This window comes from Glycine soja, chromosome 1 (assembly GCF_004193775.1).
Source record: "Glycine soja cultivar W05 chromosome 1, ASM419377v2, whole genome shotgun sequence".
Taxonomy (NCBI): Eukaryota; Viridiplantae; Streptophyta; class Magnoliopsida; order Fabales; family Fabaceae; genus Glycine; species Glycine soja.
The window spans coordinates 766,455-827,878 of record NC_041002.1 but is presented as its reverse complement, the minus strand read 5'-3'; the positions used below and the strand labels follow the sequence as shown (position 1 = coordinate 827,878).

At 33.0% G+C, this 61,424-nt stretch overlaps 9 protein-coding genes across 9 annotated transcripts in view; 4 read left to right on the top strand and 5 right to left on the bottom strand.

Moving 5' to 3' along the window:
* Nucleotides 1-3,072: 3,072 nt before the first annotated feature.
* On the bottom strand, nucleotides 3,073-7,236 carry LOC114407723 (senescence/dehydration-associated protein At4g35985, chloroplastic-like). The gene is made up of 5 exons (XM_028370936.1): nucleotides 6,519-7,236; nucleotides 4,988-5,115; nucleotides 4,622-4,788; nucleotides 4,152-4,236; nucleotides 3,073-3,426 (listed from the first exon to the last, which is right to left on the bottom strand). The coding sequence occupies exons 1-5, from the start codon at nucleotides 7,095-7,097 to the stop codon at nucleotides 3,255-3,257; spliced, it is 1,131 nt and encodes a 376-aa protein (XP_028226737.1). The 5' UTR covers nucleotides 7,098-7,236; the 3' UTR covers nucleotides 3,073-3,254.
* Nucleotides 7,237-10,625: 3,389 nt separating this feature from the next.
* Nucleotides 10,626-14,203, top strand: LOC114407716 (cytochrome B5-like protein). Its single transcript, XM_028370924.1, has 6 exons — nucleotides 10,626-10,737; nucleotides 10,864-10,980; nucleotides 11,091-11,131; nucleotides 12,128-12,205; nucleotides 12,521-12,612; nucleotides 13,902-14,203. Exons 2-6 carry the CDS (start codon nucleotides 10,899-10,901, stop codon nucleotides 13,966-13,968), a joined length of 360 nt encoding a protein of 119 aa, XP_028226725.1. The 5' UTR covers nucleotides 10,626-10,737; nucleotides 10,864-10,898; the 3' UTR covers nucleotides 13,969-14,203.
* Nucleotides 14,204-14,361: 158 nt separating this feature from the next.
* Nucleotides 14,362-20,071, bottom strand: LOC114407711. The gene is made up of 14 exons (XM_028370911.1): nucleotides 19,781-20,071; nucleotides 18,532-18,587; nucleotides 18,271-18,445; nucleotides 18,036-18,137; nucleotides 17,825-17,896; nucleotides 17,407-17,523; nucleotides 17,206-17,283; nucleotides 16,811-16,873; nucleotides 16,640-16,736; nucleotides 16,383-16,461; nucleotides 16,099-16,310; nucleotides 15,489-15,634; nucleotides 15,107-15,229; nucleotides 14,362-14,801 (listed from the first exon to the last, which is right to left on the bottom strand). Exons 1-14 carry the CDS (start codon nucleotides 19,865-19,867, stop codon nucleotides 14,643-14,645), a joined length of 1,566 nt encoding a protein of 521 aa, XP_028226712.1. The 5' UTR covers nucleotides 19,868-20,071; the 3' UTR covers nucleotides 14,362-14,642.
* Nucleotides 20,072-22,431: 2,360 nt separating this feature from the next.
* LOC114407701 (DNA (cytosine-5)-methyltransferase CMT3-like) lies at nucleotides 22,432-31,006 on the bottom strand. Its single transcript, XM_028370898.1, has 21 exons — nucleotides 30,594-31,006; nucleotides 29,506-29,540; nucleotides 29,274-29,376; nucleotides 28,750-28,857; nucleotides 28,526-28,645; nucleotides 28,317-28,416; nucleotides 28,019-28,233; nucleotides 27,863-27,928; nucleotides 27,045-27,317; nucleotides 26,851-26,909; nucleotides 26,248-26,314; nucleotides 25,777-26,106; nucleotides 25,632-25,700; nucleotides 25,370-25,456; nucleotides 25,185-25,272; nucleotides 24,680-24,795; nucleotides 24,481-24,585; nucleotides 23,672-23,715; nucleotides 23,424-23,493; nucleotides 22,845-22,948; nucleotides 22,432-22,753 (listed from the first exon to the last, which is right to left on the bottom strand). Exons 1-21 carry the CDS (start codon nucleotides 30,882-30,884, stop codon nucleotides 22,576-22,578), a joined length of 2,628 nt encoding a protein of 875 aa, XP_028226699.1. The 5' UTR covers nucleotides 30,885-31,006; the 3' UTR covers nucleotides 22,432-22,575.
* Nucleotides 31,007-32,769: 1,763 nt separating this feature from the next.
* LOC114407691 (mitochondrial import inner membrane translocase subunit TIM17-2-like) lies at nucleotides 32,770-33,977 on the top strand. Its single transcript, XM_028370887.1, has one exon. It carries the CDS (start codon nucleotides 32,945-32,947, stop codon nucleotides 33,545-33,547), a length of 603 nt encoding a protein of 200 aa, XP_028226688.1. The 5' UTR covers nucleotides 32,770-32,944; the 3' UTR covers nucleotides 33,548-33,977.
* Nucleotides 33,978-43,532: 9,555 nt separating this feature from the next.
* LOC114407683 (receptor-like protein kinase HSL1) lies at nucleotides 43,533-47,399 on the top strand. The gene is made up of 2 exons (XM_028370875.1): nucleotides 43,533-46,322; nucleotides 46,635-47,399. Exons 1-2 carry the CDS (start codon nucleotides 43,700-43,702, stop codon nucleotides 47,042-47,044), a joined length of 3,033 nt encoding a protein of 1,010 aa, XP_028226676.1. The 5' UTR covers nucleotides 43,533-43,699; the 3' UTR covers nucleotides 47,045-47,399.
* Nucleotides 47,400-48,695: 1,296 nt separating this feature from the next.
* LOC114407673 (receptor-like protein kinase 5) lies at nucleotides 48,696-52,291 on the top strand. The gene is made up of 2 exons (XM_028370864.1): nucleotides 48,696-51,489; nucleotides 51,591-52,291. The coding sequence occupies exons 1-2, from the start codon at nucleotides 48,861-48,863 to the stop codon at nucleotides 52,001-52,003; spliced, it is 3,042 nt and encodes a 1,013-aa protein (XP_028226665.1). The 5' UTR covers nucleotides 48,696-48,860; the 3' UTR covers nucleotides 52,004-52,291.
* Nucleotides 52,292-53,374: 1,083 nt separating this feature from the next.
* LOC114407667 (hexokinase-1-like) lies at nucleotides 53,375-57,787 on the bottom strand. The gene is made up of 9 exons (XM_028370852.1): nucleotides 57,399-57,787; nucleotides 56,929-57,079; nucleotides 56,666-56,848; nucleotides 56,258-56,332; nucleotides 55,911-56,066; nucleotides 55,692-55,790; nucleotides 55,487-55,617; nucleotides 54,362-54,443; nucleotides 53,375-54,109 (listed from the first exon to the last, which is right to left on the bottom strand). Exons 1-9 carry the CDS (start codon nucleotides 57,662-57,664, stop codon nucleotides 53,762-53,764), a joined length of 1,491 nt encoding a protein of 496 aa, XP_028226653.1. The 5' UTR covers nucleotides 57,665-57,787; the 3' UTR covers nucleotides 53,375-53,761.
* Nucleotides 57,788-59,073: 1,286 nt separating this feature from the next.
* LOC114407656 (hexokinase-1-like) overlaps nucleotides 59,074-61,424 on the bottom strand; it is a 5,222-nt gene continuing 2,871 nt past the window's right edge. Inside the window, exons 7-9 of the mRNA XM_028370841.1 lie at nucleotides 61,395-61,424; nucleotides 60,079-60,160; nucleotides 59,074-59,828 (exon numbers count right to left, since the gene is read on the bottom strand). The exon at nucleotides 61,395-61,424 is cut by the window's right edge and continues 101 nt beyond it. Coding sequence (XP_028226642.1) covers nucleotides 59,487-59,828; nucleotides 60,079-60,160; nucleotides 61,395-61,424 — 454 coding nt within the window. The 3' untranslated portion in view covers nucleotides 59,074-59,486. The remainder of the gene's footprint in view (nucleotides 59,829-60,078; nucleotides 60,161-61,394) is intronic.

Below are 61,424 nucleotides of genomic sequence, written 5' to 3'. Positions count from 1 at the left end.
ATTTAATCCATCATTGAACAGGTCAAATTAATAGTACTAGTTTAAGATTCTAATAGTGCAAATGATCTAAAAAAATGATTCAATAGTCCAATTGTGGTTGAAATGTAATCGAACCAGTATTGATATTAATATATGATAATAAAAATTAAATAATATTTAATAAAAAAATGCAATATTTTTTTACAGTAAAATATAATAATCTTATAACACTAAAAATGCAAGAATTCAAAATTATATCATGGCTTATCATGGCTTTGGTTGGTATACCCAATCCCCCACCAATCATTGGAGACCAGTTCTTGTGTGTGATTTTGTGTTATAATTAGTCTCACCTTCATGTGTTAAAGTAAGCACCCATTATCCTATCTTGTACTATGAAGACCCTATTTCACAAAGGATGTCAAGGCCTTTGGTCTCAAAAAGCTCCAGTCCCAATTATATTCATATCTTCAGTTGGTATAACAAACTTAATTTCGTACTTATAATTAGTCATAATTTCTATAATAACGGGGTTAAGAATACCTAAAGTGGCTCTGATTTTTTTTTCTTTTTTCAAAATCACAGGCAGTGGCTGTCACTGTGTGTCCCATTTAGTGACGTATCAAATTGATTCATTATATTATTTAACACTTAGACATAAAAAGAAAAAAAAATATAAATATGATAAAAGTTATCATGTAATAAAAAGAACCAGATAAAAGAAATAAGAAATATTAAAAAATTATTTAAAATAATGAAATATTTTTATATTATTATTCTTACCTAAAAAATAAGGATAAAGTAGATGATTAGTGATATAACTATTAACAATGAGCTTTATATATGTGTGTTAACAACACATTATTTTGAATATATCTTTTATTATTGATTGAATTTCATTAAAAATTAAATATTTTGTAAGTCTCATTTTTATGGAATAGATCTCTCTTGGATTTTATAATTCTCAATAAAACTTACCAAATAACAAATAGAATAAAAAAAAGTGTGTAATATAAAAATGCTATTATAAAAAATGTGTTACCATCACCTCTCTTCTTATGATATTCACCTCCATCATCATCGGAGAATTAGCATGACACTTCTAATCAACAATAGATTGATGTAATAAATTTATACAGTACACTATCTCATGTCAGTTTAATTGCTGTTAATTTGTTTTTCCACTCAATGACTTTTTGTTATTTTTTTCTTACAAATCATAGATAATTTTATTTTTTCTGGTGATTATAAAAAGTCCACCAAAGGCGAAGCAAAAGTATAAAGATAGGCAAGTTAAGACCCCACGTAATTGGATGATAAAAAGTGATAGATAGGCAACTAGAACCACTTTATCGTAGTGTTCTGCGGTGGACCTTCTGGTAAGGGATCCAACGATGGAATTGAAATTTTGTAGGGAATTGAACATGAAAATAATATTAAAATAAGATAAATAGTTAAATAATATTTAATGATAATGTAGAAAAAGTCAATTATTCTCCTATTTAGTACAAGTTCAACAAGTTACATGGTTTAATAGTAAAAGAAGGTACTCGTCGGCTCCAATTAAGCATACTTTGGACAGCGAATAATATTGTATTCGTTCAAACCAGCGAATATAATGATTTTTCCATCATCGATGGGAGGTGTTTCAAATTGACATTTAATTGTTTATCCAACAATGTTACATTGAACTTAATTTATTAATGTTTGATTAATTATTTTCTTCACAAAATCTGATATATCTGTTCATATGCACAATGCACCCCATACTGTGAAACTCCAACTTGTAAAAATTCTTCTTTAATTAACTCTTGTTTTCAATTTACACTCTATAATTTAACAATAGATTCACAACACATGAATTTGCTACATTAAAATCCAATTCAATTCACTCTTCTATAAACAAATCAATATGTTCCAACACACAAAATCAACACAACCATTTATTCCCTGTTACTCAAAAACATACTACCACATATGCAATCCAACGTCACAAGCATCAACCAAACTTTCAAACGTCCTACTAATGAATGCAACCAAGTCAAGAATCACAAATTAGATCAAGATTGAGAAACTTAAAACTGATAATTTTTGATTCAACGATCTCTAACAACGAAAAAACGAATCTTCAATTAATAGATCCTTTTACTGGAAAAGAAATTCACAAATCATTCTTCCCCCTTTCTTTCATTCTCTTCCACCACCACAACAACCATCACTTTCATTCACAAATCCTTCTTCCCCCTCTCATTCCTTCTTTTCCCTTTGGTTGGACGAGTCAATTGGGTCAGTTCCACTATTAAATCAATCATGTAATTGATCCGGTCAAACCCGACTAGTTAGGTCATCAGATTCCGGTTGGACCAGTCTGGTCTGATCGATTTTACAATAAAAAATGGATCATTCCTATATCATTTTGATATCTCATTATTATCAATTGTTATTTTAGATTTTTGAGTATGAATAGACTTTTCTTACACAAATAATGTTAGTTATATACTTATATATAATAAATACATATATAATTTTGAATTTTTGATATATACCGAATCAAATCAAACCAACTACTGACTCACCGGTTAAACCACTAACCCAGTGATCCATTATCTCAATTGGATCAATGATGGAATCAGATTTCACAACTATGATTTAAAGTAAGATTTGGTGGTTATAAAAGAGGATAAAAATAAAATTTTCAATTCATAAAATAACCGTGCATGGGTGAACCGCCTATTTAGGAGTTCACCGAAAAATTTGCCTCACTTTATCTATATTTGTAATCATCATTATGAAACTTGGTCCGCATTATTTCCTTATAGTGATAATCATTGGGCCTATTGGAGGAAAAGAAGTCCTTTCAGGCTATAAACCCATAACATCAACACAAAATCATATTAAATTGATAACAGTCATCAAGTTTTGAACATATAATCTTTCGCATTTTTTTTTATCACAAATGGTCTAAAAAAAAGTATTTCACAAACTTGAAGGAATAAAAAATAAAACTTTAAATTTGAGGAATTTAAAACATATTTAAGCTAACAAAATAATGTGAAAGTGACTCTCGGGACACAAGAAAGAGAGAGAAGAGGGTGAAAGCATAATAATGCTAGCTTAGCTTTTTCATGTGTACACTTTATATAGTTTGTTTCTTCTAAGGTATGAACAATACCTACATTAATACTTACATATAACAGCCAAAATGGTATAGCAATATATATAGGCAAAATTTTATGCCTTCACCATTGTCAAACATAAAGCAACATGATTGGAATTTAATATATAACATTTCTATTCTTGGCAGAATTTCTCAGTGCTCCTGCAGCATTTGCTGAAGAGGCTGGATTGATGGCCTTCCGTATCTTAGAGACATTCCAAGCAGTGTTAACAGAATGTCCTGCAGTTGCAAACACATGCTCAGTAGCCTCCCCTGCTTCTTCCCCAAACCTGTTGCCAAAGGATCCATTTAATATTACATTTATATATTGACAAGAGGACTACTAACAACATAACTTCTAACCCCCACTTTTCTATTGGTAGAAATTCATGTCTCATAATTTGAGAATGACTCGTTTACATAAATTTCACATAATCAGAGAGAGTATGTGAAAAAAAGTGTTAAAAAGTGTCTTGCTAGCACTTTTTTATTGATATATCTTGTTCATGTAGTACAAAATTTTATGATTTTTGTAGTCATTCTTATTGACTTCGCTGATATAGATTGATGCAAGGTTTTAAAAACGGTCCATAATTGCAATTATGATTATAATGTTATGGCTTTCAAGATTTCTGTGACTGCAATTGCAACCAGATTTATTTGTATTTTTTTGCAATACCAACTATCATGACAAAACTTTAACTATGACTACAATTTAAAACCTTAAATTGATGTGGCGGAGTGTTAATATGTTGCATCAACCAAAAAATGGCATGGCTAAGTTAATTTTACAAGAGAACTTAAACTACCTGATAATGATGCTACAATTAAAATTAAGAAACTAAAAGTGTAGTTGAGCTAATCATAAACGTAAAAACTCTTGTCCAGGCTAAGTAGAGTTCAGTTTAAGTCATAAATTGTCAATGACCACTATAAATTTCTGGTTTACTATTTTTTTTTTTTTTGAATTCTGGTTTATTATTGTTCAAAGCAGTATAATAATAATATTGTTTACCTGTTAGAAACCATTCTGGTTGCAGCTTGGGAGGTGGCTGAAAAGGTTTGTTTTTCAGCAGCTTCAGCTGCTTCAAAAACTCTATCTGCAGCATTAAATAGAGATCAAGTTGATGCTGCTTGTTTAAAAGAAAGAGATTAGGTGGCAGTGCCTATGCAAGTAACCAGTATAAGAATAAGATTGGTATATTGGTTCTTTAAGATTAAATAATATATACATTCACAGTTTTAGTTTTATTTTATATTGTCATCCAATCATAAATTAATATATATATATATATATATATATGGTATGTTGAATAATTATCTTATGAGTCATACTTACCATAATTTCTGATTAATCAATAATATAATTTTTTTAAAACTAACAGTACTTACAAATTAAACTTGTGTTTTTTAATGTATGATAATTTCATAATGAAGACCATGCTAGCCTTATAAGTAGTATTTTAGACTTGGGTTGTTACTTACTGACTGCATCAAGGGAAGCCAACAGCACCTCTCCAGGGAGCATCTTTAGGAATGCCTGTCCTGGTTGGGATTTCAGCACAGGAGTCATCATTGATCCACTCATTATTCCAACACCATCAAGCAAAGATTTGGTTAACTTTTCTGTCATATTTGTCAGCTTTCTCACTCTAGATTTCAAACATGAAAAATAATCTCAATCAGTTTATAGTTGTATATATCCTCTTAAAATTATGGAGATGAAAAATTCATGGATAACACTATTATCCTTAACATTAATTCATGATCTGTAGAGTATACTCCATCACATCACATGTTCAGTATGTATTATGGTATGTGTGGTTATGTACAGAGTGAATTGTTAAATACCGTTTGAGGTTTTCGTTCGTTGCATTATTCTTTGTGGCATCACTCCTTTGGTTCATACTTTCTGTGACCACGCTACCATTGTTCTTTTCTGCAGCAGTATTTAGGATCGTTTCCCCTCCTTTTTGGACCTGATTTTCAGAACAAGTTTATGATAAAAAGCATAATGATTTATAGTGTGTTTGAATTAGTTTCATAGTAAAATAGTTAATTAATTTTTCATGATGAAAGTAAAGTAACAAGTAGTTCCTTTTACTTTTTCATACCATCACCTTGATTTTGTGGGGTTGAATTGATTCTTATGTGTTAATCAATGTTCAAACACACCAAAGCCTAGTTTATTTATTTTTTTATTCATGGGATGGGAATCAAAGATTTTTATGAGATTTATAATAATTCATATATTTTATTCAATCAATTGAATTATACAGGTTGGTAAAGTGTAACCTATGATTGTTGAGTGAAAATCTTATACTATTTTTCTTTTCCATAATCCCAGACCTAGCTATCAAGAAGCGAGCGCCCAAGCCCATATAAATCTACATGAGAATCTCATATTTCCAATGTATCATACTTTGGAATTTGACCTTGACTCAACATTATCCATGTTTCAATCTCACGCAATTTTCCTAGCATCAAGAAATTACAAGATGTCATATAATAGGAACTTGGAAGTAAATTGTCAAAAGGGCAACCTAGTGCATTAGTTCCCATCTAGTGGGGTTCGGGAGAGACTATCATAATACAACACCAAGGATCGCTCTAACAAGAAGTAAACATTAAAACTTGGATTCACGTTATATTATTTAAAGTAGCATTAAAACATCAACTAAGATGAAATGTTCACATGTTTCATCCTAAGATGAATTAATTCTAAATTTTAAATTGAGATATCAAAATTGGTCCTTGTGAGTGTTTTTGGTTTCATGCATCATAATTGATTTTGCGGCCTGTTAAACGTGATTTTAGTAAGAAAACATATGTTCGGTTATTATTAGGTAAAGTTGACTTTTGCCTTTGAATCTCAATTTGACTAAAAGTGATAAAAAAAAAACGTAGCATTTAGTTAAAAAAAATTACAGTAAATTTTACATCAAATTTAGTTTTTACGGTAAACATATTCAAATAAATCACTAATTTCAAAATTAACTTTACAAAATTTATCTCATTCAAAATCAATTTACAAATACTTGACTAGGACAATTTTTGCATTGAATAAAAAATTTATAAGAAGTCTTACTATCAAGCTACACATTCATCTATAAATTATTTCACTTTAAAATTAATTTTATAAAATCAATTATAAGTTAAAAAAGAATCATAATATTTAGACACTTCATAATTTTAAAAATCTCATCAACATCTTTCACTTTTGACTCATTCTTTTTATCACATCATATCACTTATCATATCTATATTTTTCTTACTTTTCTCTCCTTCTCATCACTAGGTGTATAATAATTTTCTAGTGTCAAAACATATTTATCCAAAAAAAACAACAGTAAAGTGTTGTTGTTTAACAGAGAAACTAAACCTGGTTGGTGTAAGCATTGCTGCACATGAAGATACCCTTAACAATCTGGCCAGTCCCTCCTGCAATTGCCCTAGCCAGAAAATGATTGTAATCTTCAACCCTTGGAGCAAACTCCTCCCAATTAAGATCACTCTTCTTATTCCTTTCCAAACCAGAAAAGCAAGATTGATCCTTCAGAAAAGAATCTAACATCCCCATGTTCCCATAGCACTGTTCTGGAAAGGTGACACCATAGCTTAGAGGCTCACCACCATCTTTTACAGGCAGAGAGAACAGGTAGTGAAGAGCATCCACCTTCACCACTGGCTCATCTTTCGTTAGAGGCCACTGAACACTGTTTCCAACTTTTATGGAGGTTGCTAGTGGCACGTTCTGGTCCATGATCTTCATGATCGTGAAGTGACCTTGTGCCAGTTCTATGGCTTCGCCTTCGTCCATCAGATGAACTTTGCATCCTGGAATCTGCAGCACTACTTCTTGTTTGAGAGTTTTGGGTTTTTGGAACTCTGCATGATGATGATGATGATGATGATTGGAGTTTTCCAACGGTGGTTCAGCCTTGGAGCTATTGCAACCCATCTCTGTTTCTGTTCTGTTTTTGCCCTGTTCTTTCTTGGGACTGCTTGGGATGTTAATGGAGATAAATTATTCAGGAGATGGATTTGGTTTTATGGTTTATAAATGTCTACAACTACACTTTGCTATTGAACTAAAAAATGAAAAGTAATTTAAGATAAATATTAGAATTTGATTAGAATGGATTCACGTTGTAACATGATAATATTGATGAATTTTATAACAACTATTTTTTATGTTTATCACGTGTATTTTTTATATAAGACAAGTTTGCATTGAGAAAAAAAAAATTATTATGAACAATAAAATTTAATGTTTAAGATTTAAATATTATTAATTAAATTAGAACAATCTCATGTCATGATAGTATTATAATATCTACTGTAAAAATTATATTAAGATGAGTTTTAATTTATTGAAGTATAAAATCTTTTTTGACAGTGTATGAAATAATGGGAAACGTCATTATTTATTCATTATCTTGAAGATACATGTTAGTGAGACCCTTGTGTTCATAGCTTTATTCTGTTCATTGTTATTGGTGAGTAATGTGGAATATGGTGTTAAGATAGGGAATGTGACTTCGGGTGGAAATGGAATATGTAAGAAGACAAAAAAAAGGGGATAGCTTGTTGGACAATCTGCAATAGCATCACAACTTGCTGTGACACAAAATACCTTACTATAACATGCATTATTCTTTCCCTTATCTATCTTCTGATATTCTTTTATTCTTCTGTTGTTTTAGTAGGAAGTTAGGTCTCTTTAACACTATCTTGGAATGAGTGGAATTAGATTTAAATTTTTAAAAAAGTAAAATCTTGGATTATAGCCTTTTGATCAAATAATATTGTAATTGAGAAAAGAGACTTTGTCAACTAGATTTTTTTTAGTATAGATTAATCATTAACAAAACTATTAAATACATAGCATATAAAAGGATAATTTGCTTAAATTTATTTGTTAAAATAAGTATTTATTTTAATAAAATAAATAATTTTCTATTTTATTAATGTGTTTGTCTAAGATATTTTTACTTTAAAAAAATTATTTATTTTAATAAGCAAATCTTATTTGCTTCTTTAAAAAATACTTATTTTAAATTATTATTTTTAAAAAATTAAACAAAGTGACCCAAAATATGATTAGAAAAAGCTTAGTTTTGAGCCTGGAATTATGTCATGGCCTTTTTCCTTATTAAAGGTGTGCATGAAATGCATGCTTTTTATAAGATCAGAAGTGACACCTCCCTCGGCATGTTTCGTCCTAGTTCCTGTTACGCTTGGTCTTTTTTATTCTTTCTACCTTCCTTCATTGTTGCATAATGCATATGATTTTGTTTTCCTGAAGAATACCTCTCTTTTGGGTGCATTTCTGAAGAATACTTTACTTTAAATGTAGGAAAATATATTGACCATTATTCTTTATGAAAAATTCTATTTGAAAAAAAAAAGCTAAGGTTGAAATTGTATTAGATAGGGTGGATGTTTCTTTCATTATAAAACTAGGCATCAATTCATTTTGGTATTTACTAGATAAGGCTTTTGGTCTCCAAGAAATTGTTTTGTTACCCAAATCCGGAATATGTAAAAGATAATTATGTACTTTCTTTTTTAATCTAACGAGTTAGACTTTTGCATTGAATATATTATTTTAAAATTCCAAAACCTAAGTGAATTGGAGAAGAACAAAAAAATAAATGAGTACAGTGGATTTTTATTTAGTTGTTTTTAGTTTAAAGATTATTTTTTTTATGGAAAAACCGAGAATAATGCAATAGAAAATTTTAACTAAACTAATTCAAAAACATTTAAAATTTGAAAAAATCAGAATTCACTGTTTTATAATGTAATTGTATAACTAAGAAAACTTGGGATGTTATGATATGGTTGACATAGTCATGCACCTTAAACATGGGAGCAGGAATTCGATCCCCAAGATCTTGTATATGGAATAATGTTCCGTTAGAAGAAATAAGTTCTTTAAGTAAATTCTAATATCTCAGAAGATTAGTCTCTAGTTTTTTTGCTAAGGGATACCCTAAATTAAAATAAAACCTTAATATACTTATTTGACGTCTACCATGTAACTAAAAAGATATTTCCTCTGTTTTTATCTGTTAATTAACGTTTTTCATGCATAATTTAAGAAATTTAATTAATGTGTCACAATTGTTTTTAAATTTATTAAAATACCATTAATTTATTTCATATAATCTTCTCATAATTATTTCTTTTCTAGTTTTTTTAATTAGAAAATTAGTGATTAATATTATCTTTTTTTCAAGATAATGACTTAATTAAAAAATATAATTTTTAAAATAAAAAGATGAATAGTTTTTTCCATATAAGAATTAAAAAGAAAAGGAAAGGAGTAATGTTTTTCTTCTTCTTTTGGGTAAGTTAAAGGAAGGGAAAGGAATACTGTATTATTGTATATATCTAGAAGTGTTTAGGTAATGTTTGTTTTATGGATTATTTATTTAATTTTGAGAATATTTTTTCTGAAAATATTACATGAGAATAATAAATTTTACTAAAATAAATGGGGTTGTATATGCAAAAATAATTAATTTAGTATTTCATAATAAACGTGAGAATAAATTTTTTCAATCTCATGACTTTGAAAATATGAAAAATAATCCGTGAAACAAAGGATTATAAGAAATATTGTTAAAATGGGCCGCTGACGAGCAAACTTTGGGCCACAGAAAGAAGGGATTTTCTTCCTGCACCGTTAATACTTATTCTAGACCTAATATTTTGAATGAAAAACCAATTTTACCCCTGATTTATTTAACTTAGATTTGAACTATGGATTGAGAATCCGTCCCTTCACCATTCACGCTGTTTTCATTCTCCTCTCAAATTCTCTCATCTTCTTCTCTTCAATTCGCAGTTCGTCTTCATCAAGTAGTGTGTGGTCGTAGTTGGTGTCTGCCGTCATTCCAAAATCACTATCGTGAGTTCTGCTTTCTCTATGTTTTTTTTTTCTCTATTGAATATATGGATTAGAAATCCGTATGAACCATACGGATTAACAATCCTTATAAATCATATAGTTTGACAATCCGTATAGAGTAAATGAAGGCAAAAAAAACTTATCAGTGACGATGCAACGCTACTCATGGCGATAGAGGAGAGGAAACCCATGGAGGACGACAAGGAACTGTTGGAGAAAAAACTAGGGAGGAGCCACGGGCAGCAAACACACACCATGAATAATACCAACATCAGCTTCGCGGAGGAGAAGGAGGAGACCAACGAATGTGCCAAAAATTCCAAATGAAAAGTGTCTTACAGATTATTAATCTGTAGGCTATATGAAGAAAAGAGAAAAGAAATGGACAGAGAAAAATATATTAGGTATAAAAGAAATTTGTTGGGTGTAAGAAGAATAAGCCCAGAGAGAAAACAATCCCAGCCCAATCCAGCCATCGCATTCAGGCCGAATTAGCCCAAATCCTCTTCTGGCCTGTGTTTCTGGCCCAACATTGCTATTTCTCTCTCTCTCTCTCTCTCTTTCTGTGTGCGAAAGTGTTCCTTTATTGTCTTCACGCGCAGCTCATTCATCTTTGGTGAGTGGCGACATAAATAAGCATTTGCCTACGTTGTTCGTGTTGGATGCTTCCCACCTCTCATTGGTAAGTTTAGATTGTATCATGATTCTGTTCTCTCTCTCCAAAAGTGCTTGTAACTTTTTATGAGCAGGAACAGTGCTCAATATGTTTGCATTAACGCATACCCTTTTCTTGTATTCGCCGTTTCAGATTGGATTAAGCGCCAAAGTTTCCGAATTTGCATAATGGTATTGCTAGTTGGGCTTACATTGCTTTTGGGTCTCTTCCTCGCTGTTCTTCTATTCAACCCACGACACCGCAAATCTGGTTATGTTCATTTTGATGTGATCTATGTTTTTTGTTTTTTTTTTTTTTTTAAATTTGGGTATGCATAATACACTGTGTGTATTTACGTTAGTTCTTTGCATCATTCTCAGGGCATAAGGCAAAAGCTCAAGCCAGTTTAAACGTTGATAAGGTATCCAGTTATTGTAGCTTAGTGCTTTTTCTAGCATTTGTTCTTCCCTTTTTATTTTAGCTGTGAATTCTGCTGCTTTTACTATAGGTTATAAAATAGAATCATTACCAGTGAAATCTATTTCTGACTTTGTTTGAATACAATGTGGATCTTGGTGAAACTGAGAATATATGTAATGTCTTGTTTCAGTTGTTTAAGCAATTGGTGAGGTGGGTTTCTTAGGATTTGGTGTCATTTGAGTGTTTTGCTCAATGCTCATACCCCAAAAGAATGAAAACTTGTGTTAATGATCAAGAATGCTTGCAAAATATTTGTTAAAAGTTAAAATTCTCTTTTCAACTTATAGAAGGTGGGTCCTACACGGGATTTCACCCAATAATAAGAGTGTTGAAAAGAGTTTGTCAATGAGAATGTTGCTTGAGTTCCTCCTAAATGATGTGGCTTTATCTTTTTTGTGGAAGACTTATTTCTTATTTGAGTTGAGCACAATCTAAAAGCAAAGGCGTGACATATAGGAAATAGGAGGCCTTGTATCATTGTCTGATTCTGAGTAAAGATCAGAGTTTTACCATTTTTTGCTTCGGGGTTGAAATTTTGAAATTCAGGGAGGCCCACAAAAGGGGAATTAACTTTGGGGAGGCTATTCTTCAGAACCTTGCTTATTGAGTGGAATCACCATCTATCCAGCTTGCACTTTGACTAATGAAAGATAGGACTAATTTAGCATTTAAAAAGACGAGTACCATTTTTATGATTTTATCATATTATAGGAGCTAGGTTAGTAAGATGGAAATAAACTTACCTTGAACTACAGGTCAAATGTTGGTCATGGTGAACTAATTTGATTTGACTGGAAGTAAATCTATCTATAGTGGGAGCTAATAATAGCCAGTGGACAAAATTGGGAGGGTTGATTCAAACATAAAATTGTGTGTTCTTTAGTGATAAATTTTATCTAACTGTTATCATTCATTATCTACTATATTTTGCTTGTAGGCATCAAAATCCTACAGTAAAACAGAAGTTTCGTTGCATAACAAGAGAACAGACTGTTGGATAATCATCAAGAACAAGGTATGAGCTTTTTATTTGTGTTGCATATTAAGCACCTTACAAATGTGCTACTCCTTTGGTTTAAAACCAAATAATATTTCTATATCAAATCTTCTGATCACCATTCAATCCTATCTATGCTACATTATTTCTTTTTGGTACAATAGTGGCAATTAAATTTGAACCTATAACCTCATGCAAAGTATGCAAGCTATCAGTTCATCATTAGCCTGATGCTAGTGGCTTGACTACATCAGTTGCTCATGGTATGATTTGACATTTTTACCACTGTAAGTGATACACAGTTTACATTTCTTGCGGTTTCATCCACTGTAGGTATATGATGTTACCTCATATGTGGAAGAACATCCAGGTGGTGATTCCATTCTTGCACATGCAGGAGATGATTCAACTGAAGGGTTTTTTGGGTATGCATTCATTCCTATTTGCCCATTGCTGATTGCTTATCTCTACTGAAGATGTTTGTCTGAATTTACCTGTATTATATATTTTTTTCTTAATAAAAAAATTTCTCAAATTTGCCAATAAAATATTTCTGACTTCCTTCTTGATATGTACCTGGATTAATCATGTTCCCACTGTTCTCATAGATTACCTACTTAGACTTGGCCAACAAAGGTTTGAGTAGAAGTTCCATGAGTATTTTTCTCACGAACCGCTGATATTACTCCCTCTAAGGTTTGGGGGGAACTAGAAAGAAACAGGAGAAGCACAAGGTTTCCGCCATTGCCACAAATGCTTTTGTATAAACGTTAGGTCTATATTATGTATGTCATGACCCAACTATTTTAAAGCTTAAGCTGCTAGTTAGGTTAAAGCTGATTTGTTTTAATGTTTTTTTTTTGCTTAGCAAAAATAGATAATATATTAATTGAGTACCAGAGGTACTAGATTTACAAGTATTGCATTATAAGACCACAGGCCAATGGTTCCATTATCGGACTAATGTAGTCCTGATAGAAACCAAAGCCTAGATTACAAGTGACCTGTATTTTGCAACTATGCCCTGTACTGTCAACAACTAATACACAAATCCTGATCTAAGATTGCTGGACCAGTGATTGTAGCTGATTGTAGCTGATTTGTTTTAATGTGTATTCAATATTGAATACAATATAGCTTTTCCTTCCTAGTTCATCACATTACCTTCATAGACTCTGATGAAGGTATCTGGCCATACATTAGATATTGGTTTTCACTGGATAATAAATTAATAATGCCATGCTATATGGATATGACTACAACCATGAACTAAGCATCATTTGAGTGTTACAGTTCCTCCTTCAGATTATGTATCAAATTCAACAGTAACAGGTCCTCCTTATCCAAAACAAGTATTTCACATGATTTTATCTTTCACATGCTCTATCAACCTAGCTCATAAAAGGCTTCTGACATGTTGTGGTCAGTTTGCTGCTATCAGTTGTATTCCCTATCAAAATTTAGTTTGTTTTTCCTATGACATAGATGCAATATGGTACATAATTTAGTCATATGTCAGTTTTAGAACTAGCCAACTTGGAAATAGTGAGGATTGAGAAACTCCTTTTTTTAACAAAGCTCTATCCCCTGATTGATCATTTCTCTATTTGTATTTGGTTTTCTGTACTTGTTTTAAGTGGTAAAATCCATAAATTTTTCTTCTTTATCTTCTTCTCCTCTACCTCATCTGTCACTTTTTACATTTGCTTTGCAGACCACAGCATGCAACTCGAGTCTTTGACATGATTGAAGACTTCTACATTGGAGATTTGGAGCAATAGCTTAGTCAGTTACTCCAGGAATGTATTGTTCAAGAGATGTATGATTTGAGAATTTCAACATTCTGCTGCTGGTTATCTCCCCAATTTTCACTTCTTGTGCATGGTTTTGATATATATTTGTGCATGAAATCATTTGTGCTCTCTTGTGGATGTGTGCAGAAATAGTAAAACAAATGAGGTTCCAGTCTTCATTTCATCTTCCAACCACCATTATTATCCTAGCTTTTTGTCTCTAGCAATTCCCTTTTGGTTGATTTGCTTTATCCTTAATTTATTAATATAATCTGCCCTAATTTTAAAAGGGGGTGTTGTTTAGGGAAAAGCTACAATATTATATTGTGTGTGATGGAGAAATGGAATTAAAAAATTGAATGTGAATCGCCAAACTGTATATGCGTTTAGCAATTCTTGGTTGTTGTACATAAATTACAAAAGTGAATTGTTACAATTACAAAATCAGCTCCAAGGAGCCATAAATCATATGGGATTGAATGGGTAATTAAAAAGTACATGTATATGGAACAATCAATAATGAATCACTAAACAATCAATAAGACCAATTAATCTACCAACAGCCTTGCTTCCAAAGGAACCATTGTGCCTCAAAATTTGGGGGCAGAGACATAAGACAAAATGGACAGAAACTATGTATGCTGAATGAAGCTATTTCCTGGTTACTCAGATTTCTTAGGTTGACGCCATTGGAACAAACGTTTGGACAAAGAACTAAGGAATGAGCCCTTGGTAGGCATCCCTTTCTTTCCATACAAATGTTTTCCTCCCAAGTCAGTGAAAACTGGAGCCACATCCTGCCTTCTTGGTATTCTATGTATCTGAATAATATGCAATGAACCAAAAAAAAAACAAAATGGTTAAGAAAAAGGAATGCATGGTTTCAACCTTTCATTTTCAATTGCTACTAACGAATTGCTGATAATACACTTTTTTAACATTCTTCATTATTAGTTGAAATTTATTAGAAATCGTGAAAAATTATAGATCTCACCTCTGATTTAATAAGTTTTACTCATAATTTTATAATTTAATATGTTGCTAATAATTTTCAATAAGTAGTAATTTCGACTTCTAGAGTCAACTTGTAAAGTCAAGCTAAGGTTGACATAAAACCTTGACTTACCTTGTTGATTTTTCCATCTTTCAAATGGTATATAATGCCAGACCAATTGATAGACTGAGTAAAATGAGAACGAATTGCAGATATAGGGTATAAAAAGTTGCCCACCAGCATTGCAACGAATACCTGTTCAAAAGAAAATAAAACTTAAAAATAAATCAAATCTTAGCTTATCAACTAGTATTTCGCTTCCTGTGACATCATATTAACTCAAAGATTCACAAATTATAATTCGTTTCCCACAAATTCTTGCATCACTTTATTTCATTGCAATGCCATGTTGAAATGTGTTTAAGACATCTAGGATAGCATCACTCAACCATCCACGTATAAAGGAGGGTTGGTGAAACACTTTTTTGGTTTAAGTACTTGGAGAAATACTTACTTTAAACCAATTATAAGAAGCCAGAGAAAGTCGAGGTGCCTCTGGGGACAATATGTTGCAAAGTAGAACTTCTATCCTTGTCAAGTTCCACATTGAGAAAAGTGAAATAAGAGTGCATGTGGCTAGGATCCACACCATTGTTAAACCTGAGAAAAGGCAAATCTTATTAAAGCTTAGTAAGATAGCTCATCCAAAAAATGAGTTTCTTCCATTTTTATTTTCCTTTTCACAAACCTTGACTATTCTTCATGAATCATGACATGAATGCATACATAAATTTTAGTAGGGGAAATGCAACACCAGATAGTAAACTAACATAGCCCATACCTGATTTCTTTCTTTCTCTTAATTTAGTACCCCACAGGGGAGAGTAGGAAAGAAAATGACAGCATTAGTAATAAACTTAAATGAAGCACCTATATAATTGTGGTTATAAATTCTATGCAAGTGCATGCTATTCTGCAACAAAGCATAAGAGACCCATCACAAGAGTTTCCTAACACTTCAAATATTGAACAGTATCCCTCATTCTGTGTTAGCATCCTGCCAATTTTTTTATGCATGAATCAACACTAACAACCTACCTACAAAGGGAAAGTAGTGTTCTCACCTCCAGAAGAGTAATCCATTTCTTCAAGTGAGTACTCCCTAGCGCGAAATCTTAGTGCTGCGGCAACATGAATCACTGCCATGCAGTATGGTGCAACAAATCCCCATGAAAAATAACAGTGAACAGCAAATAATGCACGGTTCATTACTTGATTAACTTTGGTTACATATGACTCCAAAACAAATGTTTGTTTCCTCAAATAATTCCAGTACCTGCACGTGTTTGAATAATTAATGGAAAATATATGGTGAAACTTTAATTTCGGGTGAGCAATAATCACAAACCTTCCAAAATTAAGATCACTTGCAAGGGGATGAGGAAAGACGGCAACCGCAGGAGAACTAATGAGCTTTTTGTGAGCCCCTGAATGTGACAGTATCATGGCAATAGAAAACATAATAAAGAGGAATGAACGACCAAGAAAAAACATTGAATATATATTGCAAAAAGACTAAGTCTATGCTAGTTGAATGCTGGCAAAGCTGTTGCATCATTGATTTTCAAAGTGTGAATTTAAAAGATTGATGAGTATCAGATATACCAGCTATGGCTGCAAGAGTCATATCATCAGAATATCCACCATCTCGAAGTCCCGAGACTACACCACAATTATCTTGCCTGAAGTCTTCAGAATGCATCTGGAGAAAAACTAAACAGTTAGACTATAACTATTTCTATGCACTAATGAAAAATAAAGGTAGAAGCTACTTGCCATCATGCACCCTCCCCACAAAAAGAATGTTTGTCCACCAGTGGCAAAGCCCATTGAACAAGGCTGTAGAACAAAATAAAAATAGGAATAAGTGAATTAAGTACAATCAGAATATTGATATATTATCAAAAACCCTTAATAGAAGTCATCAGATCCATCGCTAACACTATAACACATTAGAAATTTGCAATCATGCAGCTAACTCCAAGCAAAGAGATGAGATATCTAACAAATATCAAGACCAAAGTCAAAATTCAATTAGCTAAGCTTCATTTATGGTGATCCAGTGACTAACAAGTATGAGACAGGTGGAAAATAGAAGAAAACACAACGTTATGGGAACCCAGACATTTGCTGCAGATATTAGAGGTATAAATCCAAAGGTTTTTGTGTACCATATGGTATTCATAGATGCAGTAACTCCCTAGACTTCCAGATGGCAAATCAAGAGGGTATCCGGTTTGAATAAATATCTGTTAAGCATCATAACAGTTGAAAGAGTGTAACCAAATGGTTTTAGGCAAGTGGAACTATAAATATTTCAATTAAACACCTAAAGAAAACAACCACAAGGAACAAATTCTTTTAAGCTATACCTTGGGATTCTTTTCCATTTCACGAACGAGTGCTCCAATTGATCCAGGATGTAGCCTAACATCATCATCTAAAAATAATACATACTTGCTATCTTTATGCATTGCCTCCACTCCAACCTGCCCAGGTGCCAATACTACGTAATACTAGTGTAGTTGGTAAAATGCATCAAGCAAGGACAACCTAACAAATCAACAGGAATGAAATTGCCCAGACATCCTATATCAATAAGTAAATGTTGGTCCTTCATAGATGTATTTGCCTAGCAAGGGTTATATAGTTTATATGCTTTTCAGCAACTAGTCAATTAAACAGCTAAGATGAATCAGCAAGTGTCATAATGAAAAGATGTTTCAAATATAGTATGGCCCTACTTTGCATTTGAAAATACTAGGGCAAAGTATAAGAATAAAATCATACCAATTGATTGTGAATTTTTTGACTACAAGTTGTTGATAAACCAGCTATTATAATCCTAGCTTTAACAGAATCCTGCATGCATTAAACAGACATCTAAGTAAGATGCAGAAAATATCAATTTGTCAGAAAAGACCGAAAACTGTTCTGCAATAGAGTATTGCAAAGGCACCAAAACAATAGAATCAAATCTTAATATGAATTTCACATGTACCTCTAATTCTGTTATTAGTTTTGCTACAGCATGGTATGCAGGATCCTCTGTACTTTCAACTACTAAAAGATATTCTTGAGGGCCACCATAAAGCGATGTTAACTGCATTTGTAAAACAACAGGATCATGATAACCAAATATTTCCTTTCAAAAGGAGAAGCTCAAACCTGGAAATGATCATTAAGAAAAAAGTACTTCATTATGTCAAGAAGTTGCAGTGGTATGTGTCATATACCTGAGTCTTCCAGTTATGGAGATTGTGTTCTCCAAATCCTTTTAGGGGCATAATTACTGTTACACTTGGAAGATCAGCCTGATTGGAGTGCTCAAGTTCACTAATATCATGACAAAGGAATGCAAAGTTATTGCCATTCCGCATACTCTTCTTTATTCTATTTATTTCTCGGTTCCTGTAAGGCAAAAACAAAGTGCTCTAAATTTCTTGTCGACAAAATGATAAATGAGTTTCCTAACTCTGTTTGACATCTATGAGTACCTGACAAATGCAGCACAAGCCCACCCAAAAGCAAGGATTAGGTTTATTATACATCCCTGCATATCGAAACCTCAAATCAGGTTTGTATGACGCAGTAGTAGCATGATAGATTTTCTCTTAAACAAAAGGAGGAATACAAACTATAAAACAGTATTTTTGAAGGAAAAGTATGTCAATAATTATATTGCGATGATACAAACAAAAGGCAAGGCAAGGCATCAATGGAAGATGGTCCAATGAAAAGGAGAAAAGGAAGATAAAAGATAACTTTGAGATAACCATAAAAAAGACTTCGATGTATAAATTTCTATTGAAAATTCGGTTTTTGATGGTCCTTTCCACATTTCATGCTATAACTGAATACTAAACTGCGTACTCTTATTTTGTAATGTTTGAGAAACTCAGATGCTTGTATTATACACCTGTAATCAGTGTCGACTGGGACAACAATGCAAACTAAGAAGTACTGCATTGCCATTTTGTTTGGTTGCTAGCTTGATGCTTATAAAGTTAAACCACCTTACCAATATGTTTGATAACCAAAAAAAATAAAATGACATAATCTCATGGAAGCTGTCTTTATTCTCTAACTTCATACCTCAGCAAGAACAACCAAGCCATTTTATTAAACATATTTCCATAAGCTAGAACATTAAAATGTATGTCAACCCCTCATTTTTCAAACAAGAAGTTGAACAGTCAATATAATTTTCTGTTGGTTTCCCACGTGTTCTTCCCTGTCAATCTATAATTTCTTTTGGTTTCCCAAAGGTAACCTCATTGAGAGGCAATTTTGTTTGGAGCATTGTCGAATACTAAATGTGGACACTTCTCCCAATCGAAATTCATGTCAATCTCTATAATGTTTCTTTAATTACAACACACTCCTCATGTTTTGACAAAATAACATGTAATTGTCAAAACATAACAATTTTCCTATTGTAACCATATTCAACCATTTTTACACCAATTGGCAAATAGATAATGAAGAGCAACAAGTCCACATTGGATCTCAAAGTCCAAAGTATCATCTACTATTATAGTTCATGTAGAATTCTTGCTATTATGAACGAAAATGAACGTCGATACAAACACACCCTATGATTAGTTATCCACCTGAGTTTTAAATAATCCTGTATCAGTTGTTCCATACATAGTCTTCCTAGAATGAATTTCTCTACTATTTCCAAGGCAAAAATAAATAAATAAACACACACAACTGATCATATGATAGGAGGCAAAAGGAAACCTGCGCCTGAACGAAAATGGCAAAAGGAGAGCAGAAGTCAGTGCTGAGACGGAAGAGGGAGAAATCGAGAGAGTCTAAGGAAGCCATTGTTGTGACCCTTTTTCTCTGTTGTCTCAAGTTTTTCTTTGTTCCTTAATTTTTAAACTCTCCGATTCTTGCAACACAAACACATGGATTTATCTATAAGCATGTTTCTATCTCTACGTATAATTTGCATCACACCACAAAATTAAACACACACAACGCCACCACTCTTTCTTTTTTAATACAACACCATCACCACTCTTTCGTTTTTTTCCCTCTCTCTCTCTCTTCTTTATACTATATCTGTCTTTGATCATGAGATTGCATTAAAACACAAGCTTAAAATAGACAAGAGGGGGAGTAACCGTTGGATTGGTGGTTATTAATAAGTACGAGGGACACACCAAAACAACGGCTTCATGCATGCAGATTTTTTCATCCATTATATATAAGATGCTTCTGAATCTTTTCTTTATCTGTAGCTTTTGAATTATAGCTAGCTTTTTCAAATTCTTTTCTTTTATTGGCCAAAGTACGTACAAACTAAAAGGGGGTTGATAGGGTAGAAATTTTTAATTTTCTGAAAATCTTAAGTTAGAGAATTCTAGGTAACGCTTAATTTGTGTTTTTATATTTTTTTTCGTCTTTTATTTTCATTTTTTGAAAATAATTTTTATTTTTAAATTTTCAAAATATGTATCAAAAAGAAAATATTTTAAAGTGTTATTATATTTTCACTTTCTTACAAAAGACTAAAAGTATTGATTTATTATTTTCAATTTTGAACTTTTTTAAAAAAATATTTTCTAAATTTTAAACAAAATGTATTTTTACTTCTGTTTTCTTAAAAAAATGAAAACATAATCAAACCAAGCGCCACTTAGTTTTCCAGGTTTGATATTTATCTTTAAAAAATAGCATTCTTTGTTTATCGAGAACTTTTTAAATTAATTTTCTGCAAAAACTTTTCATTGAGAAAAGTGGAAATCTCATTTTCCTAAGTTTAATTTTTTTACTACATAAAATATCATGTTATTCTATGAAAAATAATTAAAATATCAAGTAATTTTTATAAAATCTATCTAAATACTTATAATGATCAACCTATTAGATTTTGTTTATATTTGATGGAACTAGTTAATAAGGTAAATCTTATAAATTATTCTTAAAGTTTCAATTTAATTTATGGTCAAAAGTTAGTTTAAGGGGTAAAGTTTATCTCTTATTTATATATTTTAAATTTTATTTTTAATCGATACGAAACTCAGATTTTTTTTCCATCATTTATGAACTCCAACGAGCCTATGAAGCTTGGCAGATTTGTTGCTTGGCGTGCTCCGGGAGAATGAATAAGGATTGATGGTAAGAGATTGACCATGTTAAACATTGTTTTTCATGACGTGGAAATATAATGCAGGTCTTATAATATAATTCGACAACAGTACTTAACGCACTGTATGAAGATTATAAATATAAATCAAATTATAATTAAACTCTAAATCCATAAATTGTAATAAAAATCTTTATGCATTAAAAAAAATAATATGCCTAAAGCACGGTCAAAAAATGATTTCATGGTAAGAAAAAAATGAAATAAAAGTAAAATATTTAAAGATGGGACCAAAATTATAAATTTTTAAAAATTAAATGATGAAGGATTTGTTTGTTATCTATTATTTTGTGCATTGTTTTTTTTATAATGAATCACATAAGAGAATATCAAATTCACTACTATATCCTTTTTATTATTATTGTTGAATAATACATAATATATATATATACATATATATATATATATATCATAAATATTATATTATAATATTGTTATATTGTATCCATTTATGATTTAACAACGGTAAAACAAAAGTTTTTTATATAATAAAAGCTCTACATTTGTTATGTTTGTAACCGTATCAAAATCTTCAGAAAAAAAAATTGTGATAAGACCGGTTTTCAAAGTTAAATAAACGAGTAGAGAGAGAGGAAAATAGTGAGGATTTTTGTCTTTTATATTTGGAACAAAAGATTTTAAGCTTTTATTCGGTACTGTCACACCTTTTTTGTGTTGTTCCTTAAATTTTTTAAAATTGAATGTAAGAAAAAGTAATTTAGTAATATTATTTTGTCCCTTAAATGTATGCATATCAAACGAATCTTAAATGTCTCTTTCAAAATAGGAAAATCAAAAGATAAATTTTATTTTTAAAAACCAAGACCAAGTTAGGAGAGAAGACGATAAAAGAGATAAATTTTGTTTAAGCCTATTTAGGAGAGAAAAGACATAAAAAGAAATATTTTTAAAAAATGAAAAAGAATTAAATTAGCTTTTAAATTCCAGAGAAAAATAATAATTTCTAAACAATACACATGTACATGTTAAATAAACTTTATTTTTGGAGGAAAGCCAAGGTGCATTCTGACCACTTAAAATCTTAAATACATCTTAGCAGCAACAAAAATATGGACCATCTTCCTTCATAGAAGTAAACCTAATTGTATAAATTGTAAGGTCACTACAAATAATTTTACTTATCATGTCTACAAGGCATGCAGATGCATAAAATATTGTACGAACCATCATTAAGACCAGTAAAACTCTAGCTACAATTATATATATCATCAGTAAATTAAGCGCCTTCTAAAAATGCTGCTTCAATATATAAATTGAACAATTTCTCAAACAATAGACTGGATAATACAACAATGTTTCCGATCATACATAAATTATAGTTGCACAGATGCAAAATCGCAACTTATTAAAAGTTGTTGAATTACACATCATCTTCGGAAGATACAGAAGAAACCCGATCCCTAATCATGGGAAATTTATCAGGTAATTTATACAATGGATCATCACTTGTAGAAGTAGACCCTTCAAATGCAAGGCCTAGTGTGTATCCTAAAGCTCTAGCTACTGGAACTGCCACTGCATTCCCAACTTGAATGTACCTGAAAACAAATATCAAATTCAAATCAAGGAGACATCCCAAAAACACAAGCAGCTAAAGTGCAAAGAGCCAAAGACATAAACAAAAGTTACCTTTCTTTGACCGGCCCACACAACTTGTAGAAATCTGGAAAACCTTGGAGTCTTGCATTTTCACGAATCGTCAACACTCTGTCTTGTTCAGGGTGTAAAATTGCCTAAAAACAATATTTAGCAGGCTACGTAAAATGACCATTCAAAAGTGCAAATACATGATAAAACAAATTAAACTTTCGTATGTTCTAAGATTCACTTTTGAATTTGAGCAAGCCTAAAAATCATCATTTAAAAAGTAATTCTTAAATCACTTTAACTTTAACAAATCATAAATTGATTGATTTTTCCATCCTTCAACAACAAAAATAATTGATTGGTTTGGATATGCATGTTAAAAAGTGTATCCAAACACATGAACATGTATAAACACATTTTAACATACATATCCAATCAAAGTAACTTTAACCACCAATGTAAGTTCTTTTTCCAATTAAGTTGTTTTGTTCAAATGGGTCCTAGAAGAAATTGTTAAGAAATTATAATTTTTTACATTAAATTTATATAATTGATTGTTGATAAAGATGTCACATCCCACAGTTGAATTTTACTTTAATTTTTAAAAAATAAATATAATACCTGGTTGTGAGGTTCTGCTCTTGTCACAACAGTTGGAACAGTTTCATCCCACCATAACCGAGCAAAAGGTCTAAAAGAATTACAATACTAAGAATTAGGAGTTAATTTAAATAAATTTTTCAACAAACAATTATAAGAAAAGAAAAAGAATTGCACCAAAAATTTAAAATAAATCAAATTTCTCGCATAAATAAAATCTGAGTCAACACAAACTGGACTTAAAATCCAAAATATTTAAGAAAACTTACTTTGATGAAGTTCCATTCACAAAAGTCATGGCATAATCTGGAACCTGTGACGTCAATGAAATCATATTATAAAGACAAGTATAAAATAATTTAATTTTTATAATAATTATTTTAAAAAACATACTGAAAAATATTTTTTTTATAGTAAAGTCATTACATTGATAAAACATGATAATTAAAGTCATAAGTTAAATGTTAAATAATATGCATTTTTTGAATTAGTGCATTTCACGAAAAAAGATACTTAAAACAAAATAAAATTATAAAAACAGGATGCTCAAGTAAATAAAATGTGTTACCGTTTAAATTAAGACAGCAATAAGTATGAAACCATAAAACACAAACACCATAAACATAAAGAACAGAGAAAAAAGATGGGAGAACAGAACAATTTTAGTATTTGCTGCATAATCGTAATGTTTTGCACGTTTGCATTCATATTTAAGTACAAATACATGAGAAATGACAACCCATCATGACATCTATACATGCAGTCATCAAAAGACATGCAATCATTAAGTACTCAGATTCAAATATCCATGGATTAGATGTTTGTTTACTGGTTTCATAGGAAAACACCTAAAGCTTCTTGTTCATATCTCTCATCAAAAGATGTTATTCAATAATGTCTTTCTATACCTCCTGCTATTAACTTAAGAGTGCAGTTTTGCCCAAAACAAAACCAAACATAATAAACTCACCAACAGGAACATTATTTATTGAGGCAAGTAAGCATGCTGAACAATTAAACATCAATACAACAGTAAATAGTAATAAAAAAGTTTTACTGCCATAAATTTATCGGTTACCAATGGTTTTCCTGAATCCAAATATACACGTTCGACATCAGGATCCCATTCAACCTTGTTATCAGCTCCCACACGAACACCTGGTAAATCTCTGAAGCATCCACCCTATAACAATAAAAATTCATTATTAGAAAATTAAACTTACAAATAGTAGTACTATATAATGGCAAATAAATGTTAAATTGTGGTAAACAAAAACCTTCTTTTTAGGGATCCGACACACACGTTGGTAATCATCCGCATTCAATTCTAGTGGACGATGATCATATAGCAAAGACTTCGACGATTTTGTTCTAGATTGAAGCTCCAACATTTCTGCGCATTCATTAAATGAATAATCAATCGGAAAGTTTGCCACATAAATCCACATCAAAAGTCGAGACAAGATATATATTATATTATCAGGCGTGTCTAAATCGGTAAGTCCGTTAACTTTTATATGCTCTCCACTTCATAATTAGTATCTCATTCTTTTAAAAACATGTAAATTTCCAAAATAGTAATATTTGTTAATTTAATTTCAGTTACTAGTCCAAAAAATGAAAGACCTAAATGAGTAGAGTTTGATGTAAGAAGCAAGACCATGAACGAGCAATCAAAGTCATTACTAACAAATGTGTCCAAGCAGACTTTGACAGAAGTGTCGATACTGTTATGCATGAATTACTATAAATCACAAGCATAAACATTTAATGATGTATTACCATGTTTGCTTAATCTAATGAATCGTTGGAACTCCGTTTGAGCAGCTTTGTCATATTTTATCTCATCACGACGCTCATTGTTCTGAACCTATAAAACACATTGACAAAGTAAAGCTCATTAATAAACAAGTTAACACAACAAAAATAGACAGGGTTTGGGAGATGCAACAATAACGTAAGAGTACCCGAGGAAGGTCAGAAATAGCATCCTCCAATAAAAGCTTCTTCTGCAGTTGAACCTTTTGTCCTTCATTGTATGCTACAGTGTTTATCTCCAAGCAACATAGAACAAGTTTTTTTAGTGAATAAGCAGGATACACTCTATTATAACCTCTTAAATAATACACCACTTATACAAAGGTAAAATCATATGCTTACTCCCACTATGCACCAAAATTATTCAAATTCAAAATATGGATATAGCGAATTTTATCAATTTACACATACCTCAAACTCCAAGGGAATAACACCCCTTACAATAACATCATGAGTTGGAAGCGGAAATTGTGGCAACTTCTGCATCGCATAAAGAAATACAATTAAACACATACTATATCCCTATACCCCAAAAATAAAGATAAATATTAATCACCTGAGAAGGTGCAGCCCCCCATAAAAAGACGCGCAAACGAAACTGAGGAAGCCCATAAGCACCTGCAGCCATAATTCCTAAACGCGCTTGATAATTCATTTGAAGAAGGCGACCCAAGGCATATCTCCCAAGAAAGCCTTCCGCAAATTTTACAAGATCAACCACATTTTCCATCAATGTAAATTTGGGCTTAAGGTATTGAACAATATCCATAAAAACAACTAGTTGTTTGTTCTTCTCATCATCCAAAGGACTCTCTTTGTTCCGAAACCGGTTGAAACCACTAATACCTTGGCAAGGAGGTCCACCACAAATTACATCAACATCTCCCTAAGCAACAACAGCAACAAACATCATAAGTTGCATACTTAACACAATTACCCATATTTTATTATATCAAAATGCGTACCTCCATTTAAATACAATTCTTAAAGAAAGTGTACCAAAAAACAGATGGAAGTTGGAACTTACAGGCAAAGGCAATATCTGTGACTTGAAGCCTCGACTGACAAATTCTTTAATCTTTTCCTTGCAATTACTGTTGCAGTGTTAATATTTAAATCAGCAAAATTTGCCTCATGTCTGAATATAATAAAACTACTATGAATTATCCAAAACAAAAAAACATGAGAATCAAAATTGAACTTTAAAATATCCAATTATTATAGAATAAAAAGAATTCATCCATTGAAATATAAATGAAAACAAAATCTGCATCCCATTTCAAAAATCCTTAGAAGTTTGATCCTTTGAGCAAGGAAGTTTCTTTAAAGGGAAAAGCAGCAAATTACAACCCCTGATGAAAAAATTAATAGAGCAAATTTAAACAATAAGCGTTTATTGGACAACCGCATATACTTTATCCATGGCTGCAACTCCTTATATTTTTTAAGTGAACTCATTACTTCATATGGATATTATTATACATCAACAAAACATACCTGGTGTCAAAAAAAAAAAAAAAAATAACATACCTATGTACTGTCTTTAAAATAACACAACACCTAGTTCTGAAATAGAACTATAATGCCTACTTCCAAGGATTAGCAACAAGTCTGAAATATTTTGGCTTACCTTAGACCTTCAATTGGTTCCCAAGAATCCAGGGCAGATTCATAACCCTTCCAATGAACCTTAAAGACAAACAAGTAAAAGCAATGAAAATAATCTTAGCTAAGGCAAAAAGGCAAAAATAGATAACGTAGTAAACTAAGGAGTTACAATTACAACCAGAGGGGAAAAAAAGCTTGTCGCTCAACAATGACTACCTTGAAGTATAACCCTTGTTCTTTTTTCTTATTTGGGTCACCGTAGCAGACAGCAAGGATTTCAGAAACTTCAAATATTTCATCATCTTCATTCAGTTCATTGTCATCTTCACTATTAACCTCTTCATTACTGCTAGTGTCATCGTCATCTTCACTAAAAAGATTCACATATTTCTCATGTGACACCTTTTTTTCAACTAGAGAGAAGTAACTACATAATTCCTGCCACTCCTTCAATAATGAAAGAAAATTTTCTGCCGATTCATTTCTAACCTGATTAGAAGAGTAAACAATACCGGTATCAGTACTCCAAAACAAGGCAGAACCCATTAAAATATAAAATTTGAAAAGAAATGCAAACCTACTCATGTGGAGTTTAGCATCCTACTTAATGTTCAGAGTTATTAATGCAAGCAACATTAAATTAAGAAGCATTTAGAACGTTTTGCCAAAATAAGATTCATTAAGACCCAGTACTCTCAACACAAAGGTTACTCCTCTGGTGCTGGGATTGAATTCATCCAAGCAGAGCACTTAGTCAGTACAGGTTTCACACCCATTTGCTCTTGTCAAGTCAATTAGGAGTATCGACTTACTTCCATAAAGATAGAGTTACCTTACTACAATAGTGCTAACCCTTGCACCTAAATTTTTCAGTCAAAATCATACTTTTTAACATGCAAGGCAATTAACCAGGGACACAAGTTCTTGTCACCCATACTAATAGAAATCTACCTTGAAAAATATTAAGTATTTCAAGGATGCAAGCTAAACCGAAGTGAACAAATTTACATAAAAGCAAAGAAACATGGAATTACCTCAGTTTCAGGATGGTTTAATTTAAGACATTCACAAGCATGTTGATTCAAGTCCACTGCCCATCTCTATTGAAAAAGAACGGCATCAAAATAAACACAGACAAAACAAGATTTATTCAAAGAATTGCTTTTAATCAGAACAAGCAAAGAACTCACAGTAACAAGGTTCACGCCAGATAAATTTCCACCAAGGCACAAACCAGTTGACATTGCACCACAACCACAATATAAATCTAGTAACTTCATCTCCGGATCTTTACTTTCTTCGGGAAGAAAAGCTTCCTTAGGTTGAGAGTTCACCTCATATTTTCCGATTCCATTAGTTTCAGAAGATATTGTAGAAGAAGTTTCACTACCAGATTCCCCATTTTCTGAGTGAAAATTATATACCAAAACTGAGAAGCAATTTAAAAAATGACAACAGGATACAAAAAGTACATAGATAAAAGGAAACCTGATGGTAAGTTAACAAATGTGGAGTATGGCAAAAGATATTGTGTATCACAGTAATAATCACAAGGTGGAATGGTTTCCTTCTTTGCTTCTAAATCTACCTGAAAATAAATAAAATTTTTACAAAAATCTCAAAATTAATATTATTAATAATTGCACTCGAAAAATAAAGAAAATGACATAAAATATAATTGCAACCAGCGCATTTACATTTAATGTTATTCTGGCGATGTTCAGCTTTTCAACTAGACAATCCAAAGGGTTGTCATCCTGGACTTCAGAAAAGAAAACTCGCTTTGGTTCAATGAGATATGCAAGTTTTTTAATGACCTGTAAAGTAGAAGAGGAATTCAAAATAAATGAATTACGATCAAATAATAATTGAAAACAAACATCTCATAAGATTTAAAAACAAAGAACAAAATATAACTTACAGTGTCTTTAGCCCTATAATACCATTGTGCCGTAAAATACAGTGCCCCATCAATGGCCTCAAATATCTCAACAATTTTACAAATGTAATTGTCTTCTCCTTCTTCTGCCTAAATATCAAAAATGTACACACAACAACCTCAAAATTACTCAAAGAATATAATCAATAATCAATGATACAAAAGGTTAATATGTGATGGCTCAACAAGTACATATATACCCATTCAATTATTAAAATATAGAAATTTTTTACAAGTCTAATATTTTGTTTCAATGTTTCGAGTATGATCATACAACTTGGAGAACACACCTTACCACCAGACATACAATTTAAATAATTGCATATCAATCTATAACTGATCACTTATAGCTTCCAAGACCACAGTGATTTCTAGTTTTCAGCGCAATTGTTTTCCAACATATATAAACAATGAGGCAATGGCAAATCAATTCAACCTGAACCAGTCAAGTTTGAAGCATAAATGTTACAACTGTTTATGATAGATGGAATTAAATTCTGACTCACTTTAACATGGGCATCATCGTAAAGTTTGTAAAGCATGCACCCATCTACTTCTGCCTGAGTGTAGTGACGTCGAGCTTGTTGAATCTCCTCGTCTTCATCGTTTCTGTGCATACGAACAGAGTCAAAAAAATCATCACTAAATTGTGACCAACTGTGAGGAGCTCCAACGAAAGGGATGTGAAATGACAATTAACAATGTTAAAAGGTTTTCAGGTCCTAACATACAACATACCTGTTTGATTTTGGCCCAGCGGATTGCTTCTTTTCCTAAAAGCAACAAAAAATAATAACTAAAATTAAAAATTTTGGGGTTGTAACTGAAAATCAACTTTAAAACACTGAAGTTTGTCGATACAGAGTTGCAACTAAAAAGTAAAAAATCACAAAACCAGCTATTAACGTAAAATTACGCTCAATTTACTTAAGCACATTTTCTGTGTTATTTTAAGAGTATTATATAATAAATTAAAATTTTGAAATTTGTTTTATAAGTAGAAATCAAATACTAATAATAAAGTACACATTTTACTCAACCAATTAAGTTAACCAATGTATTAATCTTAATTTAATTATAAATAAATGTGTAATTATAATTTTTATTTGTAACTATAAAATCATAAGGAAATATTAATTAAAAAATTAAAAAACAATAATTTCAGTTGAAAAATTAAAAACATAAAATAAATCAAACTTTTGATATTGAAAACAACGAATACACCTTAATTTTTCCATAAACTCATGAATATAAATTTTTTATTCATAACTATAAATTCATAAGGGAATTTCAATAAAATTTAAAAAAAAAAAAAAAGATTACTTTCAATTGAAATCTTAAAAATTCTCACAAGCTAAAAAGCTAATCTAAATGGGGCTGATGCCAACCACAATGACATAAGCTAGGTGCCAAATTTTGATTGTGTCTAACTACGTGCTCAATTTTGACCAAGCTAATTTTCTAAACCTTAATCCATTTTTAATCCTAAATAAACCAGGAAATCAGCAGACTAAATTAAAGCTGATTATATTCAAAAACAGGACCAAGTTGGCCCAAAACACAATTAAAACAAAATCATTTTCATGAGGCAGTCATTCAGTCAATAGTAATATTGATTTTGCATCTTGCAAGAGTTATATGAAACATTCCAAACTATTTTCGTGTGTCTTCGAGATCGAAAAACCAAATTCACAATCGTCATTTTAATCGAAATTTAGTGTACTTAGTATCAAAACATAACCAAGCGTTGTGCTAATAATAATAAGCACATCGCTTCATTTCCAAAAATTCAAATGTTTTTACTGTGGCAGAAAAGAAAAAACCACCTTTTCCTGGTACCGTTTCGGCCAGCGGCGCCGGGCTTCCTCGTCGGGAACAGGCTCTCCGACGAATCTGGCGTTAGTCCCCTCGCCATCGCTAACGTTGCCGTCAGTAACGTCCGTGAAGCTTGCTTGCGCCTCTTCTTTGACGACAGAGGAAGCTGCCACAACTTCCTCGGCTTCAGATTTGACCGGTGCGGAATCGGCGACGCGAGAGGCGGAGGATCTGGAGGCGCGCTTGCTCGGCGGCGCGGCAGCGGGAGAGGCGGAGGATCTGGTCTTGCGCTTGCTAGGCATGGCGGAGGCGGAGGAGGAGAGTGGTGCGGCGAGTGCGAAAATAAATTAGAGAGAGAAAGAAAGAGTGAGTGTTTTGAAAATGGGGAAGCGCGAGAGTATTTATAGTAGGCGCTGAAATTTTTTGAAGAGGGAGGGAGTGGGCGGGAAGGCGAAAATGAATGAGATGGAAACAACAATGCATTGCCTTTCTGAAGTCGTCTCTTCGGTCTGAGGGGTAAAATGGGAACTTTTGGGTTTGGGATATTTTTCTTTACAATTGGGCTTCTTTTTGTGTTTACTGTTTCCCAAGTTGGGCTAAACGCAATGCATTGGGATTTCTTTTTTCGGGGAAATATAAATTAGGGTGGTTCCTTAATGTGATAATTTAATCCATTAAATAATAAAAAAAATTATTTAGTTTTTGGATGTGTAAAAAGTGTATATGAGGCGTTTGGTTATGCATTTAACAAGAAGAATGCTTGTAACAAATGTGAAAATTGGAAACTACTTTGAGTAGTTTTGTTGTGAACAAGGATATTTATTTAACACAAGTCTCTTGTGACATAATGAAGTTCCAAACACGCGTGTGGTCCTCAAATTGTTTCTAACCTTGTTTGTGTTACTAATAATGCATAAGTTAAATATAATTTTAAAAATGTTTTTTGTGAAGGAAAAATTGAGTTTTTTAAAAAAAAATTAAGGTATTTAGGTAAGTATTTGCAAGGTCAAGCAAAATGCAATCTAAACACTTATTTTAAGCCCATCAATGGAAAAAGAAACACTAACAAATGTTTTATACTTTCACCATAATTTACTATTAATTTTTGTACAAATATATTTATTATTAATATTTTACTGAGGCAATGTGATTCAACAATCAAACCTAATTCCTTGCATGAAAGTCACATAATCATGTAAACAAAGATCTATATGGAAATTGAATAATTATTGAGAAATAAATCATGTTAATAATATTCCAACTTATAATGATGGGATCTTTAAAGAATAAGTGTGAGGAAAGATTTACATAAAATAAGACCTTAGAGAATTTTTGTATGACACAAAATAAGACCTTAAAATTATAGACGATGTGAGGCAATGTGAGTCACACGCTTAAGATCAGAGACCACTAGGGATAATAAGTCTGGTAGTACCAAAATTGTTTTAATGGGTCAATTTGTTAAAAAAAAAGCTCATTTTTGTATGACACGTGAAAATTCTTCTTTAAGACATAGTTTTAAAATTGAATGACACATGAAAATTTATCTTTAAGACCTAATTTAAAATTCAGATTATTAAGCTTACATTTTTTTATTGTTTGCGATAACAATTTATATTCAGTTTCTTACTATTTGAAAAAAAATATAAACTTTATATCATTCAAAGTAGGAACACACTATTTGTAACACACATTTGTACTATTGTATAAATTTAGTAAAAAAAACTACAAAATCACATTAGACACTCATAGAATCACACTTGAGACTAAAAGTTTGTGATATATAATTAATTTTAATTAATAATATAGAGTGTGTTAAAAGAGTGTGTTGTTAGTATTTATTTTATTCATAATTTAAATAAAATCTTATTACAATAAACATATCTCGATCCCTAATTTTTAGAAAATTGAGACATGCATTTTAAATATTTAGTTTTAATTATCTACACAATATTTTATTTATAATATATCTTGCGTATTATAAAAATAAAAACAAATACTAACTAGTGTCCAAAGAATATTAGTTAAAAAAATTAAATTTAAAATATTTTTATTAAAAGATAAAAAATTATTTTATTTATAATTTTTTGATATTTTAATTTTTTAATCAATGTTTTTAAGACTTATTAGTAACGCCTTAAAGAAAGTCACAAGAGGAGAGAAATTGAATAGAGTAAGGAACAAGTAATAAACAAATTGCATGTGTGGGTGTGCGTATACTTGTAGCTCCTTTCTCCACAAAGCCGCGTTCAAAGACCCAAACCCAACCCTAGATTGAGAGAAAAATCCCCAAAAACAAAACACACATCTCTTTCATTCTCTCCCTCACCAAACCCTAGATTGAAAGAAACCCTAACACACCATGGGAACACCCGAGACATCGCGCGAACCCTGCCCCGATCGCATCCTCGACGACATAGGCGGCGCCTTCGGCATGGGAGCGGTGGGTGGCTCCGCCTTCCATTTTCTCAAGGGTCTCTACAATTCCCCCAAGGGCGATCGCTTCGTCGGCGCCACCCAGGCCGTGCGCCTCAACGCCCCCCGCGTCGGCGGCAGCTTCGCCGTCTGGGGCGGCCTCTTCTCCGCCTTCGACTGCACCATGGTCTACGCGCGCCAGAAGGAGGACCCCTGGAACTCCATCGTCGCCGGCGCCGCCACCGGCGGCTTCCTCTCCATGCGCCAGGGCCTCGGCGCCTCCGCCCGCTCCGCGGCCTTCGGCGGCGTCCTCCTCGCTCTCATCGAGGGCGCCGGGATCATGCTCAACAAGTTCCTCAGCGCGCAGCAGCCCATGCCTATGATCATGGACGAGCTGCCGCCGCAGTCGTCGACCGAGCAGTCGTGGCTCGGAGGGTGGTTCGGTGGAGGGAACAAAGAGGAGACTGCCACCACCGCCGGCTCCGGAAGCGAGACGAAGATTCTGGAGAGTTTTGATGCGCCCCCTGTGCCCAATTTTGAGTATAAGTAAGTGGAGAAGTTATCCCATGGTTCAGTTCAGACCAGACCAACGTAGTCCTAATTGATCTCCACATGTCATGAAATTGATTGTTATAGTAAATTGGAAAAACTTGACTAGTTGTCATTTAGAGATTGATTGATATCATAAAACATGTGGTGGTCTGAGGCTATCTAAATAATTTTCTCAAGTAATTCGGGTTTTTGGTTTTAGGGGTAGTTATTTTTTGTGGCGGAGTTGAGAAGTTAATATTGAATTTGTCGTTGAATCTCACTTGATGATTGTCTATCATACAATACAATGATTTTGTTTACCTGTTTTCCTTTTCTTTTTTGTTTTTTACAATAATGTGTAATGTAAGTGTAGTGGTAGGCTTTCATCACATTTATAATTTATGTATTGTTTTCTTTTGAATTAAAATTTTGATATCTTATCAGATGGAGTTATTAGTGTAAGGATGGATTGTGGCTTATTTTGAATGTTTAAATGTCGTCTCCTTTCGCTGGAAATAGGAGTACTACACAGTTTGAGGGTGCTGTTTTATGACTTTTGTTTTTTTGGAGTAAGACATTATCCTCTATCTATCTTAACACAGGTTACACAATACTCAGAATGAGATGAAATGTGAATCTTTAACATTTAAGTATGTAAAATTCTATGTAGTTTCTTTTATTATTGTGTGCATCATATGTTTCTGTTTTTTTTTAATAGTTTTTGTTATGATTTGAAAGAGTTATTATTGTTGGATACTTGGATTTGTTTTTACAGCACCGTGGTATTGTTATTTGTTCTGCATATATTGGTATTTGTTCATGCTCAAGGATAAACTCACCAGAGAATCTTAAAAGTTCAGTGTGAACTCAAGAGTCATGTGAGCTCTACAATGCCATGACTTGAGGTGAAGTGACTAAGACTAGTCACACCTATTTAACAAGTGTGCCATTCTTTAACTGTTCTGGCCAATGACACTTTAGCTAGATCCATGAGAAGGATCAAGAGACTGTTACGTTGGGCCGCCAAGACTAGTTGGCCTGCCAATTCTTCACAGCTCTAGTGTCTTCCTGCTATCAGTGCACAACAGTTCATTGGCCTTGACATTGAGTCAGCTCTGCCAATAGATCAGCCATGAGCCTGATTGGACATGGTGAGCCATTTATGGGTTAATATTTGATTGGTCTGTTGATAGAATTTGGCCATACAGTTCACACCTCCTCAAGTGTGAAGCCTAAAAAGTATAGACGAAAGATAATTTGGTTGGATGGTTCGGTATTAGTATATTGGTAGCAGTGAGCACTTTCTTTTTTCTTTCAAAGTTCATTAGGGACCTGACTAGGTTGATGTTTAGGCTGGGGGAGGTGAATCACGTTAAATTCTATGATGTAGACGTGCTATGTATATTCAGTTTATGCATATCTGTTTATGTCTTCTCTGTTTACATGATGACGGCATTGGGTTTGATTTCACTTCCCTGATCATTGGATCATTAATTTATTGGGAAAATAGGTGTAAATTATGATTTTGGAATTAACTGGCAGCTGATTAGATGTTTTTTTTTATTTAGATTTTAAAGCAAAAAAGTGTAGGAACTGAGTATCCTTGTACTTGTACTATATAGGTTTTGTTTAGGTTTAGTCTTTCTCACTCATGGTTTTGGAAATGGAAACTTTATTTTAGCCTGATTCATGTATTTCAATTGACAACATGAAGGATTCAGTAAGCAATTAAAGTTTTATGTTATGCATTGTGTCCATACTGCATGTTTCTACATTTTTGGTCTCAACAGAATTCTGTATTCTTTATTCTTGCATTTCAATATTATTATAGACTGGCTGGATAGTGTTATGTTCCTCGGTTGGTTTAATTGCTTTCTAGATCAACACTCAATTTGGTCCTTTGGTCACTGAAAAAATTGCGCAATTCAATTTGGTTTTGATAAAAGTCACAGAACAGTATTTCAGCATTACAATTGTAGAACCTTTTGGTCTTTCAATTATTTTTCTTTAAAAATGTAAATCATATATGAATTTAGTGTTTGGCGAAATAATTACTAATCTAAATTAGCCCTTGATAAGTGAAACGGACTAAAAAAAATAGTCTTTCATTTTTAATTTCGTACCTGAATCCAAATTCGAAATCTGATTTTGCTAAAAGCTGATGAGAAATGTTCGTTAAAATGAAAAATTGGAAGTAACAAGTGTCGCTGTTCTTCCTGCTTTCCAATCCGAATAGCTTGAGATTTCCTTAATCAAATCAAACTATCGAAGTGTGCTCTTTCTCTCTCTCTCTCACACACACAAAAAAAAATAAAAAATCGAAGTAGTCCTAATTTGTGATCCATTGGGCAAGGACAGGATATTAACATAATCCACTGTTCTATTTTCTTTTTATTTGCTAGAGTTATTGATACTATGCATGTAGGGTTGATCACTACAGTATAAACATTGCACATGAAATTTTTGAGATGTTACTACTACAAAAATTTATTGTGTAATGTCATTCTTTTGGAAGCGCATAACCTAGAACCTTAACTTTTAAAGTGCAAGGGCATCATGCTATAGATGCATCTGCATGTTATCAAAATCTTCGACTTTTTTTTATCTTTGTGCTATCTTTCCTAAAATTATGTTCCTATATATCTCTAATTTCAAATTAATAACATGGATATTCCCTTTTTTTTTCCAGTGTGAATTCGGTTCCCCTTCAACCGAATTCACTTCTTGTTTGAGCAAAAAAAAATTATTGACGTTGAGAAATCGGTTTTTCCAAAATCGAATTTTGAATGGTTATTTATTTATTTAAAAAATTATTAAAAGTATTTTTAATTAGACAAATCATTTTTTCTTATTTTTTTTTGTACCATTTTTTTTTTGGTCTTTATACATTTTTAAAACATTCATTTTAGGTTTTTAATTGTAAAATTTGGTCTTATTTATTTTGTTATTTTTAAATATTTTTGATGTTTTATTTTCAAAAATTATTTAAGTTTCATAGTCTTCATGTAAATGAATTTAACGGTGTAAGTTTCAAATCTTCATTCGGTTTAAAAAGACTTGAAAAAGGTGTTCTTAAAACACAAAAAAAACATGTTTTGCATTTTAATAGTTTCCTCATGCTCTTTATTTTATTTTTTTTCCTTATGAATATGAGGTTATTTTGTATAAACAATGCATCATTTGTATTGTTTTCATGTTGATGAATGCAACGATACAACTTTTACGACTTGAATCGGTAAAAAAAAGCTCTAAAATTGTGGCTGAAAATTTGAAAAAATATCTTTTTGCATTCTAGAAATTGTGAAAATTAAATTTTGCATTTAGTAAACTCATTTTAGATTTACCAATGAACAATTTTATTGTTCTACAATAAAAAGAAGATTACATATGAAATTCCTAAAACAAACATAAATGAGAAAACTATTGCTCAAACATATTGTTCGGAGCATTATTTGTCACACTTGATGACATGTGACATGCACAAAATATATACGTTTTAACACGAGGTCAATTCTCCTTCAAAAACACTTGTGTCACATATTAACAATACATGAACATACAATACAAATTTGTGCATACCAAAATTATTGGTAACCTAAAATACAAAAACATTACATTGACAACATTGTGTAGTGTAATATTCAAATAACATTTTGAGTGAAGAGGAAAGAAACAAAACACAACCATCTGTAAAATATACAATTCAATTCAATAAAAAATAAACTCCATGCGACACACAAAGTAAGAAATTAACAACAAAAATAAGAAACTTCCATTATGAAAAAGACTTTGTGATAAAAATAAATGGTTTGAAGATGATGCGATATTGAAGTTAACACCCATACATTATCCATATTTATACAAATAAATGAGTCAAACTTTGAATGGAAGAGATAACATAATTTAAATGAAATATGTTGTCAAGCATTTTTTTCCACTTGCTATCTCAGTTGCTCATTCTCCTGACACAAAAGATGAAGTTCTGTAGGATTTCTGACGGGTGAACAATAACCTCATATTTATTTATGAGTTTTGGGTCATTATTTTTTGGGGGCTATCTTGATCGCTAAGCTCTGCAGGATTCCTAATGCATGAATGTGGTGAAAGAATGTAAAACATGTTTATTTGTGAACTGTTGATGGATTGATTGATTCATGATGTGTCCTGCAATTGGTTTATTTATGTTTATTAATAAAAAATAAAATGAGAAATACATACATTAATATATTTCCTACAAGCAAAATACATACATTATTATTATAGTAAATAAACATTGAAATTACAAACACTTAACCTTGAAATCAAAATAACATGAAAATGAACATTTGAATAAAGTTAGATTGTAATCTCCACATAACATAATTCAAGTTTCATTGTTTTGTGAAACAATTTTTCCACAACATCACAAAGACTACATTGGAACTGTGGTTTGATTTGGGCACACAACTCAACACACACGAGGTTAGGATTTCCTGCGAATATAGAAAACATCCTATGTATGTGCTCATCGTCTTCACAAAACCTTTCATCTAGTAAACAAAAAAAAAACACAAAGGTTATGATTACACCAACTAAAATATGTTTGAATTAACACTCTACGCAGAGTACATGGGGGTCATGTTTCTTGCTCAACGGGCAGGGGTAAAAGGGAGGCCGCCCCTTGTAGGGTGCGGGGCAGTACCCTGTCCAAAACATTTACATGATGATATTATCATATGTATACTTTGTCTACCACAAAACAACTCTACAAGCCCCAATCAAGCATTATAATATTATTGAATGTGATTGTTCAACATGCTATAACTAAATGTTACTGTTTCCCCGTGATGAATCACTCGATTCTAACACTGCAAGCATGGTGCATCAAAGACATTACACTTCAACATGACATTATTGAATGTTACTATTCCATAGTGAGGAAAAATAAAATGTGAATGTTCCACCATTAGGAATCCAAGAAGCTAATTACTCCCACATAGAGTATGCATGTGTGTCATATATTTTACGGGCTTGGAAGTGTGCCAAGATAAACAATGACTAAATGTTCCTTTTCTCATAACATTATTAAACATGTGTTTTGTTATGCATATGCAAAGTGTGTTTGATAGAATATGTATAAGCGTGCTACGTCAAAGCATGAGTTAGCATGCTTATCTTTTGTTGTGTATAAATACAAGTAGTGTGTTTAAAATCAAAACACAACACAACCAAAGAAAGAAAGATGAAAATTTTTAAAATTTGTGTGGGCCATCAAAATGTTTTGTTTGTTTAAGCTTCGGATTGCCAAGAGCATGCATTGGTGAATATAGTAAAAAAACGTTATCCTTGGTAATGCTGAAGAGAAGTTAGCTTTGTATATTCTACTACCTTAGTTTTCAGGGTGCATTGATTTTATTATTTGTTAATATTTTAAAAGATAAAGTTTTACTTGCATTTTTTATTGATAGTATTTAACTATTTTGCCTAATAATATCTTTTTAAATGGTCTAAATCGAGTCAAAATGTAAAATTTATACCATTAATTTCATTTACAGGAAAACTATTGAAGTTAACTAATTTTTGAACCACAAAATATCATAAATATTTAAAAAAAACGCAAAAATCACCCCACAAACAACATTTAAATTAAAATTTTAAAATTACTTAACTAAGTCAAATTTTACAATTAAAAAAATAAATCGTATAAGACAAAAACAAACTAGTACAAAAAATAAGAGAAAAAATAATTCGCCTAATTAAAAATATATTTTAAATAACAACATAAATAAAAAACGAAAATAAAAAAATAAAATGAAGGATATCCATGTTATTAAAATGAAAAGTATATAGGAACATAATTTTAGAAAAGGTGGCACGGACATAAAATGGTCGAAAATCTTGAGTCCTGAAGTTGCATATTTATTTATTCATTCCATCTTAGGCTCCTCCCGTAACATGAATAGCCGCCTTCAACGCGGAGATTTGCAATTGTGATGTTGGACAATTGAACACAAATCGTGGTCCAAAGGTTCCTCTTTTTAAGGTTAATTCTTTAATGGGACAGTGCTATAGAAGCATAAATAATGATGCATGATATTCAGTAAATTAACTTCAAAATGTATCTTTATGCCCTTCTCGTCGTCACCAGTGGTCAGAAGATATATTTCATAAATACCACTTCATTCGTGTCAGAAATTAAGATTGTGTTTGGATTTTAGTTAAAAACTCTCATAGAAACGTTCAACTCAATTCTTCCTACCACAAGTTTGTCGTCCCTTCAGTGGACTTGGAATGTAAACAAATGAAAGTTCACTGAAAATCCAAACACACCATAAGTTGTTCACATTGGATGAGGTCAAACTCCTTTGAACCTCAATGGAAGAACAGTTGACAATTAACTTGGAAAATAACTTGCTAATCATTAATTACAGATACCTAGTCCCTAGGGTGAGCGGGATTAATTAAGGTTGCAAGCCACTAGTCTTTTGTATTCCTATTTATATAATAAAAATTTAAATATATTTTTAATATTTTTTTTTTTAATTTACTATAAAAAAATATTTTTTATTTTATTATCTTACATTTTTAAACTTTTACTTTTCATACTTACATCAATTTAAGTTTGTTAAATAAAGATGCGACACTCTCTTAAAATCAACAGATTGAGAATAACAAGAAATATCAAAATCAACCGTTTGAAAAATGTTAGGTAGTAAAATAAAAATAAAAATATTTTTTAGATAGTAAATTAAAAAAATAGATATATTGTTTATATGAAAAACATATTTAATCTATAATAAATAATAAGTGATGATGTTTAGACGGTTATTTAATTATAATTATAGATGTTAAATTTATTGATTTTTATAATAATAATTACCTTCCAAACAATAAATTTTGGATTTATTGCTAGTACAGAAACTTCTATAACGACGACTCTTATTCATATCAGAGTTGCAATTAGAAAGCATTGAATGTGAGAGGAGTGAAAATGCATTTCATTAGACGGCCACTGTAAAATTTCAGTGCAGGAAGGTAAAATCCACCCTCTGGTTGTCGGGGCTAACAATCCAAAGTGGAATAAATAATAGGAGAAAACTTGGATATATTATAGTATTATACAGAATAAATAATAGGAGAAAAATTATATAGATTATTGAGATTAAACTTTAATTTTGATTAAAGAATAGCAAATATAATATTTAAGGTATAACTGATAGTATAATAATTTTTTACATGATTAGTAATGTATCATAAATTTATTAATTTTTTAACAAATACTTACAAAATCAAACTGATGATGATTTTTGATTGATTAATAGTAAAAAAAATTATACATCAATAACGCAGGACTATTAAACTCTTATTCATACCACACTTGCAATTGGAAATTAAGTATTGAATAAATGGTAGTAGAAGGAAAATGTATTTCATCTGATAGTCACTGTAAGATTTTCAGTGCTGGAAGGTAGAAATCACGTTCTATCTGTCGGGCTAATTAAGTGGAGAATGGATTTAGTGTGTGTGGTTTTGATGTTGCTCAATCAATAGGAGAGTGGATTTTGTCAAAAGTATGAGAGTGTGAGACTGGGTTGTGGGGTATTGTGGAAATATAAGGCAAACACTAACAACCCAATTGAAGCCTCAGTGATCATTCGAATTGGTGAAAACAAGAGATGCACTAGCCTTTGATTTGTGCATTAGTCAAGTCAACGTAACACTCCACCTTAATTAGGTCTTATAGAAAAAAATATGATTATTTTGCATCTAAAATTATGAAAGTAAAAATCAAAACAATTGACATTCGATAATTTCAATGATTAAATTGATTGGCACACACATTTATTTTAATATTTAGTATTCTATTTAAAGAAATACCTTGAAAGATTAAGTGGATTGTGTCATTTTCCCTCCTTTCTATGGTTCCCTCACCAAGAAGGTAACAATCACTCTCTGAGAGCTCGAGGTAGCATCCAGATTGAGACTTGATAGTTGGGTCCATGGATTGAACTTTTTTCTTCTTCTTCTTTATCCGGTTTCTCATGATCTAGTATTGAATTTTTGTCCTAAATTAAAGTAGAAAACAAAAGTAGTAGGAAAAGAAAAGTATACAAACTAGAAAACAAAGACAGTGTAATTTCGTCCAAGTGTTTGTGGGGTTGTAACGAAGGCATATTTGTAGAATCCTTAATTTTCATTTTCCAGTTCTTCAAAGTCTTCCATTTACGTTAATGGTGGAGGTCTCTTACGAACTACGAAAAATAAAGAGAGGCAATTAATGCTTTGGTGGCTGCTTCACCTTCATTCTAGATTACGGAATAATTTCCCCTGCTCTTTTGGTACAAGAATAATTTTTTTTCATAAACAATAAGAGAAATTTATATCCACGCATGCCTATGCTACGCGAATGGGAAAAAAAATTAAGTTCAAAATTCTTGTGTTTGACTAAAGTAGTATTTTCCAAGCAACCCATTTATTATATCCAATATTAATTCTTATTCATTGTTTAGAAAATAGGTGGAAAAGTCAAAGCTTTGGTAATTTAACCGTGGGTGCCGAATAAAGATAATTGTTTAAGTGGAGTTATGAAATGAATTATTTTATTCTAATGATATACTTTTATAATTTATTTATTTTATCTCTTTCTGTTTTATTGCTTTTTTATTTCACTCTTCTTTGTATTTTTCTTAGTTATACCGAAAAATGTTATAAAAAATGATCGAACAGAAACTTAAATACCAGTTATAAGATGATAAGAAAGATTGAATTTAAATCTTCGTACATTTACTTCAATTCTAATGGTTCTGCAATCAAATACTTTTTGATATTTTTGATAATATATCATGATTATTATATTTAAAAAAATAAAATTATAATTTTTACCAAGTACAGTTAAAACATTATGCAACCAACTACGATGAATCTTTCTTCAAACAGAGAAATTCCTTTGCCAACATCTTCTCTAATATATTCTTTCATTATGCAGACATGAGAATTTGTGATGGATATTTCTTTAATAAGTGATATATCTTTTTTTTAACATAATTATATATTTATCATATTAGTGAATAACAGAAGATCGAGAGCCAAATTCAATAGAAAAAAAGAAGTGAAATTTATTTGGAGTAAGACCTTTCTTTCTTTTAATAGAAAAGATGGCATAAAGGTGGAGAAGCCCATTACAGAAGAATCCTACAGGGAGAAGTTATCCCAAGACCAAGAGTATATAATATCACGCAGAAGCAACAGATTACAGCTAGCAGGTGTGTGTGAATGAATGTGATCGATAATGCGGAATTCTAGAATGGAATTTTTATATAATTACTATATTATTATTATGCCAAAACTTATCTGTCTATATTTTAATAAATGCACATAAATTTTAATATAGCCCCAGCTATTTTATTTCTATATAAAAAAATAGACATCATGTAAAAATTGACGATGAAACATCTTACAATACAAGGTGGTCAGCAACTGCTATCCTTTAACCTCTATTGTTGCGTCAATTGACCGAAGTGTTCCAATATAGAAGTTTTGAGTTCTTTTCTTTGTAGTATTTATACTTTTTGCAGTTCTGTTCCGCTTTTATTTTTCTACCAAAGCTAAGATATATGCAAGGATTCTTAATAAATATTTGAATTTTTTTAATATTTTTTTCTTTTTATAAAATAAATTTTTTTATTTATTTGTTATTCATACTTTTTTTAATCTATAACGAGTTAACAAATTTTATATTTATCTCTTAATAATTATTTATTTATTTTTTATTAGACCTTTTGAAAAAATAATAACAAATAAAAAATTTATCATAAAAAATTATAAATTTTACTTTTTTATCTTAAATGGACAAATAATACGAAGACCAAAAATAAATTTTTTATTTATTAAATTTTAATTAAAAATAAATATAATATTCAATTATTTATTACAAATCATAAACATATTTTATCATCTATCAATATATTAGCTTTGACTGACCCGCCAAAATTGAACAGAATATTAACCTTTCCGAGGAAGTCAACAGTTCTCAACTTTTCAGGCCGGGAAAACCAAACTTTGAACTTCAGAGTTTCAAACCGCAATACATGAAATCATCTTCATCCTCTCTAACAAATAAGCTTCTTTTCTTTTCAACTTACACACAAGCACATACACACTTCAAACCAGGGAAAAAAACTGAATCACCCAGATGGAACTATTCACCTCATCATGTCTTAAATTTCTATTTCACTCTCTTGTGATCTTATTCGTCCTCTTTAACCATGCAAATTCTCAGTCTCAGTTGCATGATCAAGAACGTGCAACTTTACTGAAGATAAAGGAATACCTTGAAAACCCTGAATTCCTTAGTCACTGGACTCCATCAAGCTCCTCTCACTGCTCATGGCCAGAGATAAAATGCACCTCCGATGGCTCAGTCACTGGATTGACTTTGTCCAACAGCAGCATCACTCAAACCATACCCTCTTTCATATGTGACCTCAAAAACCTCACAGTTGTTGATTTCTACAACAATTACATTCCCGGGGAGTTCCCAACAACTCTCTACAATTGCTCCAAGTTGGAGTACCTAGACCTGTCCCAGAACAACTTTGTTGGTAGCATCCCTCATGACATTGACAGACTCTCTAATTTACAGTATCTCAGCCTTGGTTACACCAATTTCTCTGGTGATATTCCTGCAAGCATTGGAAGGCTAAAGGAACTCAGAAATCTTCAATTTCAAAACAGTCTTTTGAATGGAACATTCCCTGCTGAGATTGGCAACTTGTCCAATCTTGACACCTTGGACTTGTCCTCTAACAACATGCTCCCTCCTTCGAGGTTGCACGATGACTGGACCCGGCTGAACAAGTTGAAGTTTTTTTTTATGTTTCAGTCCAACTTGGTTGGGGAGATCCCTGAAACCATTGTAAACATGGTGGCTTTGGAGAGATTGGATCTATCGCAAAACAATTTGAGTGGACCGATTCCTGGCGGTTTGTTCATGCTGGAGAATCTGAGCATAATGTTTCTTTCTAGAAACAATCTTTCAGGGGAAATACCTGATGTGGTTGAAGCATTGAATTTGACCATCATTGATCTCACTCGGAATTTCATCTCAGGAAAAATACCAGATGGTTTTGGAAAGCTCCAAAAGTTAACTGGTTTGGCTTTGTCTATTAATAACTTGGAAGGGGAGATACCAGCAAGCATAGGACTTCTTCCATCTCTGGTAGATTTTAAAGTGTTTTTCAACAATTTATCAGGTATTCTTCCTCCTGATTTTGGTCGCTACTCAAAGCTTGAAACATTTTTGGTTGCAAATAATAGTTTTAGTGGAAAGCTACCAGAGAACTTATGCTATAACGGTCACTTGCTTAATATATCTGTGTATGAAAATTATCTGAGTGGGGAATTGCCACAATCACTTGGGAATTGTAGTAGCCTCATGGAACTGAAAATCTATAGCAATGAGTTTTCTGGTAGCATTCCTAGTGGTCTTTGGACTTTAAACTTGTCAAATTTCATGGTGAGTCATAATAAGTTCACCGGTGAGCTTCCTGAGAGATTGTCCTCAAGTATTTCGCGCTTGGAGATAGATTACAATCAATTTTCTGGTAGAATTCCAACTGGGGTATCTTCATGGACTAATGTGGTAGTGTTTAAAGCCAGTGAGAACTACCTTAATGGGAGTATTCCAAAAGAGTTAACAGCTCTTCCCAAGCTAAATATTTTATTGCTTGATCAGAACCAGCTCACAGGGTCACTTCCGTCAGATATAATATCATGGCAGTCCCTTGTAACTCTAAATTTGAGCCAAAACCAACTCTCTGGACATATCCCAGATTCAATTGGTCTGTTACCTGTCCTTACGATACTTGACCTGTCAGAAAATCAATTGTCTGGTGATGTTCCTTCTATACTTCCCAGACTCACCAATCTCAATCTATCCTCCAATTATTTGACAGGGAGGGTTCCAAGTGAATTTGACAATCCTGCTTATGACACCAGCTTTTTGGACAATTCTGGCCTCTGTGCTGATACCCCGGCACTGAGCCTCAGATTGTGCAATTCTAGCCCTCAAAGCCAAAGCAAGGACTCATCTTGGTCTCCTGCTTTGATTATAAGCCTTGTGGCAGTGGCCTGCTTGCTGGCTTTGTTGACATCACTCTTGATCATCAGATTTTACAGAAAAAGAAAGCAAGTATTGGATAGATCATGGAAGCTCATTTCCTTCCAAAGGCTGAGTTTCACTGAATCAAACATAGTGTCATCACTGACAGAAAATAATATTATTGGCAGTGGCGGATATGGTGCAGTATACCGTGTTGCAGTTGATGGTTTAGGCTATATTGCTGTGAAGAAGATTTGGGAAAACAAGAAGTTAGATAAGAATCTTGAGAGCTCATTTCACACTGAAGTTAAGATATTGAGCAACATTCGCCACAGAAACATTGTGAAATTGATGTGCTGTATCTCTAATGAGGACTCTATGCTCCTTGTCTATGAGTATGTGGAAAACCGTAGCCTTGACAGGTGGCTGCACCGGAAGAATAAGTCATCAGCTGTGTCAGGTTCAGTCCATCATGTTGTCCTTGATTGGCCAAAGAGATTGCATATAGCCATTGGAGCTGCACAAGGTTTGAGCTACATGCATCATGATTGCTCACCACCTATTGTTCATCGAGATGTGAAAACAAGTAACATTCTTTTGGATTCTCAATTCAATGCAAAAGTTGCTGATTTTGGTCTGGCTAGGATGTTAATGAAGCCAGGGGAACTTGCCACCATGTCATCTGTGATCGGCTCATTTGGCTATATAGCTCCAGGTGAATGACTTTCCAAAATTTTTGTTTCCTTCAAAATATATATAGGACAAAACTTACACAGTACTTTTAAGAACTATTTAATCCATTCTCTAATCAAAATTAATGTTTTTATCGGTAATCATTGCTAATTTTAGTTACCGAGATGATAAAATGCTAATTTTGATTGGAAACCAACAACAATCATACCTTTAATTAGTATTGTATCTAAGTTTTGTCCACGAATATATTTCTTAGTTGAATTATATGTCTCATTTTTCCTTGGTATACCTCGTAAGTCTAATATGAATGGCTTTTGACTTCCTTGAATTGCAGAATATGCTAAAACAACTCGAGTCAGCGAAAAGATTGATGTGTTCAGCTTTGGAGTTATCCTATTAGAACTGACAACTGGTAAGGAAGCTAATTATGGTGATGAGCACTCATCTCTTGCAGAGTGGGCGTGGCGCCACCAGCAGTTAGGAAGCAACATAGAAGAGCTGCTAGACAAGGATGTCATGGAAACCAGTTACTTGGATGGAATGTGTAAGGTTTTCAAACTAGGGATCATGTGCTCTGCAACACTTCCTTCTAGTAGACCTTCCATGAAAGAGGTTCTACAAATATTGCTTTCTTGTGAAGATTCATTTTCCAAAGGAGAGAGCATTATTGGCCACTATGATGATGTTCCCCTTCTCAAAAATTCAAAAAGAGAGCATAAGTTGGATATTGATAATGATAGCTAGCTAGATTGGTATTGTGTTGAGGTTGGATATTGCTGATTAGTGTGACTAACCAACTTAGCTTCCATGGAGATTATTGCCAATTCTGGAATTGAAGTCAGTGAAACATAGCCACAGGATTATAGATTTAGAATATCAGTACTATAGAATGCATGAAAAGTGACACAAGATATAAGTACTTCTTTTTGGTATGTGAGATTAATCCTCAGGCTTGGTGATTAGGTATCAGGATTCCAATTAATCAAAATCCATAACAGAATTTCTCAAGTACTTTGTAAATTGTAACTACTCTTAGCTGCATAGTCCTTAATACTTTCTTTTTGGGATCACAATCTCCCAATGGAAATTTTGCGTCATATTTGAAGTTTTTTGTTGAGAGTTTGTCAACAAAATCAGATCATTTCAATATTAGTACTTGATACTCAAATACATAATTCTCCCAAATTTCATTTATAGAATATTTTAAAGAATTTAATTTTCATGCATTTTCCAAATTTTAAAGATTTTTACACTCTCAATAAATTAAAAATCTTCCTAAATAAAATTACTATACATGAAATCTGTGAATCGATGTCATATCTATTTGTGCATTCTAACTAAATTCTATTTTAAAACCATGGTAATTAAAATAAAAATATTGAATTTATAATATTAAATCAATCGACAATAAAATTTTAAAAATAACATGCTAAATTAAAGCATCATGGAAATAGTCAAAAGCTGGATGCTTCCTTTTGAAGGTTTTGCATACTGTGCTCACGTATTTGTAGTACTAATGAAAAGGTAACAAATATAAAAAAAATAGCAAGTTGATGTCATAAAGTTCTAAAATACTATCAAATATAGTGCGACAATTCATCGTGGGCATATGTGGTCGCAAAACTTTGCTGTTTCTTGGTCAGCGTTCACATTCACACGTGAATCGAGGTCAAAGTTTTGTTGGTGATTCTGAATGGAAACTATTCTAAACGATTGAATTAATTGCCCCTTGATTACTCTAGATTCCTTTAATTATAGAAAAAAAAAGGGTAGAATCAAGAAGCGTAGCGATTTTCCAAATAAAAAGCCTTCAAACTCGTAGATTCAGAGTAAAGAAAACATCTCCAGGTTGGAAACCATAACGTGAAGGCTAGGGATATAATTTTTTATCACATAATAAATACTTTAATATGTTTTAGTTGCCCCATAATTATACTAATATTTTTTTAGTAAATTCAGAATATTTCTCAACTCAAAACCAAAGATTAACCCACAATACACCATCAAAGATTTTTTTTTATTTACATAAATTACGGAATCAAATCTCTTATCACAAAAAAAAATATAGATCAATTTACCTGAAATTCTAACTTAACAATAATAATCTTATATGACTTAAATATAATTATCTTTTGTGAAGGATACCTGTAATTTAAAAAAAAAAAATTCTTATCGCATATTTAAAAGACTAAATTTATTTATCATGCCACATCATTTGATAAAAAAAAACCCCATAATTCTAATATGCGACCTTATCATTACTCTTAAATATTACCTTTACTAATTTATTTGACACATATTGATACTTTTCCTGCAATATATCCTAATACTAGAGGACAATCCGTGGTCTCAGCAGGTCCATATAAAAATTGGCATTAGACAGGATAGGTAAGTTGGCATGCCAAGTTTGAAAGCAAGATTAAGTCAATGATGGTTCAACTTTTCAGTCATATTCAGTGTGTTTGTTGCCAATAAGAGAAGCAATAGATTTCTCAGACATTATCTCTTCATTATTGCATAACACCATGAGTGAACTAGAAACAACTCATACACCACCAAGATGAAAAAAACTACCTCATCATGTGACAAAATGCCAATCCTCTCTCTTCTCTCCTTCTTCCTCTTTCTCACCTATGCAAACTCTCAGTCTCAGTACTCTTTGCTGTATGATCAAGAACATGCAGTCCTATTGAGGATAAAGCAACACCTGCAAAATCCACCGTTCCTCAATCACTGGACCCCATCAAACTCTTCACATTGCACTTGGCCAGAGATCAGCTGCACCAATGGCTCAGTCACTTCACTGACTATGATCAACACCAACATCACTCAAACACTGCCACCTTTCCTATGTGACCTCACAAACCTCACACATGTTGATTTTCAGTGGAATTTCATTCCTGGTGAATTCCCAAAATATCTCTACAACTGCTCCAAGCTTGAGTACCTTGACCTCTCACAAAACTACTTTGTCGGTAAGATTCCTGATGATATTGACCACTTGGCTAGCCTGAGTTTTCTTAGCCTTGGTGGCAACAACTTCTCTGGTGACATTCCAGCCAGCATTGGGAGGTTAAAGGAGCTAAGAAGTCTTCAACTTTATCAGTGTCTTCTCAATGGTACTTTCCCTGCCGAAATTGGCAACTTGTCCAACCTTGAGTCCTTGTATGTGTTCTCAAACCACATGCTCCCTCCCACAAAGTTGCCATCAAGCTTGACCCAGTTGAACAAATTGAAGGTCTTTCATATGTATGAATCCAGCTTGGTAGGGGAAATCCCTGAAGCCATTGGACACATGGTGGCATTGGAGGAATTGGATTTGTCAAAAAATGATTTAAGTGGACAAATTCCCAATGATTTGTTCATGCTGAAAAATCTGAGCATACTGTATCTTTACCGGAACAGCCTTTCTGGGGAGATACCTGGAGTGGTTGAAGCATTCCACTTGACAGACCTTGATCTTTCAGAGAATAAACTTAGTGGGAAAATACCAGATGATTTGGGAAGGCTCAATAACTTAAAATACTTGAATTTGTATAGCAATCAGTTATCTGGGAAGGTACCAGAAAGCATTGCTCGTCTGCGGGCTCTGACCGATTTTGTTGTTTTTATCAACAATTTATCAGGTACTCTTCCTTTAGACTTCGGTCTGTTCTCAAAGCTTGAAACATTTCAGGTTGCATCTAATAGTTTCACAGGAAGGTTGCCAGAGAACTTGTGCTACCATGGAAGTTTAGTTGGTTTAACTGCTTATGACAATAACCTGAGTGGGGAGTTGCCAGAATCTTTAGGAAGTTGCAGTAGCCTGCAAATTCTGAGGGTTGAAAACAATAATCTTTCTGGCAACATTCCCAGTGGTCTATGGACATCTATGAACTTGACAAAAATTATGATAAATGAAAACAAGTTCACTGGTCAACTTCCTGAAAGATTTCATTGTAATCTTTCAGTCCTGTCCATAAGTTACAATCAGTTTTCTGGTAGAATTCCGCTCGGAGTGTCTTCCTTGAAGAATGTTGTGATCTTCAATGCCAGTAACAACCTCTTCAATGGTAGTATTCCACTGGAGCTAACATCTCTTCCCCGTCTAACAACTCTTCTGCTTGATCATAACCAGCTCACAGGGCCACTTCCATCAGATATAATATCATGGAAGTCCCTAATAACTCTAGATTTGTGCCACAATCAACTCTCTGGAGTAATCCCAGACGCAATTGCTCAGTTACCTGGCCTTAATATTTTGGATTTGTCAGAAAACAAAATCTCTGGTCAAATTCCACTTCAACTAGCCCTTAAGAGACTCACAAATCTCAATCTGTCGTCCAATCTTTTGACAGGGAGGATTCCAAGTGAACTAGAAAACCTTGCTTATGCCACAAGCTTTTTAAACAATTCCGGTCTCTGTGCTGATAGTAAAGTACTAAACCTTACCTTGTGTAATTCTAGGCCTCAAAGGGCAAGAATTGAAAGAAGATCTGCATCTCATGCTATAATCATAAGCCTGGTGGTAGCAGCCTCCTTACTGGCTTTGTTGTCATCATTCTTGATGATCAGAGTTTACAGAAAAAGAAAGCAAGAATTGAAAAGGTCATGGAAGCTCACTTCCTTTCAGAGGCTGAGTTTCACAAAAAAAAATATTGTGTCTTCAATGTCAGAACACAATATTATTGGCAGTGGTGGGTATGGTGCAGTATATCGTGTCGCTGTTGATGATTTAAATTATGTTGCAGTGAAAAAGATATGGAGTAGCAGAAAGTTAGAGGAGAAGCTTGTAAGTTCATTTCTTGCAGAGGTTGAAATACTGAGCAATATTCGTCATAACAACATTGTAAAGTTGCTATGCTGCATCTCCAAAGAGGATTCTCTGCTCCTTGTCTATGAGTATCTGGAAAACCATAGCCTTGATAGGTGGCTACAAAAGAAAAGTAAGCCAGCAGCTGTGTCAGGTTCAGTCCTTGATTGGCCAAAGAGATTGCATATAGCCATTGGAGCAGCACAAGGTTTGTGCTACATGCATCATGACTGCTTACCACCGGTTGTTCATCGCGATGTGAAAACAAGTAACATTCTGTTGGATTCTCAATTCAATGCAAAAGTTGCTGATTTTGGTCTGGCCAAGATGTTGATGAAGCCAGAAGAACTTGCTACCATGTCAGCGGTGGCAGGCACATTCGGCTATATTGCTCCAGGTGAAAACAAGTAACAAATGTATTGCTTCAATTAAATTTTCTATTTCATTTTTCTTTGTCACAAGTTTAGTCTAAATGTTTATTTCATGCATGAATTGCAGAATATGCTCAAACGACTAGAGTCAATGAGAAGATAGATGTCTATAGCTTTGGAGTTGTCCTATTGGAACTGACAACTGGAAAAGAAGCCAATCGTGGAGATGAATATTCATGTCTCGCGGAATGGGCGTGGCGCCACATTCAGATAGGGACTGATGTAGAAGACATTTTGGATGAAGAAATTAAGGAAGCTTGTTACATGGAAGAAATCTGCAACATCTTCAGACTTGGGGTTATGTGCACTGCTACCCTGCCAGCCAGTAGACCTTCCATGAAGGAAGTTCTTAAAATATTGCTCACCTGCAGCAATCTACTTACCAATGGAGAGAAGAATGCTGGTTTCTATGATTCTATTCCACTTCTTAAGAATTCAAAATGGGAAAACCAGGTGGAATATTATACTGATGATGATTGATGATAGCTAGGTAGTTTGCATCACAGTTTGAGTATCCTATCTGGTAATAAAACAGAAAGGTGAAAAACTTTTAACAAAAGGGCTAGTCTTGAAGTCAGAATAGTAGACAATAAAACTCACAGTTTAGCTACTGTATAATTAGATAGAGTAGAACATAAATCGACTCACAGTTTAGAAGTGCTTTGCTAAGTGCAAATGGCATCTAGGCTCAGTTGTATTGAGGAGAATTGCCTCTTTATCTTGGTTTTGTTTTTATGATAGTATAAAATGGTTTTTGTGTTTTCTTTCCATAGGCACCCAAATATAAACTAAGTTAATAAGTAAAATTAGGAACAAACTCTGCTAATATCCATCGGTGAAGACAATTGGGTCTAAGTAAGAAGAAACAAAAACACACTTCTTGCTACTCGATTAATTAGTTTTCCCCATATCATGACCAACGTAGTTATGGACTTAAGGTTAAGCAGTCCATTTTTCAGTAGACCTTTCATAAAGCAAGGTCATTGAGGTACATGGAAGTAAATGTACCAGAATAAGAATAATACTTAAGTTAAAACAGAAACGGCCATTGACAAATGAAAATAAAACATAAATGTAGTAAAATTTAGTTCTCAAACTTATTAACAAGGCAATACATTATTAGATGACTGTAAATTCATTTTTACACCGACAATACATAAAAAGTGAATTCACTGTTGTTCTTACTATTCCAGCACCATTTTAGAAAAAATCATAGGATATTCAAGTTATATGCAATAACGCTTACAGACAAAACTTGGCAGGGAATAAAGTATAAACTTGTGGTTGCATCAGTTGGATAATGAGTCACATGGTTTGCCATGCCATTCTATTAGACAAAAAAGACATGCTTACCACAGTTCCCCCTCTTGGGAAGGATCCACAAATCTATGTTGTTTCTCATTAGCATATGCTATTAGTCTTAGCCTAAAAATTTAGGTAATCATCATCATCACCATCATTTTTGCTGGAAAATATGTTTTTAATATTGTCTTTGATTTTCGTACACCAAATAGAGGCAGAAGACTCATTCGGGTTGGTACCCATTCAATCTACTGGGTAAAATATGCTGACTATTATCGTCCATTTTTTGAGTTGTTTTTGTAAAAATAAAAAGAAATACAAGGGTGTTCGGGAAGTGGTGACCACTCTTCAAATAATCAGCTTTGCTGAGTTCAGATATAAAAAAACTTCGTACCCCATTGCCCAGAGGCTCTTCGCTATGCGAAGGTATGAGGTAGGGATATTGTACGCAGCCTTACCCTTGCATATGCAAAGAGACTGTTTCCGGATTCGAACCCATGACCAACAAGTCACCAAGGCACAACTTTACCGCTACACATAACCAAAATATAACAAGTAAAGCTTTGAATTGAAATCATTCACTTTTGTTTGTCAATAAATTAATCCTGGTTTATTCTTGTTGAAAACATGTTACATTACGTGACAACTCAAAAGTTTACATCTCTCCTATTATTCCTTAACGAGGGAGAGACAAACACTGTAACCAAAATAATGCTCCAGTAATTTGCCAAGAAGCAGCAAGGTTGCATTTGCAGCAAGAACACAAAGCCCTACAAATACCTCCCTCCACCCACACAGTGAACTTGGTCCACCTTTATGTTGAAAGCTCTTTAGGACTAGTAACTAAGGCTTTATTGCTTCAATCTGTTGATCTATTTAGGTATAAAAAAATGAAACTAGAGTTACACTGATTTTACTTGCCATTAAACCACATCTTCAGGACTCTGGCACTCCCAAATACTGGGAGTGAGAAGCTGCCAGAAGGGCTGCTCCAATTCCCGAGCCATCATTAGACTGCTCAATGCCAATCATCTCAGCTGCCTCGTCTCCTAACAACTCCTTTAGTGTGCTCTCCAAGGAACTTCTGAATTTTTTGTATCCTTCAAACAATCCTCCATCCAGTGCTACAACTGATTTCTGTTTCTCCCCGGCCTTTATTGTGTCTCTTCCTATTTTCTTGAGGATGCCAAAAATACCAGCAGCCGAAAGGCGGGCTCCTCGAGTAGCAACAATATCACAGAGTTGCACAACAATCTTCCGCATTTTCAGGGATGTGTTATTGATCTGAAAAGAAAGGAAAACAGTAAGAAACCTAATCACTTCCTTTAGGGGAGTAGAAATACAAACCAGCTATATTTGTTAGGTGTCCTTAACAAAATGTGGATGAATTTGTTTATATAATGAAAGACCACAAACAACTTATTCACCAAAATTTCCTACTGTTTATATTCAATTAATGAAAAACAATTAACGTGATATAAATGTGTGAATAAGCGTGCATATTTTTATTCAATATGGTCAGAAAAGCTTGCATACCTCTAATATATCCTTCAATTTGTTTCCAACCACCTTCAGATCCGAAGATGTATCATGATGCATTACAACTATGTGATATGTCCTGTTACATCCCATAAAAAAAACGACACAAAAAAACTCAGAAAGCTCCAATACAAATAAAATAAATGGTCAAAAAATAAGAATGAGAATAGTGCCACGCAAATGAAGATGTGTACAACTCAAATGGGGGGAACACAGGTGATATGGTGTAAATATACCCCCCACAGTTTGATTAGCATATAAGAAATTTTCCGAGTTGTTATAATTCCCAAATCTCATCCTATGTACACTATCAATTTTTGGCATCACTCAACCATCCAAAATAAGACTAATTAGGAGGCAATGAAAATGGTTTTTATGCTTGCTTGGAAGATAAAAAATGAAGAAAAGAAAAGGAGAGGCCACTATTTGCATTCCACTCTTCATAAAAAAATTCATTGGACTTTTGAATAACAATGTAAAGTAAATAATTCATACATAGAAATACATTATTATTATTATTCACACATATTTATTCAAAGATTATAGCCATGAAGAATATATGATCAGTATATAGCATGGTATTCCTTTATCCTTCACCTAATAAATGAGAGGAATGGAAACCGCTCAATCCTGTCATTTTGCACATTTTACTCTGCATTTATAAACCATAAAATCCACAAATCTCCATTGTCACTCTTTCTCTAGTTTCCACTTTTCCTACTAGCTAGCTAACAAGTATGTCCCAAAAGAGGCAATAATATCCCAATTTGGTACTGCAGCATTCTTGTGCTGATTACAGGTTTCAAAATGAAAGAAAAGAAACTATGAGCTCATGTCAATGGTAAGAAATGAGATAGAAGTGGAAAAAGGTGGATTCAGCAGTCTTTTAAATTAAATAGATGATACTAAGATGGCACATGAGAAGAAGTCTGAACAGAGCATGCACTTTAGCTTGCTCAAATTAATAATTCAACCAATTAATATGGAGACAAAATTTCTGAATCATTATTGCCTTGCTGTCAAGGTAGAAATACAATAAATTTATAAAATAAGGCCAAATAGCAAATTAATAAGTATAATTCAAGAAAATTAGGGAATGTTTGGTTGGATAAATTATCATACCTAAGTATGAAAGGAATTCTCAATTTTGGAGGAACAGTATCTCCAAAGAAGTCAGCTTCTTCAGCCATCTTCAACAAAACTCTCCTTACAATGTCACCCAAATACATACCAGAAATTATCTTCTCAAAAATCTGCAAACAAGAGTTGAAGAGTATTATAAATGCACATTAGTCATTTAAGCCAATAATTGATAGATAGCCATTACCTGTTCTCCAGGGTTTAAGCTCTCTGCATCTAAGGCTTGATCATATTCTGTTAGAGGAAGATGGGAGGAATGGAAATCACCCCACTCCATGTTTATAACCTATAGAATCAATAAATAATCAGCAAGCTTTGGCACACAGCTAATCATTACCTTCTTCATGGAATCATGGTAAACACAGTTCTATCACACAATAAAAAAAGTGTCATATAACCTGCTTACCGTCTCTCTTGATTTTGGTCGAAGACCATGCCATTTTGGAATTGCATGTGCACTCTCTACATAAGCTGCATTTGTTCCAGTACCAACAATCACTCCAGCAACAACATCCTGATTGCTGAATCTTGCTCTAGCTACTGTTCCGACTGTGTCATTAACCTAAATCACATCACCAAGTTTTGTCTCTGGTTCAAGACATTAAGTAACCAGGAAATTTAAAAGAAAAAAAATTGAAACTACAAAACTCATTGATCTAAATTTTCCGCCATATAGAAACTGAAAATTATTCTCAAAGCCAGACTAAAGGGGAAAAAGAAAACAAGACAAACAGGAAGAGAAGTAGCACTGACTAGAGCTGCAACACGCATATCCAGACCAATTTTATCGAAGGACTTGGTTAGTTCACCCACCACATCTTCTCCAACCTACAAACCACCCAAACAGAATCAGTAAAAGAGTAACTGTCAATAAAAGTTTACCTGAGAAAGAGAAAATTGGTAGACGGGGGATTCTACATTTGAAAAGAGTTCATATGATACATTTGTGAACTACAAAAGGTTAGCATAGTAAATTCCTGAGTCAGAAAAATATAATGCAAAAGCAGTAGTGTTACTTGTATATGCTGACAGGGACAGAATACTCATGCATGTATCTGGATTATGCACCATAATCACGATCAAAACAAATGAGATGACAATAAGAAAGAATGGCAAGGAAAATAGACTTGAATATAGCAAAATCAAGGTAATAAGAATTACCATATCCTCAATATTGAAACTCTTAGTCCACTTTATTAGATTCCCAGATGCAATTGATGTTTGCCTCACTGGAAAGGAGAAGGTAAAACCCAGTTCCCTTTGTCTGCCAGGGGGAAGGTGAAATTCTTCAGGCTCAGAACTAACGAACTTTGCAAGTTTAGCTGCCACAAAATCAAATAATTCCTGCAATCTCATAATAATATATTTAAGAGAGCGATTAGGCAGGCTCATAACTCTGATAGATTTTCTCAAAACTGACTTACATGTGAAGAACCAGTCATCAAATGAGGAGGAATGGAAACTTTTTCAGACTCTAGATTGACAACACCTTTCTCCTTCCCACCTAAATGCACGCGAAGGGTTCGAAAGTTTGTGCCACCAAGGTCTAACGCATAAAATACTCCTTTCTCATCCCTATAAACAAAGGAACAAAGTAAAGAATGAGCCAGAAAAGGAAGAAACCTTCAAGAACTAAAATTCGTATGACAAAAATGTTTATCTACTTCTTTTTCCAATTAAAAAAACATGGAAAAACTTAGTCATTCTTTTCCTAGAAGTGCTTAAAGAGAAGTTTATTCAAACAAGGCCTTACTTCACAGAGATAATATGAAAAACCAAACAGAAATTCACTAAGCAATCATGTAGTATAACAAAAACATGAAAACCAGTTATGCAGGGTGAAATTAAAACAGAAAAAGCAAATTCTAAGAAAAGGGTGATTGATTGAACAAACCCAGAAGGGAGATTATCAACATAAGTGATCAACATCTTGAGCTTGCTGCCACCTTCAGAAGCAAGACCTTCATGCATCTCAACGTTCATGGCATCAGCAACCTGTCTCAGCTTCCCAATTGGGGTCCCACACTGCTCCTCAAACTCTTTCACAATAGCCACCGCGCGACCCCACTTTCCGGAGCTCCTCATGCGGTGGCGCACCACCAGCGCCACCGCCACCGCAGCACACGCCGCAGCCGTGCAAACCACCGCCACCTTCCCCATTGTTAATATTAAATCGGAGTCAAGACAACCTCTTTTTGGCAGCGGTCAACTGTGCTGGAAATGTGAAGAAGAGAAGAGTATACCAACTTCCCTCCTTTGATTACCAAAGAAAGAAAGATGAAATTTTTAAATTTTGAGTGGGCCATAAAAAGTTTTGTTTGTTTAAGCTTCAGATTGCCAAGGGCATGCATCGGTGAATATAGTAAAAAAACGTTGTCCTTGGTAATGCTGAAGAGAAGTTAGCTTTTTATATTCTACTACCTTAGTTTTCAGGGTGCATTGATGGATTCAGTGCCATGTTCTACCTGACTCAGAAACAAGCACAGTGAAATGTGACAAATTTTAATAGAAGGAACAGGCAAAGTTTATTGAAGCTATAGAAGGGTTATTCATTGTTCTTGAGATTCATTCATTGTATCCTATAATTGTGTTTCAAACAAAAAGTGCCCACTTGAATTTAAAGCTTCGTTTTTTTGTCATAGTTTTCGGAATGTATTTTTACAGTATAGAAACTAATTTTGGGAACAGAGGTGGTTGTGAAGAGCAGCTTACTTCCTCCAATGTCCATTGGTTAAGATAGTTGGTGGCCAACGTAGTTATGATTAAGAATTTCATTTTTCAGTTGTCTTTCAAAAAGCAAGGGCATTGAGGATAAGACACTAAACATGGAAGTAAATGTGCCAGAATAAGAATAATCCTCAAGTTGAAACTGAAACGGCCGTTGACAAATGAAAATAGGATAGTAAATGTAGTAGAATTTATTAACATGGCAATACATTGTTACATGACCAGTACAAATTAAATTCACTTTTGTCTCTTTACTGTCTCAGTACCATATTGCAAAAAATCATAGGATATTTGGCAAGGAATGAAGTATAAACTTGTGGATGCATCAGTTGAATAATGAGTCACATGGTCTGCCAAGCTGTTCTGTAAGACAACAGACATGCTTGCCACAAATCTCTGTTGTTTCTCTCCTGCAAATGCTTAGTACATGTTTGGATATCTGTTGCAAACGCATGGTTGCAAAATGAAATTTGCAAAAGCATTCCCACCCTTTTTTTTGCGTTCAGTTTGTGGTGGACCATTGAATTTAGTCTTGCACAACAAGTTGGACCGGAAACCCAACATGCTATTAGTCTTAGCCTAATAAGTTGGGTAAGTATTATCATCAACATTATTGTTGTAAAATATGCTTGTAATGTTGTCTTTCATTTCCCTCCACCAAATGGATGCAAAAGACAGTTACCACATTAGGGTTCATACACATTAAAAAAATATGCTAACTATGATCGTCCTTTGAGTTATTTTTGTTAAAACAAAAACAGACAAGGAATTTTGGAAGTGGTCACCACTATTCAGATAATCAGCTAGCTTTTCCCAGTTCAGATATTATAACCAAAAAAATAAAATAATAAATAAACTCAACTCTTCATTGATAACTCGCAAAAGCCTTGAATTGAAATCATTCACCTTTGTCAATAAATTAATCCTGACTTATTCTCATTGAAAACATGTTACATTGGGAAAACGAGACAACTCAAAAGTTTACATCTCTCCTATTATTCTTTGATGTGGGAGAGACAAACACTGTAACCAAAACAATGCACCAGTAATTAGCCGAGAAGCAGCAATGTTGCATTTGCAGCAAGAAGAACACAGCCCTACAAATAACTCCACTGTGGACTTGGTCCACCTTCCTGGTTAAAAGCTCTCTAGGACTAGTAACGAAGACTTTTCTGCTTCAATCTGTTGATCTAGTAGGTATACAAAAAAATGAAACTAGTGTTACACTGATTTACCTTGACATTAAACCACATCTTCAGGACTCCTGCACTTCCAAATACTGGGAGTGAGAAGCTGCCAGGAGGGCTGCTCCAATTCCAGAGCCATCATTAGACTGCTCAATGCCAATTGTCTCAGCTGCCTCATCTCCCAACAACTCCTTTAGTGTACTCTCCAAGGAACTTCTGAATTTAGTATAGTGTTCAAACAATCCTCCATCCAGTGCTACTACTGATTTCTTCCCGTCCTTTACTGTGTCTCTTCCTATTTTCTTGAGGATGCCAAAAATACCAGCAGCAGAAAGGCGGGCTCCCCGATTAGCAACAATATCACAGAGTTCCACAACAATCTTCCTCATTTTCAGGGATGTGTTATTGATCTGACAGAAAGGAGAACAGTGAGAAAACCGAATCACTTTCTTTAGGGGAGTAGAAATAGCAACCAACCTATATTTGTTAAGTGTCCTTAACAAGATGTGGATGAATTTGTTAATAATGAAAGACCACAAACAATAAATTTACCAAAATTTCCTGATTTCTATATCTAATTCAAGAAAAACAATTAACATGATCTAAATGTGCGAACAAACAAGCATATTTATATTCAACATGGTCAGAAAGCATCCATACCTCTAATATATCCTTCAATTTGTTTCCAACCACCTTCAGATCTGAAGATGTATCTTGATGTATTGCAGACATGTCAGGTGTCCTATACATCACATAAAAAAAGACATGAAAAACTCAGAAACCTCCAATACATACAAATAAAAAAAATAGTAAAAAATGAATGAAAATAGTGGCATACACATGAAGATGCATACAACTCAAATTAGGGGAAAACAGGTGATACAGTATAAATATGACCCCCCTCCCTTACAAGTTTGATAAGCATATTAGAAACTTGATATTAAAATTTTGTACAGTGTGCTCAGGGCTCTTAGTACCCTAAATCAAGGGTTGAAATTGTAATTAGTTTTAGATTATCATATATGTATTTGATTTCAAATTTTCACCCTTGATTTCAAATTTTCACCCTTGATTTCTTAATTAATGGTTATTATTGCACTTTACCCTCTAAAGTGCACCTCCTTATTTTACAGGAGCTAAATCCATCAATTTTTTGGCATTGCTTAACCATCCAAATTCCAAAAAGACTAATTAGGAGGCAAAGAAAATGAGCTATCAGAAGTAGAACTGTTATGCCTGGTAAGAAAAAAAAATGAAGAAAAGAATAGGAGAGGCTACCATTTGCATTTCACTCTTCACCAAAAAATTCATTGGAGTTTTGAACAAAAATGTAAAAGAACAATTCAAACATGGAAATACATTCTCATGATTCACCAGTATTTATTCAAAGATTACAGTCATCAAGAATATATGATCGGTATATAGCATGGTATTCCTTTAGCCTTCACCTAAAATAAATTAGAGGGATAAAAACTTTGTTCAATCCTGTCATTTTGTTCATTTTTTACTCAGATTTAAAAACCATAAAATCCATCCATCTCCATTTTCAATCTTTCTCTAGTATGCACTTTTTCCTACCAGCTACTAAACATGTTCTCAAAATAGGCAATATTAACCCAATTTGGTACTGCAGCAATCTTGGGCTAATAATAATTTCAAAATGAAACAAAAGAATGATGAGCAAATGTCAATGGCGAAATCTGAGATAGAAGTGTACAAAAGTGAACTCCGCAGTCTTTTAAATTAATAGATGATAATAAGATGGCACGTGTGAAGAAGACTGAACAGAACATACATTTTAGCTTGCTCAAATTAATAAATCAACCAATAAATATGCAGACAAAAGTTTCTGAATCATTGATGCCATGCTGTCAAGGTAAAAAAGTACAAGAAATTTCTAAAATAAGGCCAGATGGCAAATTAACAAGTACAATCAGAGACAATGAGTAAATGTTTGGTTGCATAAATTGTCATACCTAAGTACGAAAGGAATTCTCAATTTTGGA

Excerpts from the sequence above, each read along its gene's own strand:
- LOC114407701 (XM_028370898.1), bottom strand. The coding sequence starts at position 30,884 with ATGCCTAGCAAGCGCAAGACCAGATCCTCCGCCTCTCCCGCTGCCGCG. Across the intron at positions 25,273-25,369 it reads CTATTTCTGACCTTCCTCGG|GTTCAGAACAATGAGCGTCG; the intron begins GTACTCTTACGT and ends TGTGTTTTATAG. Across the intron at positions 23,494-23,671 it reads GTGAATGGAACTTCATCAAA|ACCTTTTGCTCGGTTATGGT; the intron begins GTAAGTTTTCTT and ends TAATTCTTTTAG.
- LOC114407667 (XM_028370852.1), bottom strand. The coding sequence starts at position 57,664 with ATGGGGAAGGTGGCGGTGGTTTGCACGGCTGCGGCGTGTGCTGCGGTG. Across the intron at positions 57,080-57,398 it reads GTTGATAATCTCCCTTCTGG|GGATGAGAAAGGAGTATTTT; the intron begins GTTTGTTCAATC and ends CTTTGTTTATAG. Across the intron at positions 55,618-55,691 it reads GCTTAAACCCTGGAGAACAG|ATTTTTGAGAAGATAATTTC; the intron begins GTAATGGCTATC and ends TCTTGTTTGCAG.
- LOC114407673 (XM_028370864.1), top strand. The coding sequence starts at position 48,861 with ATGAAAAAAACTACCTCATCATGTGACAAAATGCCAATCCTCTCTCTT. Across the intron at positions 51,490-51,590 it reads ATTCGGCTATATTGCTCCAG|AATATGCTCAAACGACTAGA; the intron begins GTGAAAACAAGT and ends CATGAATTGCAG.
- LOC114407683 (XM_028370875.1), top strand. The coding sequence starts at position 43,700 with ATGGAACTATTCACCTCATCATGTCTTAAATTTCTATTTCACTCTCTT. Across the intron at positions 46,323-46,634 it reads ATTTGGCTATATAGCTCCAG|AATATGCTAAAACAACTCGA; the intron begins GTGAATGACTTT and ends CTTGAATTGCAG.
- LOC114407723 (XM_028370936.1), bottom strand. The coding sequence starts at position 7,097 with ATGGGTTGCAATAGCTCCAAGGCTGAACCACCGTTGGAAAACTCCAAT. Across the intron at positions 4,789-4,987 it reads ACGAACGAAAACCTCAAACG|AGTGAGAAAGCTGACAAATA; the intron begins GTATTTAACAAT and ends TTTGAAATCTAG. Across the intron at positions 3,427-4,151 it reads ACCAGAATGGTTTCTAACAG|GTTTGGGGAAGAAGCAGGGG; the intron begins GTAAACAATATT and ends CTTTGGCAACAG.
- LOC114407711 (XM_028370911.1), bottom strand. The coding sequence starts at position 19,867 with ATGGCTTCCTTAGACTCTCTCGATTTCTCCCTCTTCCGTCTCAGCACT. Across the intron at positions 17,897-18,035 it reads AACTAATAACAGAATTAGAG|GATTCTGTTAAAGCTAGGAT; the intron begins GTACATGTGAAA and ends TAATGCATGCAG. Across the intron at positions 16,311-16,382 it reads AGTGATCTTAATTTTGGAAG|GTACTGGAATTATTTGAGGA; the intron begins GTTTGTGATTAT and ends AAACACGTGCAG.
- LOC114407691 (XM_028370887.1), top strand. The coding sequence starts at position 32,945 with ATGGGAACACCCGAGACATCGCGCGAACCCTGCCCCGATCGCATCCTC.
- LOC114407716 (XM_028370924.1), top strand. The coding sequence starts at position 10,899 with ATGGTATTGCTAGTTGGGCTTACATTGCTTTTGGGTCTCTTCCTCGCT. Across the intron at positions 10,981-11,090 it reads CCCACGACACCGCAAATCTG|GGCATAAGGCAAAAGCTCAA; the intron begins GTTATGTTCATT and ends CATCATTCTCAG. Across the intron at positions 12,206-12,520 it reads GGATAATCATCAAGAACAAG|GTATATGATGTTACCTCATA; the intron begins GTATGAGCTTTT and ends CATCCACTGTAG.